This window comes from Acanthochromis polyacanthus, chromosome 2 (genome assembly GCF_021347895.1).
Source record: "Acanthochromis polyacanthus isolate Apoly-LR-REF ecotype Palm Island chromosome 2, KAUST_Apoly_ChrSc, whole genome shotgun sequence".
Taxonomy (NCBI): Eukaryota; Metazoa; Chordata; class Actinopteri; family Pomacentridae; genus Acanthochromis; species Acanthochromis polyacanthus.
In genome coordinates, this window is record NC_067114.1 from 23,776,452 (window position 1) to 23,848,540 (window position 72,089).

Sequence of the window (72,089 nt, forward strand, 5' to 3'; positions counted from 1 at the left end):
GTCGCAATTTCGAGGGTGTTGTATATGTCTAGCGCATCCTCACCAACTGTGTGTAACATAATTGCGACCTTCACTGGTTCACCTTTCTCATCCGCGCTGGTAGCTGTCATATACAGCTTAAACCGCTGTTCCCAACGGCGCCAATTTTCTGCTAGGTTGCCTGTCACCACCAGCGGTGCGGGCGGCTTGAACTGGTCCATGGCTTCGAGCAAAAACAAACTTTCTTCCCACAGCGGAGTTACAACGAAAGAACTAGCCTAATGGTGTCTCGTGTCTCATGTGGATGAAGAAAGCACCTCTTCTGACACCATGTTGTGTGCTTGTAGCACTAAAACAAAAGAGCGAGCCAACTTTACCGGGTGAGCACCGTGTATATGACCTTTATTTCTTATTTCCCTGGTGCGTTCTGTCCCGAACCACAGCTAGACCTCACTCGTCGAGAACAGACAATGTGCACCTTAGGCAGAACCAATCGAACACTGATGATAAGACATCTCTAACAATATATCACAAATAGAGTGCCCATCATGCAACAAGCTGTCCGGTTGTTATAAACGAGGCCCGTGAAAAATAAATGATCGCTGGAGGTGATAAAGATGAAATGTAATAGTTTATGCCACCATGAATCTGATTTTAACATCCATACTATTAGAAAGGCTGATAAGAGCATTTATGACTATTTGTTTGGTGTCATAAAGGGAAGTGGGCTGTTTGATTAATACGAGCAGCTGGCTGGCGCCAGATTCAGTACATTCTGATGTTGCATTTAACTTACAGAGGTGGTAATGGGCCGGTTTATATACTAAAATGTGATCTGTCACACATGTGAGATAAGCAGAATTATAGCTAACACATTCTGCATTTCCCTCAAGTGCTGCATTTGATATGCACACTGTGTAAATGTGGGTGAGTAATGCTTTTGTTTTCACCAAAGAAATATTCACACGGGTGACAAGATGCTATCTGCTAATGTGGTTTATACAAAAGTGCAAAACTGATTGGTTTCCTCATTCAAAAACATTTAAATCTTGGTCAGATATACGCTGCAGGGATGGATTATACCGAGACTTCACCCATTCAATCAGTGTATCAGCTCAGCAGTTTTTCTTTTATATGCATTTTTTTCAGCAGTCTTGCCAGTGAAACAAACCAGTTAAGGTTTAAGCTCCGTTGAATTTACCTCGGAATAAATAAAGTATCTATCTATCTATCTATCTATCTATCTATCTATCTATCTATCTATCTATCTATCTACAAATACTGTTGCACCTCAACTGTTTTTGCTCCGACTCATCCAGATTTCCAGAACAGTTCCAACGACACGATCTAAAAATCTGTTGTGAGCGAACTGACAGCCATCAACGTGAGCCCTAACCTTAACCCTAACCCTAACCCTAACCCTAACCCTAACCCTTTTCTCACGCTTGCTGTTGTTATTTTACTCTCCAGTCCATTAGCGACACTGCTGCCATGAGCCGGGGTCGATAAACCATGTGGCCGGGTTCCTGAAACAGATAGCAGCTTCTTAATGGAGTGAAAAAGTAAAAGCAATTAAAGCTGCAAGCAGCATTGGAAGGGTGCTCGCATCCTTGCTGGTCGGCGAGTCCATGCATGTCCACCAGGCGGCATTTCGCCCGAGAGTGCATGTCGAACTGTGAACGTGATGAAGGTTGGACTCTGATCACACATGTAAAATTTCAGGCAGATTGGAGCATGTACAGGCTAGTCGTAGAGCTTTTCCTATCCATCCACCAAGCGACGCTGTGACCGAGAGTGTATTTTGGTCTATGGATGTGATCAGGATTGATCTCTGATCACACATGTAATGTTTCAAGCAGATCGCACCATGTACAGGCTAGTTTTAGAGCATTTCCTTCCATCCAGCAGGCGGCGCTATAACTATGACTTTAAATCAGCATGTGAATGAGATCAGGGCAGGACATTGATCATACATGTAAAATTTGGTCCAGATTGGACCACGCGCAGCTGAGATATTAATAATTCAATTTTCTTTTTTTTTAATTATCAGAGTATTGCAGTTCATACATAATTCAAAAGCATACATTCTTACAGCTGTCTGTGTTTGATGTTAATAATCTGGGTTGCTGAACAGTTTCAACAGTAACCTCCCATCTTCATTACCGTAGACCACAATGCTCCTCTTTTTTTTTTAAAATAACAGTTAACATACACACGTGGACAAAATTGTTGGTACCCCTCAGTTAAAGAAGGAAAAACCCACAATTCTCACTGAAATCACTTGAAACTCACAAAAGTAACAATAAATAAAAATTTATTGAAAATTAAATAATCAAAATCAGCCATCACTTTTGAATTGTTGATTAACATAATTATTTAAAAAAAACAAACTAATGAAATAGGGCTGGACAAAAATGATGGTACCCATAACTTAATATTTTGTTGCACAACCTTTTGAGGCAATCACTGCAATTAAACGATTTCTGTATTTGTCAATGAGCGTTCTGCAGCTGTCAACAGGTATTTTGGCCCACTTCTCATGAGCAAACAGCTCCAGTTGTCTCAGGTTTGATGGGTGTCTTCTCCAAATGGCATGTTTCAGCTCCTTCCACATATGTTCAATGGGATTCAGATCTGGGCTCATAGAAGGCCACTTTAGAATAGTCCAACGCTTTTCTCTCAGCCATTCTTGGGTGTTTTTGGCTGTGTGTTTTGGATCGTTGTCCTGTTGGAAGACCCATGACCTGCGACTGAGACCAAGCTTTCTGACACTAGGCAGCACATTTCTCTCCAGAATGCCTTGATAGTCTTCAGATTTCATCGTACCTTGCACACTTTCAAGACACCCTGTGCCAGATGCAGCAAAGCAGCCCCAAAACATTACTGAGCCTCCTCCATGTTTCACCGTAGGGACAGTGTTCTTTTCTTCGTATGCTTGGTTTTTGAGTCTATGAACATAGAGTTGATGTGCCTTACCAAAAAGCTCCAGTTTGGTCTCATCTGTCCAAAGGACATTCTCCCAGAAGCTTTGTGGCTTGTCAACATGCATTTTTGCAAATTCCAGTCTGGCTTTTTTATGAGTTTTTTTCAGCAGTGGTGTCCTCCTTGGTCGTCTCCCATGAAGTCCACTTTGGCTCAAACAACGACGAATGGTGCGATCTGACACTGATGTACCTTGGCCTTGGAGTTCACCTTTAATTTCTTTGGAGGTTGCTCTGGGCTCTTTGGATACAATTCCAACGATCCGTCTCTTCAATTTGTCATCAATTTTCCTCTTGCGGCCACGTCCAGGGAGGTTGGCTACTGTCCCGTGGGTCTTGAACTTCTGAATAATATGAGCCACTGTTGTCACAGGAACTTCAAGCTGTTTAGAGATGGTCTTATAGCCTTTACCTTTAAGATGTTTGTCTATAATTTTTTTTCGGATGTCCTGGGACAATTCTCTCCTTCGCTTTCTGTTGTCCATGTTCAGTGTGGTACACACCTTTTCACCAAACAGCAGGGTGACTACTTGTCTCCCTTTAAATAGGCAGACTGACTGATTATGAGTTTGGAAACACCTGTGATGTCAATTAAATGACACACCTGAGTTAATCATGTCACTCTGGTCAAATAGTTTTCAATCTTTTATAGAGGTACCATCATTTTTGTCCAGGCCTGTTTCATTAGTTTGTTTTTTTAAATAATTATGTTAATCAACAATTCAAAAGTAATGGCTGTTTTTGATTATTTAATTTTCAATAAATTTTTATTTATTGTTACTTTTGTGAGTTTCAAGTGATTTCAGTGAGAATTGTGGGTTTTTCCTTCTTTAACTGAGGGGTACCAACAATTTTGTCCATGTGTGTATAACATAGCATAACAGGGATGTACAAAACCAAAATGAAAGGAGTGAATAAAAAAGAACATTGACGAAGAAAGGAAGGTAATTGTGGGGGGAACAAAGTGGCTGTTTGAAAATATTGCTGTCAAGTCAAGACGAGCAAATATCCATTCATTTCCTTTTCCACTAACAGGTAAGACATGTTTTTAGTCAATCAGATGTGTGCTGGATACTGTTCTGTGTCTTTTCATAAAGGAAACCCATTTCGCCCACATCTTTGTAAACTTGTCCGTTTGTGAATTAAGTGAATATGTAATTTTTTCCATTTGATATATTTCGTTTACTGTATCTACCCATTCGCTTATTGTAGGAGGTTCTGGGTGCGTCCATCGCCTTGTGATATTTTTCTTAGCTGCCAATACCATTATTCTAAATAGATGTTTGGTGAGACAGCCCATCAAAAAATCATCTTTTCCTAGAATGAATGTTTTAAAGTGATTGGGTATCTTTGTGTTAAATATTTCCTCCATTATTTTATGTATAAATTTTTAACTTGGAGCACTTCCATAACATATGACAATGATCTACTTCTTGATCCCCGGAACATCGCCAACATTTGACCACTTCTCCTGTATGACAAGTTCTTAATTTTGGTGTGATAAAGAATCTCATTAAACATTTCCATGCAAACTCTCGCCACATGTGTGAGCTTGTGCTTTTCCATAAATGTTCACAGTAACTGTACCATTGTTCTTTTGTTATTTTAACAGCTCCTTCTTTTTCCCATTTGGTCTTAACATAATCAGTGGAGTATGTTTTTTTTTGTCTGAAAAGCTTTGTACAATCTTGAAATGGTACCTTTGCTGGATTCCCCTGTATATGCCTTTAGTACTTCTTTTAATATCAGGTCCTCCAAGTCTACAGAATACTTGCTTTTACATTTTTCAAAGTAATTACGTAACTGTAGGTACCTGTAAAAATCCTGCTGTTCCAAAGGGAAAACTTGTTTAAGAGTCTGAAAATCCTTTAGTTGTACATCCTTTATTAGTGAAAAAAAAGTTGTGATACCCATGTCTGTCCACTTTTTAAATCTATCGTCTAGCTGATTGGGTTTAAAGTCTGGATCATGTGCAATCCATCAGATTATCCAAAATTTATCTAACATTTTATATTCCATTTTGATTTTATTCTAAGTTTTAAGTTGAAACTTAATCCATGGATTTGTCATTTTGCTTATAATTTGGGTTATCTCCTTGTTTCTCCAAGACTGCCTGTATTGGAAGGTCCTCTAATAAAGTATTTTCTAAGTCCTTCCATCTAGCATTATAATGCTGATTACATAAATTTAATAGAGGTTTGATCTGAGTTGCATAATAATAATCTTTTAACTTTGGGATTCCCATTCCACCTTCTTTTTTTGTGAACTGTAATGTTTTATATCGTACTCTCGGTTTTTTCCCTTGCCAGATAAATCTGGAAAGAATTTTATCCCATTCCACAAATTGTTTGAGTTTTTCTCAACTGGAAGAACCTGAAACAGAAACAGAATTCTGGGGAGGACATTAATTTTAATGGATTCTATTCTCTGGGTTAAATTCATAAATGGGTTAGAGTTCCATCTTGATATATCAGTTTTTAATTCATGGAAGAGGAGGTCATAGTTCATGTTTTGAATTTTGGCTAATTCCTTTGGTAACCATATCCCAAGGTAATAATTCAATTTTCATGGCGAAACATCGAAATTTGCTGCGCCGCCACAGACACGCCCTTTGATGACAAGTCACCATTTTCTCTGGGAAGTGTAAAAAAATGTGTATTTCCTGATACCACAAGGTGGCGCTATAACTGTGAATGTATATAACTTCATGGATGTCGTTAGGGTGGGACTCTGATCATAGGGTTAGGGTATTTTACATGTAAAATTTCAGGCAGATTGGAGCATTTTCAGGCGAGTTAGACAACACTTCCTGTTTCATGGCGAAGGATCAATATTTTTGGGAGTCGCCATGGCCACGCCTTTTGACTTGCAAAACATTTTGATAACTTTTCATCAGGAAGGACTGTTGCATATACTGGCCTAATTTGAGGTCTCTCGGACTTACCCCCATTAAGCAGAAAAAATTTACAGCTAATTCAAGATGGCTGACTTCCTGTTGGGTTTAGGGCATGGCCGTGATTGACTTTTACGTGTGCCCTGATGTGCTGCATATGCCCCCCAAATATTGTGACTGTAGATGAAACGTCGTGACAGTTGGCCTAATGATCACTTTTTCAATTTTGCAGGAGGCGCTATGGAGCCATTTTGACACACATGTGCACAACTCCCGTAAAATATCAAATTTTTCGCCAGTCCTGATGTGCATGCAAAGTTTGACGCGTTTTGAGGTATGTTTAGGCCGCCAAAGTGGAGTTTGAAAAGACGGGAAAAGAGTGAAGAAGAAGAAAAAGAAACCCTAGGGTTTGGATAACACTGAAATTAATTCATAAAATTTTCAGATATGTTTCAGATACATGGTACAGCTCTTGTCATTTGATTTCAAGTAATGTCATTGGCTTGTGTCACTGTTTGCTTCTGAAGTTTTCATTTGCTAAAGGCTTCTCACTTCTGTTTTCTCACCCCAGTGGCGGAAGATGATTATCTAATCACCATCAGATGTTTTATTAAGGTGTGGCCTACAAAACACACAAGTGCCTTTGTCCTGCTGTCATTGTTGATCTGTAAGAAAGGATTAAAAACAAAATGACATCCAAAATAAAGATAAGATTTTTTTTCAAACTCTGTTTTCTTCCTGGGAACAGCACCTCACTACAGCCTCCTGTGCATTAACATTTTTATTAATTATCTGTGAATTAGCACCCTCTGCTGGTGGCACTGAGTGGATCATCAGAAGTTCTCGTCAACTGTTGCTAATTGAATGCAAATCTCTGCTGTTGTTACATTAACTAATTTATTTATCACACAAAAAAAAATTCCAGGTTCTTGTGACATTAAATCAGTCTGTGGGGATCTGTGGGCAGCTTACTAGTATAAGTTCTCTGGCTGGTATTACAAGATTTGCGTCTTTAAAAAATACATACAGATCTTATTACCATCACTTTTAAGCCAGTGCAGAGGTTTGCTGGATAAAAACATCAGAGAATCAACTGATCTAATTCATTTCCACTGTCAGCAATGTGCAAACTACACCATGATATTTGGATTACTTTTTTCCCTTTATTGTGGCCAGAAATGACAGAGAGGTGTACAGCATTTACCAGGCATTTCATTTAGCTTTTATTGCCACTACTGTTACTAAAAAGAATATAAATACTAAGAACAGGGAAATGAAAAGGGGTCATTGCTGTCTGCTTTCAACACCACATATGTTTAAGTTTGTTTTTCTTGTCTGTTCCGAAAATGACTTTTTTTCTGATAAGGAGTTGTAGTGAGTAAAGTTTCTGATATTATCATACCATGCTTTGATGCTGAAGTGAATCAGTGATACTGGATGAATCATTTATGAATAATGTAACAATAATTTGAACTTTGAAGATGCATGCTTTGACTCCCATGTACACACATAGAAGAATGATTTTTACAGTGAGCATATTTTCAGCTGTCCATGGACACATAAGATGAAATATTTACAAATAGGAGGCTGTTTAACCTGATTAAAGCCTAAAATGTTTGCGCAGATATTTAAACTATTGCAAACTATTGCTTTCACCATTTTATGGTGTTAAACAGAAGTGCATTTCAACCAGATCAGTTTGGGCTATTATTTCTGATGTCAATGCAATATTCACATTATTTTCTACGGACCTTGAATACGAGGAGCCAAGTGGGGAAAAACATGCTAACAAACATTATTCTTTGATGGATCCACTTTGAATAGGCAGCAAAATTTGTAAAGTGATGATCTGTCAAAAAAAACAACAACACAAAATTGAAAAATTAAACTGCATTTAGACAAACCTTTATTGATAAACCAGTTAAGCCCTTTTTTGCATCTGCTTTTTAGAAAAAAAAATACTTTCAAGAAGCCTTCTTTTTGTTGTGTCTGCCAACTTTAAGGATATGTGCAACACTCATCTTTATGAAACTGTTCACAGTAGGAGTATATTCTCAACTTGATGATAATATATGAGCTTCCCATTGTGTGAATCCAGTTAGATTCCTTTTAATTGACATTTTTCTTGTCTAAAACCATTTTCTGTAATATCTATTACTGCAGATACTTTCCAAGCAGCAGATACCAGCAAAGTGTACCCATTAAATGTTGTTTTTTAATTTGAATTAAAGTTGAGCTGTTTAATTATACAGTGTCAGCAATACCACACTCATGAATCTCATGATTTAGTTTGTGAAGGTGCCTCAGAGAAAAGCTGCACAGCTCAGACTTCAGCAGACAGGTGCAGGGGAGGCTAGCAGTGCAGGTCCTGGGTCTTTACACCAGCGCCCTGCAGGCAAACTGTCAGTGGCACAGCAGAGCTTCCATGGACAGACTCAGGAACAGGAAAAGATGTAGACGATAAAGTTTGTCGTTTGAAGTGGTTCAGCTCAGAGGCACAGCTCAGAGACTCAGACATAAAGGCTCACGCTGCATCTTTCTCACTCTTTGTCCTGCACGCACATCCCTCACTCACATCCACGGCATGTGAAAGGCAGCAAAACAGTGCTTGCAGTGGTTAAGAGAGATTGTATCTCTTGGGTTTACTGTCTGTAGCATTGTTGAGAGTTCATTCAGTCAGTCATTGCCCTGTTTGTCCCAGTCGTGAGGTTAGGAAATATGTACATGTTGATACTATGACCACCAGCGTCTGTGATCAACAAAACAAGGAGTCAGGTTTGGTGTTTGTTTTTGCTGGTTTGAGTGAGTGTCACTCTGAGCAGGATGTCAGAGGTCAGGTTTTGAGCATGAGATCTCCTTGTCCAGAGCCCCAGTCAACAAAATCCACTTCCCCGCTGGAATGAGGAGGACTGTCCAGAGAGATGCCTCGCCGCTCCCCAAACACCTTCTCCTGCAGCTCAATTATGTCGTTGCGGATGTCGGCCATCATTAGCAGAAGGAAGTCGAAGGAACCGGGTGGTCCCTGGAGACAGATGAGAAATTGAGGAACTGATGAAGATGACCTGAATGTTATTTCTCACTGAGGTTGACGCTGAGTAAACACACTTTGAGTAATTACACAAATTACTAAATAACACAAATCTAAATAATAATTATAATAAAGTAAGGTGAAGAAGTGATATTTGCAAAGAAGGCAGGTGTAGCATTTCTTCATCAGCAGAGTCATTGCTCTAAATGTGAATATGTGTTTAATCTATAAAATCAACTTACAGGCGGACCTCTGGGACCTGGAGCTCCTCTGTCACCCTGCAGGCGAGAAACAACAGAAATAATACGTCAATGTGTGGACGAGGACAAACGGACTCAAATCAGAAACACACACTTGTGTGTTATTCAGTGACAAACAGCTTAACTGAAGTGACCTGAACACACATCAGTGAGTGTTTACAAGCCCTATAGAACTACAAGTGTTTGTACAACACACTATGATCGTTTCCGAGATTCTTCAGTGACAACCAATCAATGAAACCAAATCTATGATAACATTATCTTCACAGAATCGGTTGTAGAGTAGATCTTATATGTTGAAAGATAATACAGACATCATGGGGTGACTGCAGCCCCACACAAGCACAAAGTACAGAAACAAGCAAGCACATAGGAGGGGGAAGAAATGTTATAAATCTATACCTTTAATCCATCTCTTCCTGAAGCCCCTGGTGGCCCCTGTAGGAATGATTAGATCATGGGTATAAGAAAATCAGCAGGCTTTTCGACATACCGATACATAATGTGGCCAACATAATGCAGTGGGCTTTTTATTTATTCAGAGCAACAGTGTCTGGCTTAAACTAATATCCCAAAGCTAGTGTTAGATCCATGTGGTCTTTTACCTGCATGGCAGTCTCTACTTATAGAAACAAGCATGCTCACGTCACAGGAGGGAAAACACAGAATGAATCCTAACACTAATGACGGTTGCAGTTCATTAAGGTGTGACAGTTACAGGGTTCTGCCAGTGAACTTTACGTTATGATGATTTTACACTCTCAAAAATAGTTTTTCTAGGCTTTTAGTATGTATACATATAACATACAGTATATAGCATACACAGTATATATAATCACATACACACATAAAGCCTTTACAGTCTAATAGTTGACCATGTTTGCTGGGTGAGGCATCCTGTCATCAGTCCTACATCTCTCTAAGAATGATATATAAGAAGAAAGACTCAGTGGTGGCATCATGTCCAGCTCTCCTAATAAACATATATCTATGACTTACAAGAAAACTCAACAGGCAGTCTGAAGCTCCTTAACTGTTTCATGGAAACTGTGACTGACATTTGTGTACCGTGACAGCACAACTGACAGACTGCGCACGTTTGCATGTATTAAGTGTTTTATGGATCAACAAAAATCTCAAAAAGCAAGTTAGTATCAGGGCACAATTTACAGTAAGTGAAAATTGAGCAATCTGCCAGTATTAAGATGATTTCAGTGTCTTCTTAAGAAAGATCTTGTCAAATTATCTTGTAGTATTATAATTTGGAAATATGTCAGATGTGAGACTGATGGACTGTTACATTCTGTGGTGTGTTTGAGAAGGTAAGGTAGGTTGTGTTCTTTCTTCTCTTTTCCTTGTTCCCAGGTATGGCCGGTGGGAGTGGTTAGGTGCACCTGTGGTTCCTTATCATCAGGTGGGGATGATTGAAAGATGAGCCATTCTGAGCGTCGTGGCCAGTGGGCCAGATATGCTGCCATGTGGTGGTGTTGTTGTTGTTTCACATTCTGCTAAAGGACAAGTGTCTAGTCGTTGAAGAGCTGTGTGATGTGAGCGGCTTGGTACTTATGAAGCGCACTTTGTGTTAAAATCGTCTTTTTGGATGAATAAATTTCCTGTTTTTGTTGTTCCACAATCAGTTTTTCCTGCCTCTGTTTCTGTTTCTTCTTTATAGTTGTTTCTCGGGGACGTAACATGGACTGTTTTCTTCCTGTCACTCTTTCTGTTCATAATCAGCCACTCTGGTGGGACCTAAACTCTGTGATCACCCATAAATCATAGAGACAGTTTTTGTCTTACCACAGGCCCCCTGCGGCCTCTCTTGATGTGTTTGAGATCAGGCTCTGGACCCATGGGTCCCATGTCTCCCCGTGGACCCCGAGGGCCAGGAGGGCCCATCTCCCCTGGGTCCCCTTTCTTTCCTGGTTCTCCTGGGTGACCTGGTGAGGACAGATGGATGATGTGACGAAGAGAAATTCTAAAAGTGGAGACTGCAGAGTGACACATAACATAACAGAAACATTGTAGCACAAATATGATGGAAAACAGGGCAACATGAAGGCGTAAACATGACTAGCACCCTCCTCTATGCTTGCTTGCTTATACTTTAAATTTTTTCACAATCTGCTTTGTATTGTTTTGTGTGAAACAAATAATTTTTTTGATTTAGATTTTTTTTAAAATTACCTGACCTTACAGCTCTCCCTGTATAGACACCACCTGTAGTCAGTGATGTCTCTAACATTATATTTATCTCTACATTACCTGGAACCCCAGGAGCTCCTGGAGGGCCGGGTAGACCTGAAAGACCCTGGCTATCGGGACTTTTTCCTGCTCGACCCAAAGAGGGTTTGTCACTGCTGTTGGCCAGGCCAGGTACCTACAAACACAAAAAGGAAACAGTAAATACAGAGTGTGGTTCCACACAGTTCATCTGCTGTTTGTAGTCTTTCTCACTTTACATCTATTGGCAATTTTACAATAACTCTGGTAACTGAAAGACTATAATAAAGAATATGTGGTCCAGTAATATTTAATTTAATTGCTCCAAAGGAAAGCTGTTACCTGGTTGGGTGACTGAGTATTTCCCAGCCTGAGCTTTAGCTGGAGCAGATTGTTTTTCATATTCATAAAGTCCTGACAGGTGAATGAGCAGGTACCAGCGCTCATCAAGGTGTCCGACTTCCCCGATGAACTCACTGCACAACGAAACAAAACATATATTTACTTTTTTCAGCTGGCAGCAAAGTGTAGTTTCTCAAACTGCACAATTGTTAATGATTTAAAAAAAAAAAAAAAGGGATAGATGCAGTATACGCAGACAAACTAAAAATAGCTATTCAATGCAAATATCTAAGTGTTTATAACTAATTTACTATCTATTTTGCAACATCTGGGCCCAGAAAGACTTTTATGAGACTATGGAGTTGAAAACAACGGGATAAAAGAAAAAATAAACATACATAGATAGTATAAAACTGACTGCAGTATGACACAAAAGGCACAAACTAGATATCAGTGCAGGTTTGTTGCTGAATTAACCAGGATCTGATAAGATCCTCAAAAGCATTTTGGAGCGAATTTCAAATACCCACATGTGGCTTACAGAATTTTCTCTTTCCACAGGAAAAACTGTCTTACTGATGCTGTTTGACAGAACAACATGTACTTTATTCAGTGCTTTGAATTCAGTACTGTACTCTACCTCACACACAATTCTACAATTCTACAATTTCATTTAGCAGATGCTTTTGTCCAAAGCGACGTACAACACAAGCAAGAATTCAGACATAAGGAAAAACCTGTAGTAAGTGTAAAAAGTGCTTCAAGTGCGATTGGTCAAAGGTGTTGCCATCAAGCTGCAGAGGAATTGCCAACCCCCCCCCCTTTTTTTTTTTTACTTTGTCAGCCCTAAATAAGTGCTGGGTTTTGGACCACCTGACTTATTCTACCCCTAAGGTGGAGTCAGATTAAGTGCCAAGGTGTTCTCTAAACAATTGAGTCTTCAATTGTCTTTTAAAAGTAGAAAGGGACTCAGCAGAACACACCTTATACATACTTGAGAGACCTAGTCACCTAGCAAAACAACAAAGTCCAAGTTTGTTGTCATGAATACAGTGTAGAAGCTTTTCTATTACTGCAATTCATTTTAGTTAAGCCATGAACAGGTCCAAATCTAAAAGCTGAGCACGCTTGTTGTCCCACTACAGTGAAACAGAGAAACTTACAGTTGTGTACGGGGATGCAGGAGCGCTGGTCTGGTGCCAGTATGTATCCACTGCGGCAGCGACACAAGAAGCTGCCCACTGTGTTCACACACTCATGGTCGCACACACTGCTGCTTGACAACGCACACTCATCGATGTCTGTATATTTGTGTGTGTGAGGAATAAAGGGATGAGGGGAGGGGGAATGAGAGAGATAATGTCATGTTCCAGTCAAAAACATCAAAATCTAGTATTGGAGATTACTTTAAAATGAATCATGTTCATGCATAGACACAGAATGATCTAAAGAAGAACCGTACAAAGAGCAAAACCTATTATGATGATTCTGTATAGTTCTGAATATCATCTGTCCTTAGATAATTCATCCTCACCATTTAGGCTGGCAATTTTGTTAGTGATTAATCCCTTAGAATTCAAAACTGTAATTAAGAACTCTATATAATATCCTCGCTGAGCCCTCACATTAGTTTGAAAATCTGCTCAACAAGGGAAAATGTTTTGCTGTACAAAACAGGAGGAGGGAGCTGTTTCACCAGTTTAGACATATCCTGAAAGATCACTTCCAGCAAGGTAGAGCAATGGAAGAACCCCAAAGGAAGCTATTTGCTTGAAGAATGTCTCTATGTTTACTTGGGTTACTTACAGGATTAACGGGCTCTTTTTAAATGGGTGAGAAATGTTCCATGGCAGCAGTAGACATGGTATTAAAGTATTTAACCTGGAGATGATGAGAGGGGAGTTTACTGACCCAGGCAGTAAGGAGATTTGTGGTTGCGGTGTCTTTCTCTGTCAAAGCGATACCCGGGGTAACATGTGCAAACAACTCGTCCAAAGTTGTCAGTGCACTGCTGCTCGCAGGGCGACGCCGCACACACATCCACACCTACAGAGAGACAAGGCAGACAGTGAATGGAACGAGCATTTAAACAGTTTCATTGCCACCTTCCTCCATCCATCAAAACTAGAAATTGATCTTAAACAGTTCTATTGTCAGTCTGGATCAGTTGGCTCCTATTCATCAAGTCACCATAGGAAAAACACAGGTGTAAATAATAAAATGAGAGCTTCAAGTGAGGGTCCTGGATCACAATCCTACTGTTGTGGGACACTTGAATGGAATCAGCCATCACTGATGTTATTACCTGCTCCTGTACTTTCCTTACTGCAGTGGTTTACTGTATATTCAGCAATAAACAGAGATTTCTGACCCTTATGAATCATCACCATTTTGTGTCCCTACTTACATGAATGGACTGCAGCTTTTGCATTTATAAAAAAGGATGCATTGCATTGTGGGACTTTTAGAGGGAAACAGTAATAATATTTACAGTATAATATAATCAAATTATCTCCTTGGAGAAAAGACTATTATAGTGACTGATATTTGTTTCTGTGAATGCTAGAATTCATTTTCAGTTCATTTCATGGCTGGTTGGAAAACATTAGGTCTGTCATCGGACGACGATAAATTTGGTTATGTATTGTGAGTCCGCAAGGCCCAATAAATCATAGTGCACAGTTGTTGCGTCTCATAGGGCTTCTGTGCCTCAGGAAAAGCCTCTGTATGAATACTTCAAATTAAATGAAAAACAACCACAGCCACTTGTGTTTTTGGTCAAACTTAGGCTTCATCATTGCTGATGTGTGGATCAGCTGTGTGTAAATTTAATTTTGTTGTGAGAAATTTACTACAGATAAACGTTTGACATATTTACTGCTAGAAAAAACAGGTACTGTAGCTGAAACATGCTGAAACTACAAATTTTTTTAAATTCAGTTTTAAAATGCTCTTCTTGAGCTTCTTTCCTTCGTAGGCTGGATGGAGGAACAGTGTCCTCTGGTGGCTGACACAAACTGCACCTCCTTGTTAGAACTGTTCACCAGTGCTTCTGATTATGGTTATAAAAGTCAAATATTCACAAGTACCACCAATTTAATGTGGAAAATCATTACAAAATGTGGCAGGTGACTGTGCCACAACAGTTTCTTTGTTTCCTGCAATATTGTTTGTTCTAGTGCTCTGCAATGTAAAAGCTATCTGAAATGACTCCTTAAACGTAATTACTCCAAACTGAGTAATGCAGACTATAATAAAAGAGATCTGCGCTGCTCTTGAGGTCCACAAATGTGTTCTCCATATTGTTTTGCACAGCTTGTTCTGATCTATGAACCAGTGTGAAGAAGAAACTATATCAGATTAGGAACATGTGTATCTGATGTGAGACTTTATGAGTAAAACTTAGAAGACAGAGGGATCGGTTTACCTACTTTCAGGTATGCACTGGCCCATCACAAACCTGAATCCTTCACAGCATTTTCTCCTGAAAGAAAGAGAATAATTGTTAGAAACTGAATTATGACCACCATTTTCATATCAACATTAACAGCCTTTCTTGTGTCTCATGTCTTTACGATACAGATGTTGGATAATTTAGCCTAGACTAGATTAAGGACTAGAAACAGTTGAACACGGCAGGAATGACTCTGTCCAAAAGTAGAATAATTCCACCTCCAAGCACCTCTAGAATGATCACAAGCCATTTTTAGTGGCACATGAGAAAGAAAATATTTAACTCCAACACCAACATATGTCTCCACTTTGTTAAATATTATATTAGTGTGATTAGTGTAGCCCCATGATTGCAGGTTGGGAAATGAGGTTAGTTATAAAACAGCTTAAACGAGGTTGATGAGACGTTAAATCTGCATTTACAAAAAACCTCTTGCAGAGTGGCCCTTTAGCTGTATTATGACCGCATAGGTGTCATAAACCAGTAACCACTTCGCTAGAAAGAGGTTCTACACCACATTAATTTGCGCATGGCATGGCAAGCAAATCTGGCAGCTCTCCTCAGCCCATTGGGCTCTGTAGTTTTGGTTTGCTGTAAGAATGTGGTGTGTTGCACTTCACGTGTAAAGTGTCCATTTAAAACCACAAAATCAACCTGATAAAGCTGAGTCAGACAAGAGGCCTGTGCCAAAATATGCTCAGAAAAGTAACACTAAGAAAATTGTACTAGAGAGGGCAGTTGTGAAATTTTAAAATAAAAATCATTCACACATGGAGAACACATTAAGTTGGCTTTCCTCAGCACTTGAGATTGTTTTGTTTTGACGGGCTGCAGAACAAAGACAGATCATATCCAAGGTTAAAGACTTGAAAGATTTGCCTCTCTCCACAAGAACTAGTAAGAAGCATATTGGTGAAATGGTGGAAAATGTGCACATCCAGCAAACTGTTGCATTGACAAATGTACTTGTGTTTCATGTGGCTGTGGATGCAAGTGTGGACTTTTAAACCTTTGGATCATTTGAAGGAATCTGTGCAGCTAGAAGTATCGACAAACAGACCAGACACAGTGAAACAGCAGATAGGGGTCAGATCACATTAATTGCTGAGCTCAGTTTACATTTCAGCTTTTATCAAAGTGCATTATAACAGCATCAGAAGTGAGCGAGGGGATCCTGTTCAAATACTAGACGGATTCTAAGAATAACAAACTATTGCACTGAAGCACACAGCTAAAAATAAATTCCATTTGAGTTAACAAACAGCACTGCCCACCTTTACCTATTGACACTCATAGTACCTAAAAGTATTCACCCCCTTGACAGTTTTCTATTTTTATTGTTTTTCAGCATTCAATCTTGTCACTTACATTTAGCTTTTTAAAGAAGAATTTACAAAAAAAATCTTCCATGTCAAAGTGAAAATAGATTTCTATAAAACAATGTCAATAAATTAGCAATATAAAACATAAAATAAGTGATTATATACAGTAGGTCACCCATTTTAAAGTCATTCACCTAATTCAACATAGGTTTAGCGAACTGGTGAAGTCACACAATCAGTTCATCAGAGTGCAGTAAATCTATCTCAAGTGATTCTAGCACAAAAAGGTTCAGTCACTGCTGAATAATTACCCCTGGCTGCAACTACACACTGGAGACAAATGAACACTAAAAGCAGGTCTGTGAAAAGGTGATTGAAAAGCATAAGTCAGGAGATGGATAAAAGACAATTTCCAAGTCACTGAAAATCCCTTGGAGAACAGTTAAATCCATCATTAAGAAATGGAAGGAAAATGACACATTCATAAATATGTGTAGAGCAGGTTATCCTCAAGAATCTGAATGGCTGTGATAGAAAGAGACTAGTGAGTGAGGCCACCAAGACACTTATGATTCCTCTAAAGGAGTGAAAATCTTCAACAGCTGAGTCTGGAAACACTGCGTATACAACAACTGTTGCCTGTTCTTCACCTGTCAAAGCTTAATGGGAAAATGTCAAAGAGAAAGTCACTATTAAAAGAAGCTTGACTTTTAAATCTCGACTAGAGTTAGGGGACTCTGAAGTCAGCTTGAAGAAGGTTCTTTAGTCTGATGAGAGCAAAACTGACCTTTTAGTCCATCAGACAAGATGCTTAGTTTAAGTGGAAACCAAACATTGCACATCACAAACACATCATCCCCACTGTAGAGCATGGTGGTGGCAGCATCATGATGTGGGGATGCTTGTCAACACAAGTCCCTGTAAGGCTTGTAAAGGTACAACCTGATGCAGTCTACAAGAGAAGTGGGACTTGGGGAGAAGATTGTTTTCCAGCAAGACAATGACCCAAATCACGCAGCCAAAGCTACACAGAACTGGTTCAAAGACAACAAGATGAATATTCTGGAGTGGCCGAGTCAGAACCCAGACCTCAGCTCAACTGAGAATTTATGGGTGGACTTGAAAAGGTCTGTTCCTTCACAGTCCCTGTGTAGCTTGACAATTCTGCAGAACATAACAGGGTTAAATTACAGTGTCCAGATGTGCAAGGCTGATTGAAAACTATCCACACAGACTCAATGCTATAACTGCGGCCAAAGGTGCATGTACTAAACAGTTACTTGAGGGGGTGAATGCTTATGTAATCACTTATTTAATCATATATTTATTTTCTGTTTTTTAATTGAGATTATTGTAGAAACAAGTTCTCACTTTGATATTTTGCTCTTTTTAAATATTCTTTCCAAAAAACTAAAATACATTGCCCATGATTCATGCTGAAAACCAATAAAAGGGCAAAACTTTCAAGGAGGATAAATATTTTTTATAGCCGTTGTGTTATTACAGAAAAAAATGCAGACAGCTGCTACATACTGAAGCACTTCTGACATATCTTGGGCAACAGTCAGAGTTAAATCAAACTTTTAGTTTTAGTGCTCATTCTTTCTTTCCATCTCTGCCTCACAGCCACTTTATCTATTTTTTAGTCACTGCAAACACACGTAAGCTTGCTGTAAGTGTTTCATCAGGTTGTCACTCCAGCTGCCCGAGGGTCTGTTCTCATAGTAAAAGAGCAGAGTAGCTGCAGATATACTTCGTCTGATCTCCCTTCATGTCCCCTTGCCCGTACTTGAATCTTGACCAAATAAATGACTAAAAACTATCACTAAATTCTTGAAGTCTCACGGGTTTTTGACTCCTTTACAATCCTAGCATATTGTGGAAATGCAGCATTGTGCAATGGTTATTGGGCAACAATTTCTTCCAAAATTGATTCATGTTGTTTGGAAATGACACTCGTTCAGCCAACCCACAACAATCCGCCACATGTTACAGACATTACAGTTGGAAAAACACAGAGGAAATGGGTCAGAAAGTGGAGCAGCAACAAATATCACACAGGCACATGCTTGAAGAAAAAAAAAAGAGAAGAATGCACGACTCCTGTCCTACAAACTGCATGCTGTTACCGGACAGGATTTAGCATGCTGTCTCATTCACGGGCCCCCCAAGACAACAAGTTGCTTTTATTCTCCTCCAGCCTCCATGCAGTGTAACTCTAAATCACTCTGAGATCCCCCCCTCCCCTCCCCACCTCCTTTTCAATGAAAAATAACCTATTAAGGAGCGAGGCCGGCCTAAACTGATGAGATCCAGATGAGAGCAGCTTTAATCTGCAGCCTGTAGCTGAGAGTGTTGAGAGGGATGGATAAGGCCAGGCATGGAGCTGAGGTGGAGAAAGGAGAGTGAATACTGAGATTAAGGCTGTCACTCATTCAATCAATCCATCAGTCAATCCATCAATCAGTCAGTCAATTGGGTTAATGCGTTGCAGGTGTAGGTCTGACCAGGAGAACTTTTGTGATTTATATTTTTGTATTAAAGCAACTAAAAAGTTGATTTAGCTTAAACATTTAGTTTATCAGCTTCTTATATGACTCCCTGCTTTTATAACGGGTCATTTCTCAGAAACCAGTACTTTAGAACGATACAAAACTTACTCATTTGTCAAAAAATGACATCTGGATGTATTTATTTTTGTAAGAACTGATAGGTTTTTAAAGTTAGAGAAAAAAACATTGTGCACAACCAATGGCAAAAGGTGGACCATTGCATGTGAATCTATAGTAAAAGACCAGGAAATACCAATAAGAACAAAGATCCATTTAACCCTCAAAGCATTACAGTTTGATTTAAGCTATTTTAATTTTTTTGCATCAGAATTACTAGTTACCCTTAAGTTCTATGACTTTTTCTTTATTTATAGTCATGAATTTAGGTGAACACACTGATGTGCTGTAAAGTACCTGCACTAAATGTGTATACAATTATGTTGACCTGGATGATTTTTGTAGTTTTTCAGCTGCACAGACCACGCATACAAATGTTGCTCTGTTGACTGTTTCTGATTTGTTTGTCAGGGTAAAGGTAAGCTGTCCCCCATGTTAAGAGATGATACCAAAGACACATGGCAAAAAAATTACCTCCAAAAGACTGAAGGCTGAAAAACTCTTCTACTTGTAGGCAAATCTATAAGAATGACCACTGAGAGATGGGTTTTTAATGTATAGCATACAACTTACATGTAAAAGATACAGGCCCGCTTTTGTTAGTCAATCAGCCCACCACTGACTGGTTCAGACATTTGGTTCAGACATTCATGGTACCCAGAGGATGAATCCTACAAACTTGGGTGATTTGATTTCTTCTCATGCCCTGATAAGGTTGATGTGAGAAAATTTCTGTTTTCACAGCTCTGGACAGTTGGTCTAAGGGTCAGTCTGACTTCATGATAAGCTGTGTTTCCAGAGACCACACATTAGCAATTAGGAAGTAAACAGTTGTTCCTCATCTGCAGCAGTGAGGACAGTGGAGATATGTGGAGCCTCTGGACTCATGTGTTATGTCTAAAGAGTAACCTTGGTTATGCATGTGATGAGCTCTGTGAGCAGTGATAAACTCCCTGTTGACGGGAGGAAATTCATAACTGGGATCTCAAAGATACTTCTTACTGGTATCATGACATCTCTGATTCTCCTTGATCGAGCTTGTAATCAGCAAAGATTTCTGCTTAGTTTTTTGTTGTGAGTCACTTTCATCTACCTGCTCACAAAAATTCCCATCACAGCTTGTCTTGTCATTGAAAATGTCAACAATTATTGGATAATTTGACATAGCATGTCAGCAGGATGAATCCTGAAGTCCTGTCTTTAGTGTCACTATGAAGTTCACAGTAGTTTTGAGGGAAATATTTCAACAGCTATTGGAATTACTGCCATGTAATTTTGGTTCAAATATTCATATTCCTCACAGAATTAAATCATTTTGGTGATCCTCTGACTCCACCACCATCATCAGGTAAAAACTTTCATTTGTCTGACTTTGGTTTGTGTACAAAGCATCTGCTGCACACCTTGTTTAGTGCCAGTTAGCAAATGCTACCACGTTAAAATCAAACTATGACAGTAAACATGGAAAACTTTGCACCTAATTACTTGCCTAACGGAAGTTTTTTTCTTCTGTTTCAAAACCGTCTCTTGGACGGAATTGGATCAACAAATCTGGTTTCTTGATATATGATGCAACGTTCTGTTTTCTGGAAGGATTTTTGGGAGTGTGTGCATGTACTCTTTGAGCCTCTGCCACACATCACAGGGCAGATGTGCATACACGTTTATATTTATGTCTGCAGAGGCGTAAGTCCTGTAGCTGCTCTTCTCAACAAGAGACTAAAATAAGCAGCATAGCCTTTGTGTGCTGTCCAAAAACAAACATGATGACTTACTTTAAGGAAATATAACATAGGGTGACTAAACAAAAGAAAAATATGAATTTAATAGAAAAACAAACAAAACATCATCATCAAAACATCAGGGAGATTCATCCGTTATCTACACACCGCTTAATCCTCATTAGGGTTAGAGGGGGGCTTAAGCCTATCCCAGCTGACTTAGGGCAAATGCAGGGGAGACCCTGGACAAACAATCTCACTCACATTCACACCTATGTACAATTTGGGAGGAAGCAGGAGTACCTGGAGAAAACCCACACATGCACAGGGAGAACATGCAAACTCCATGCAGAAAGACCTCAGGAAGGCCGGGACCAGGCGTAAACTAACCGTGACGTCACCCATTGGTTTCAACGCCGAGAAAATGAAGCCCGGATTTTGCTACTTCCTGGTCGCCGTTTTGGATTTTTGGAGCCAGTGACGTAAAAAGCGTCATCAAACAGACTGGACCGGAGAGCAACTAGGGGCAGGATTGGCTGAGGACTCTCTTATCCCGCCCACATTTTACCACAGAGGCTTCTGTTGCTGTCTATCAAGTATAGCCACGCCCCCTGGCTCCACCAACTTTAACGATTTATTTAAAATTCAGTATTGATTTATTTTAAGATCGGCCACCCGATCTCTCATTTTGACAATGAAAACTAACGGGAAAAAAATCTTGAGCTGTAGAAAATCAGTCTATCAAATTTTATTTTTTCCAAAAATGAATTGGGGTCTATGGAGCAAAAGCTGTTTGGAGCCAACCCTAGCGGACGGCGTGATATTGGAAGTTTTTGACATTTCCGGGTGGGCTTCAATTCTGGAGCCAGATGCTAAGTCCACTATATATACAGTCTATGGCCGGGACACGAACCAGGGATCTTTTAGCTGCATGGTGAATGTACTAACCACCAATCCACTGTGCAGCCTAACTGAGAGATGTACTTCATATTTATAGTTTTTTTCAGTTGCTTTGGTACATTTCTCAAATCACCCTCAACATTTGCAAAACAATAAGTGCATTTCTCAAAACAATTAGTACAAATTGCAAAACACCATGGATTACATTCAAAAGCCAGTCTCTTGTGCAGAATGCTTCATTCATCTCTCAGAAGTAAATATCCGTGTGAATGAACATGTCAGTGCCATCAGAATGACAAGGCCTTGTGTCATTGTGTGTGGTTAAGACAGTCAAATTGCTTCATCATGTTGTCATTATAAGTGTACTCTGGAGGGATGTTCTGACGTAAACTATGACTAACGTTTTGATGACAAATCGTAATGACAATTGTAATTTGTAAATTGCGCCTTAGTGTATGTGGGAGATTGATTGCAAGAGACTGGACAAGATTCACATTTACGCTTTTACTGTTTGTATTGTAATTTGTTGACAGAACACATCATTGTGATACAGAAAGGAAAACAGCAACAGACACCCATCATGATACATTTTGATCAACATGATGACACAAGCAGTTAATAATGTAGGAAACAGCAGAGAATTGTACAGAATTATTTGCATGGATGTACCAAAGCATTTGCAACTTGTTCAAAGAAACGAGAAACGGCTTTTTTGATGTGCACAAATGACACAATGATTTGAAGATTGAACAAGTAGTTTTGAGAATTTCAATTGTGATCTGAGAAATATACCAAAACAACTGAGAAAAACTGTAAAATTATTTTACATTTCTTTGTTCTGAATCCTTTGGCAACTCACAATGAAACTCCAATTTCACCCTATAATTAACTTGTGTGTTTCTATATTTAAACAGATTAACTAAATTCATCACTGGTCTGACACCTTCGTAAACCCTCTCTCCTCACCTTTATCTAAATGTCACATGGACAGCAGACGTGAGAAAGTAAGCAGTCTGTCACTTTTAATTGTCATTTCTAACGTATGCAGCACAATGAATGTCTCAGAGGAAAGGTGTCCTGTAAATGTGCAGAGAGACACAGAATCTAAGTAACAACAGAATCAGCACAGCAGCAGTGTAAGCTAACTGAACTCGCTACTCATCCATGTAGGCAACAGGCAGCCTGTCAGTGTGATAACTCTCCCCTGGGTGTCTCTGATGGACAGGACAGGGGAAGCCGAGGCGTCTGGACGAGCAGTTGAGGGTGGAGGGAGAGATGACCCGTGTGTTTTTGTTTTGGAATGTGAAAGTATTTTGGTCAGAAAGGCTACAGGCTCGGTCGGCATGACACAGGCTATAAAACACACACCATTACACTGGAATCTGACTGTAGCTGTGTGTGTGTGAGACTACACAGGCTTGTGTGTTGTGAATGTGTCTTTTTCCTATATGTAACAGTAACAAATTATAGTGTTATTTTGTTGGCTGGAAAAATGCTATATTGGCACCAAATATTGGCTATTATTTAAAAGAAATCTCCATTATATGTCATCAGAAATCCCGGCAGGTTTCACTGTATTGTGGTCACGTCTGTACATGCAGCATTTGTGTGTGAGAGTCTGTGTGAGGGCTGGGATACCATCCAGTAATTGGGCACAGCCTTTTAATGTCAGTCAGGGTTTATTAGAGGAGAGATCCATGACGCTACCAAGCTCCCTCTCCTCCTCTTTCCTTTTCCACATTGCCCCACATTCAGTCTGCGATGTGCCGATTTATATTCAGGCCGTTCTATCAGCCTCTTGTTTCACTGTGAACTCTGTAGCTTCACTAGTTGTTGACATAATCTCTGTGCCCTTCTCTCTTCTCCGCAGACTGACATGTTGCTGGCCGAAGGTTGCCTTCTGTGCATGTAACCTGATCAGGTGTCCACCATTTCCATCTTTATTTCATTCAGTGGAATATTAGAAATGCTCAAAGTCTTTTACAGACATTTTTGCACTGCAGAGTCAAAAAAGACCATCTGTCTGCTGGATCTAACTTTAAATGTTGCTTCCCTGCACTCAAAAAGGACTTTGTCCCGCAAGTACCATGAATAAAATGTTGCTGAGGAACAACATTCACCTCCTGAAGAATGTCGCCTCATGCTACCGTGTTACAGTGTCACATTTTATGTACGGCTCGTGGCCTGAAAAATCAGCATCATTTTTTTAGAGCGATGGAATTATGAATTCATCTTACACAAGTTTAAAGATTATGCACACATTTCCAAACTTCTGTACTGTTTTGTCCTATTCCCTCTGAGGATACAGGAGATTTACAGAACTCTTTCACAGCCTTTGGATCGCTCAATCTCTGCTGCACACTGCAGGTTTACAGACATCAAAAAAAGGCTGTACAACAGCAGATCCAGAATCCCTGTGAAGGATCACAACTTTGACCCAGCAGGACGGTAACTTTCGTTCATGAAAATATTACTAACTTGCCAGTGAGTGTTATGACTTGTTCTCTCTGAAGTACACACATAAAAACTGAGATACAGTTTCATAACTCGCCACACACAATTGCAAACAGCATTGCTAGAATTCTGGTCCCGTATTGACTCATTTCAAGCATTTTCTCAACAGTTTATATTGTGCAATAAAATGAAAGCAGTCATAAAAATGAAATCAACTAAACTAAATAAATGGTCATAGGAGTGCAGTGCTCAATTAGGATTAAAGTGTACAGTTCTTCACTATTATTGCAATGGATTGAAATGTTTATAAATAGTTGACATGATGCAGGGTATTGATGTGTTTGTGTGTGTTTGTGAGTGTTTGTGCATTGTGCTTGCGGTCAGCGGCCGTGTCAGGTTATGGCTCAGCCTGTACATGCACTACTCTATATAGACAGTACCAGCTTTTCTGTATTTGCAATCTCAGATTAAAAGTATTATGTGTTATGGTGTAATTTGGAATTTGCATATGTTTCACAGCTGATTAGCTCTTCATTAAAAAAATATACATGGGTGATTAGAGTCTGGAGTAGATTTGTGCAGCCTCTCTTGGCTCTCACTGACACTGACAGTGTGGATATTATCAACTGTAGCAGCTGGCTGCTGTCTTGGACAGTTTGTCTGACTAGAGTGCAATGAATTACAATCAACAAAAAAACTGGGAATGGCTTGGACATTACTTAACTCATGCCGATCCATTAAAAAGCTTTAATTGGCCACGATACACACAGACCCTGCAGCGAGACAGGATCAGTGACATGCAGTAAATTCTTGTTGATTGTTGAAAGGAAAAAGAGCAATTTGAAAAAGATAAAAACCCTTGACAAGACCCCTGATATGACTCAGTTGCGTGTCGTCATAATGTCTGTTTTTGTCCACATGTAACCTCCAGCATGCTGTAAGTGCTCAGTATTAACTCTGATTGTCCTTCTGACCTGCTAATATTCTAAACCTACTGACTTAAGCCCTGTCCGTCCTCCTCTCTGTCCTTTTGGTATGAATTTCTCCCCCTAGTCACTTCCATTGGTGCTGGCTGACCCAGCAGCTACCTGCCCAGTCAGTGGTGCAGGCAGCTCCATATGCGACCTTCATCTGCTGCTGCCAAAACCAGCATGGCGGCATTGGAAGAAACACCAAGACAGCATCCAGAGGCAGCCCTGGGCCTGGATCACTTTACACTGAAGATTATGTACTTTAGCGAGGGGTCTCTTTCCAGGGGGAGATCATTCACTGTTATGGTTTCAGATCCAGCATTACCATGATTTATTTGTGCATTTAAAGGCAGGAATGCGCTACTAAGGATATTACTTATAGCACATGGAGAAAACCTCACTACCTCCTCAGACCAGACAGTGCAGTGGTCCTGACAGAATGGATGATGCTTTCCACGGACATCACTGCACATTACAAGTCCCATACACTTTACTGAGAGATGCTCCCTCAGTTTGTGGATAGAGTTTCCACACCTGAGGAAGATTAAAACAGGCTTCAACACTGGTCTCTTAATGAGTCCTTGGAAATGAATCCCACCTCCTGTGTACCGCATCGAATTGCAGAAACGTTGGATGTGATCTGAGGCGGATGTGAAGACGATGGGGGAGGAAATGTAAAAATGAGGGAGGATATTGACAAGAGGAGGAGGATGGTTTAAAGAGAGGGATGAAGGTTGCTGTCAGCATAGAGTGTTCCCTCTTGGGACTCGGGTGAGAGGAACACAGGAAGCAGAGCTCAGTGGAGGTCAACGGCCTCTTGACACACCAGGACAAGAAACTGGCCGTGTGCGTGTGTATGTGTGCGTTCGTCTTGTCACTTTGATGGATGCTTCTTATTGATGTGGCTTCTACGTGTTACAATTACAGCATGCTGTATTCATCAACCATGCTGTCACTGATTTATTTGCTCAGCAGCCTTCACAGTCACAGGCAGTTCAAAAACTCGGCTGGTTGGTTTGTATATGATGGTGTGATGATGGATAATACTGAATACATATATATACATATATATATATATATATATATATATATATATATATATATATATATATATGTATATTCTTTTGGAAGTCAGTATTGTTCATTACCTTAGTTCAGACTTTTTGTATTTCAGTGTGTTATTTTCTGCTCATATTGTAACCGGTTGAAGTTATAAGAGATTTTATAAGGTATTCTTTCCATAAGGCCTTTTTGTGTTTTCGTTTGTTTTTGTTAAATCCCCAGTTAAAGCACATTTCTACTACTAAGTCATACTCTTCCATCACATTTGATTCACAAACCAAACAAGAAGTGAAGGAAATTCCAACTTTAAACTACTTGTTTGAAAACTAAAACTGTCCTTGATGTGATAATGTACATTTAAAATGTTCTAAAGTTCAGAAATGCTCTCATAATCTCATAGGTCTTTCACAAATTATAACAAAACTCGTGTTACGTCAGCTTCCTCCTAAAGGTGTGAAGGTGTCGCCCAAAGCCGCACGGCTCTTTTTTAGTGTTAGGGCATAATTGCATATGTGTGTATTCTTTTTAACTTGTGTGAGTATACATATGTGAAGGTGTTAGTGTGTTGAGCGTGAGCACCTCCTCTCTGTTTATTTGCTCTGCCAGCCCACTTCCAGGACCCAAACCTCAGGGGAAACATCAGAGCTCTGGCCTAACAGAGGAGGCTTTGACTGGGAGCACAGGAGGTCTGAAGCACTTCCACCAGAATAAAGACCGACCTGCACTCCTCCTCCTCCTCCCTGTGTTCCGCCTCACCACTCCCCACTCACCTCATCTTTCCATCATTTCTCCTGTCATTCTCCCATCCTGGCCCACTCTCGAGAAAACACCCTTTAACCTTTTGTCCTTTGCCCTTACTTGTTTGGAGAACTTTGTGCTTCCATGCAGATTCACCATAGTAAGTCAATATGTTCCAAAATGTACAGATGTGATGTATTTGAGTAAAAATAGATAGATAGATAGATAGATAGATAGATGGATAGATAGATAGATGGATAGATAGATAGATAGATAGATAGATAGATAGATAGATAGATAGATAGATAGATAGATAGATAGATAGATAGATAGATAGATAGATAGACTCTTTGACATAAGCTGACTCATTGAAGGAATAAGAGCAATCATCTAAATGGCAGCATTATTAAAAGTGTTTGTATGACACCCGACCACTTTCTTCCTGTTGGACATTATGCCATCACACAGAAAACCGCAGACACCACAGAACAGATCACTAACGAGACCTGATGACTGAGAATGACGCAGCATCTCACCACTTCATTTAGTCATTTTCTAAATTACCCGACATTGTTTCGTCACACATAATTTCAAGGAAACTGCTTACCAATGAAACACTGGCAAACGATTCATTTTCACATTTCATGGCAGGCTGTGGTTTTAGCTCAAAACAAGATGTGTTTGTCAGTGCTTTGCCAGGAGGAGGATTGATGGAACAATGTGGTAGTTTTGCTTGATTTTCACTTGTTCCAAGAAGCCTAAAGAAAATATTTTTTGTGTCACAGTTTACCTTCCATGCAGTCATGCAGTTGTGGTTGCTTGTGTCACATCATTTCAGACCATTCACTACCATGTGTCCTGCTTTAGCACCAGTTACATCACCTGATCCTCAATGCTCTTCTATTCATCTGCCTCTACTGCACTCATTGGTGTCTTGAGTTTAAATACCACTGGTCCACCAATCAGGCTTGGTTAGATTGTCTTTGTGCCCACTATCATTGCTTTTTGATCCTTGCCTGCCAACCTAGAACTTTTTTTGTGCCTGATCACTTTGTCTTGTCTGGAAAAATATTTTTTTGAGTCATCTTTCACTTGACTTTTTCCTGGCAGCCTCGGAGGATATTTAGATCTGATTTCTGAGCTGAAGAGATTAGGATTACGATTCTTCTCAAAACAGTGTTCACCAAGTTTTGACTGTCGTACTGCACAGTTTAAACTTGGTCACTTAAACTCGACTGTTGTAGTTGACACAGCAGTGTTGTTGTTGACACCATTAATTCAGCTGTGAATACACTTCAGCGCAGCTGTATCTGGCTGTACTGTGGCAAAATAATAAGGAATCACAAGTCCACTCACAAAAACCTGTTGACAATGACACGCAGCCAAAGATTCACCTCTTATGCAGTCTGTAATTTCCAGTGAAAAGACTTGAGATCACTCTGTCTCTGTTCATTTCTACATATGTCTACATATGAATTGTTTTCTGAAATATGATAACTGTATATGTGAGGACAACAAAATCCACACGCGCAGCACTATTTCACCATTACTACCTAATGAAGTTTAACTTTACCTTCAAACTAGCAGCAGCAAATACTGTAGTTAAACAATTTTTTCCTCCAAAAAAAATGATATTGCATTATATGATAAATAGAACCAGAACGATATATCATGCAGTTGACCAATATTGATCTATTTCAGATGCATCAATATGTACTGCTTGATGCGCACCAATATAAAAGCTTTAATACTGCAGAACATGAAGCAGAAAAAGCTGCTTGAAGTGTTTTAGAAATGCTGTCATCACAGTGTTTATCCAGCTGAGTGCCTCTGACTCCACAGTTGAATATAAATTCTTTGCACTTTGTGCAGCACATGTAGCAGAGTACAGCTGAGCATACAACAGTGCTGAATCAAGCAGTAGAATAATAGCCACTATATGATAGTGGAATTTTTGACTCAATAAAACGAGCATTGACCCCAAAAATCCAGCATCAGTTAGGATTCAATAATAATTGCATCAAACATCAGCAAGTAGTAAATTACTAAGATTCTTGTTTTCATTGAACAGGTCTTCACATCTACAAATAGTTTCTAAAAAATCTAAATTGACGCTTTCCTGCTTGAACATTTCAGAACCTAATAAAATTACACAATAGCAGAGCTTGGATTCAAATTGTTACAGCTATGACCTCAAAATCTCTACAAATCATGATTTTGGGCTCTGTGAAAGCTTTACAATTACAAAACATCCATGGATGAAAAATTTTGAATACAAATTTAATAACATTGTGGTGTTCTGCAGAGAAATGTGTTTTTGGGTCACAGGGGATTTTTTGGTTCCAGCACTAGGAGTGGCTACTTGAACAAATTAGAAACAACACTGAGTCACGCCACCACAACCAGCTCTTTTAATACACCAGTGATGGATTGTAAACTATTCCTAATAAAGCTGGCAGAGCAAAAACACTTACAGTCATTTGTACTGTGCTTTCCGGATTTTGAAATGCAACAGAACTTGGGCATGAACCGATGATGTCGAGGCTAAGAAAGGTCCATGTCTTGACGTGTGTCTCAGAGCTGACAGAGCTCTCCCTGTGGTCTGTGGCCTTTGCAACTCTCTGCAGGCCGAGTGTCTCTGCAGGAATGTGCCATCTGTGACCCTCTGAGCTGCTTTTCAGTGACAGACGCTCATATGATCTGTTCTGTCCAACTCTACAGGGATCTGGAGGTTTGGCATCCAACCTGGCAGCAAAGAACATTTGGATGGAGAACACATGGGGAAGTAGGACTGGAGAGGAGACGGATGGATAGACGAGCTGTGTTTACAGCTTTATTTCTGTGGAAGTGTTTGGGAGTAAATGTCTAAAATGCTGCCAAAAGTAAAATGAAAGTCAGGCCAGTGTTTCAGCATGGTTGAGGTGAATAAAGGGGCTCCTGACTTCTAAGCAGAGCTACACATCTCCACACAACAATGCAAGTGTGTTGATCAGCATTGATTTCACTTGTCAGCTGTTTCTTTTTTTCGGACATATATTTTACAGATGTTTTTTTAATCTCTCTAATACTTTTAGATGAAAAAAATACTTTGATTTGCTCACTAGGTCCACTCATACCAGATGTTAGTGCCTCCTGCCCAATATGTGAAAGCATCTAAGAAACCACAAGAAATATTGTAAGATGGCTATTTACTCGACCAGTGTGATTCCTTCACTACTCATTGTATCATTTTCTGGCATAGATATGAGTGAAAAAAAAAACCCATCCGTGGACTGGCAAAGTGTGTCACATTGGTATGTGTGTGACAGAGGGAGAAGATGTCAAAAGTAACACTTACTTTCACTTGGATAACATTTTTGCACATGGGAGGAATGGGAGGAAAACACACTGAGCTACTCAAACTGAAAGAAAAAAGTGACTGACACTCTGAGGGGAGGAGAAACAGGGACCAGAGTGGGATGCTAAGTGCTAGATAAGGGTGACAGAGAGCAGCTACGGAGTGAGGTCACGCTAACGACAGATCGCTCATAATGATGTGTCTGGTTGAGTTTTAATGCCAAACAGGAAAGCTGTAGTTCAAGGAGGGCCTTTTACTAAAAATCCCACTAGAGACTGTAACTGAGGCTCAAAGTCACAGGCCGATAAGACCAAGAAGTTCTTCCAAGTCTTCTAAATGGCCTTGCGACTGCGTTGATGTTGGAAAATCCTTGAGGTATTGCAAGATTTATGGCTGTTTTCAGTTGTAACTTCCACTTGTTAAACTCCACACCCATTCTATTCTCAGTTTTGCTATATGAGACAAAGCTTCATACATGCAGGCACATGGACACCACCGGGCTTGTCAACTTCAAACAATACTGCAACAACACTGTCTTTCCAGTCTGTTATCAATTGGCTGGTGATTTGTTTTGTTGAGGTATTGACAGTGACAGTGCAGTCATAAAAGGGCTTAAAAGAGTTAATCCAAAGCAGATTGTTTGCAGAAAAACAGCCATTGTGCTTGTCCAGAGGGCTGTTCAGGTGCGCACTAATCAGAAAAAGATGGAAGATGATGGCTGGAGTTTGTGGGGAGGTCCGACTCTGGTCTGCAGCTCTACGAAGACAATTATACCTCCATTAAACACAGGAAGCGTAACTCAAAGGCCTCATAAAAGTCCTCCCTGAGAAAATGAAGACGGAGGACAGCGCTAAGTGCTTCTCGTTGTAATGAAAGAGCAAAACTCCGAGCGGTGCAGAGCTTCGCCGAAGGAATCTCGTGTCAACTCAAGGGTGAGAAAAATGAACAGGTTACTGTTCCCACAGCTTGAGGTTTGTTGATCGCCATCCAAAGTACACAGAAAGAAAACGCCAAAGGCAGAAACAAGAGTGATAGTTTGAATAGGATGCCCCTGTGGACTTTTAGATGCAATGCAAACAATCCGTTAGCGGATCACGTTCAGTCGACTATTTGTTTCCACTTGATGAGAGCAGAGCATGGCGAAGTGACGTATTGAGCTCAGAAGCTAAAAGAAAAAAAGGCAAAAAGGATTTTATCCCCTGTTAATGAGGAGGACTGAGCTAAATACAGAGCTATCAGTGCCTCACCAACACTCACAACTCAGGATGATAAACGGTAGACTCCTGCTAATGTGAATTTCATCACCAGAACACACACACACACACACACACACACACACACACACACACACACACACACACACACACACACACACATATAGATTATATGTTAGCACACATGAAAACATTTTTGTTACAGTTTATCAAATTTTATCCTACTTGTTACAAGCACACTTCTACAAGCTAAGACAGCACTGGCAGTGATTACCCCCGTACACACACATGTACAAGGTTAAAGGATGATCACATTTCTGTGCACCTGTGAACACACACACATGAACACACACACGAAGGCACATACACACATAAAAGTATCAAATGTAGTGATATTCAATCCAGACGTCTACCAAGTATAGCAACACACACGGAAACATGCACATATTACTCAGAACATCCAAAACACAGCGCGCGCACACACACACACACACACATGCGCTCGCGGTTGCATCTGGTCCTTGTTACCTGTTGCAGAACAAAATTAAATCCCCGCCTTCCATTCTTTAGTCAGACCTTTCCTGCTGTTTGACAAGACTGGTCTTAGCACTTTTTTTTCACTATTTGTTATTTGTTTGTATTAATCATATCACTAAAAGACAAACCTAGTGGGCCTGCCACTGAAATGTAATGTGTATTCTAATTGACAAATGATTTAAACATGTACAAACAGGACATTTCTCGTGACGATAAATAGAAACAGCTGCTCCAAAGGGTCTTCAAGGTCTGTGAGAGCTGATAAAATTCCCTCAACACATACAGTAAATGCCAGTACACGTTTTCAATACAAGTGAGAAAAATCACAACATCATACATGTGGGGGGAAGGCTTTTTTTCAGCAATGGTGATGTTATAATGTATTGTTTTATGGCTTGTAAGAAGGGGGACCTCTGATCCCAGCAGGCCCTAAATGTTGAGCCCTGCAGCGTATGAACCACACACACACACCATGTAGCATACAGAGGAAAGAGAACATGTGGACATGAACACACATATGCACATGTCTGCTTCTCATCACCTGCTATAGAAATCAGCTCTCTGTCTTTGCAACCAGACACAGATGAATAGGACTCCAGTGATGCATTCTGTCCATTTCTCTTCTCACTGCATCTGTTTTACACACACTGTCAGTTTGTTGTCCTTTTCACTGCAATAAATTACAGCAACATGCCAGCGGAAAGCTGTTAAATACATCTGAGCAAAAATAAAGTTTGCACCCAAGTTTTTTGATTATGAAAGGAACAGTCATTCTTGAAGGAAAAAATGCTGCATTTGCTTCTTTGATCAACAGCTGGACTTGATGCAGGGGCTTTTTTGCACAGGAACACAGCTCAGAGTACTGCTAATATTGGCTTGCATAGATTTCTCTCCATCTGCATTCAGTCTTGGTTGAGTAGGATTTTACTAAAAGCATTGTTTTGTAGCATCTGTTTATGTTCTAACAGTACATTGCAGTGGTACATAGTGTACTGGCTCGTCTTTCACGGAATACATTTTGGCACGTCACAGTAAGAAGACCAGAGGTATCACTATTACAGTCAGTCATGACTGAACTGCATTTACTTTTTGCTACCCAGCCCTGGTGTTGTGACGTTGTGTGTACGATCAAATAGTTCACAGGCTATACAAAAGCAAAAACCCGTACCTGATTTTATCCTCAGCATGAAGGTTGACTCGGTTTAATTAATACAGGTTTTGATATTTTCTCTTTGCAGAAATTTGAGGTCCATGGCAAAATCACAAATGCACACCTCCAAGAGGTCAATGGAGGGCAGCCATAGAGTGCTCCAAATGTGGCAGGAGCACTGAGAATGGTGTGTTATGGCACAATAAGACAACTTTGGGAAGGAAACTGATCAAATTTCAAGTTTAATTTTTGCTCGTTAGAAGCACGGTCTCTGAATTTTTTGATCACACCTTATTTGTGAGAATTAGCAGTTCATCAATATGAACAGCTGGTGGCGCTCTTTCTCCCATCGGGTGTCGTTAAAACACTTCAGTAGAGAAATGACAAATGCATGGACTGATAGAAAAGCATGTGAAAATGTGGTAAAAATATTGCATTTATGTTTGTGTCATCCATAGGAAATATTACAGCTTCTCATTGGTCCCACAGGTCTGATTATTTCGCTTGCTCCCATTTTTTGTCTCGTCAGTGAGAGGAACCTCCTTGTGTCTGATACATTATGGTCCATAGGAAGTTTTTCCACCTCAGGCCAAATGCCAAATTTTTTATTGCAATATTTTGTCTCTATTCTTGAGCTTCTGTCATCTTGTCACTCATTTGAAAATGTACAAACTTAGAATGTGTGGATTCAAACACACTTGCTGTTTCACTGTTAGTTTACCAGCAAACTTAAACACTATGGAACCACCATTAATGTCGTTAGTAAACACATCTGGGTTTCTAGGGCGATGAGCCAACATGCATGTTGTAAGAGCGATGTAGTTTATATATTCTCTACTGAATTTGTAGAATTCAAATATAATTAGTCCTGCTGTCCATCTGTTCTTACCTTTCCTCTCCATCCCTGACTGCCTAAACATTATTTTATGATCTCTCATGGTGAGTTCAGGCACTGTGGGAGAAATCACCATTTCTTACTTAGACAAGGCAGCTAGTTAGACTAAACAGCATGTTACACATGAGGAAAGCTGCTGTGTGTTTGGAACATTTCATGCTATCTGGAACCGATTGAATAGGAAACATTCATGGTATGTGAAAAATATATGTTTCTGATCCAAGAAGGAAAGTTTTGCTAGTGGGGGATGGAGGAATGACGCACTGGAGAGACACATTAACAAGAGTGTTGGTGATTCAAAGAGTGAGTGACATCGAGAGAAAAGACAAATAGAAAAAGGATTTTTTAAAAAGAGGAAAGACGAGACATCATGATAAAACTTTAGGGAGTAAAGAGAGAAGAAGGTAGAAAAAGAAAAGCTATGGAGGGCAGAATGTATTTACATGTAAGAGGATGACAGGCAGATGCAATAAAAAAGAGGAATACTGAGAAACTGACAGCAACTAGGCTCAGACTTTGATGAATGACAGAAGAAAGACTGAAACGACAATGAAGGTGCTGAAAGCGTACAGAGCAGAGCTGCTGTCCTCCTCCAGGAACATCGGATTCACCTACAGTAAGCGGTCAGCAGATCCTCAGTCAACGGTCCACCACATGTAGTCATGTAAGTGGGAAGCCAGTTACATGAGAGAGAGAAAAAATACTCAGCAGCTTCCTTCCCTTCTCCGATTTCCTTTTCTGCTCTTTTTATAGACCTTTATAGGCAAATCCCCCACTGACGAGAGCTCTCGACCTGCCAGGGTGCAGCTTTATTTCATTTGGATCAAAAAAATACTTTTCGTTCCAAAGTCGCAGCACATCTCCTTCCCTTTACTGTCTTTCCTTTTCATTTGGCAACCTTCCTTATTTCCCCCTGCCCTACATACTTTTTGGTTGTATTTCTGTGTTATAACCTTGAAAAATAAAGTAAACATTACTAATTAATTAAATTTCCTACCATCCTTATCTTTGCTGGCCAATTAGCATTGATCAGCCCAATTAAAAAGGACAAACGATCCTAAAAAATAGCTTTGGATTGAATCCACAAGAAATACTGTATATTGAGCAAGTATCACAACACAAAGATGACAAATCTCCCATGTCTCTGGTTGGCATTTACCGCAACTTCTCATGAGCCCCCAACACCAAGGTTGAGAAACAGCAGAAACTACAACAGATGTATTGATATTTTTGACTACTAAGCACAGCATCAGGCCAAAACTGGGCAGAGAAAAATGTTTTGGGGATCAGGACTGTGTTAGGAAATTTCTCCTATCATCTGTCTCCACGACTCTTTTCCAAGTTTCTGAAATTTTCTGTGTGCAAAAACTACAGTAGACTGTAAAATGATAGACAGCACAAGTGATGACAAAATGTATTGGCATTGGAGCAACATTAAGGCCAAGAGAACAGCTTTATGGTTAATGGAGTCTCTTTTGGTGGGAATGAGGTTCTTCCAAATATGTGAGGTGATGTGGAGCAGGAGTGTGACACATTAAAACGTGACTTGAGAACAAAGCTAACACATAAAGCATCATTGGTTTGACAGCTAATTGGCAAGGGTGCATTGTGCACAGCCTCCTTTATGCTATTGAAGAAACAGATTAGTGGAATGCCTTGGTGGTCTGCTTTTACAAAAGTGCTTAAAACAAGCGAATGAACAGCAAAACTGTCATGGAATATGTATTTACTGCACAGACAAATGATAACAGAATAACAGTCATAATATCACAACTGAATCAAGACAATGTGCATGAGACCCGGGTTCACCAGTGAATGAGTCTCCTGGCTGCCTCATCCAATCAGCCGCTTACTCACTCCAGACCAGATACGTCAATCAACCCAAACCTGCCTCTCTTTGTGGCCTATTGTCGACTTATTTATGGAATTATTTCCAAAGAGATCACTTTGAATTCCATCAAAAAAAAGTTTTGTCTTGTGTTGTTCGTTGTAAAAAGTATATCTAAGCTATAGTCAAAGTAAAGTCTAGTTTTGAATTAATCTCTTTTATTGTTCGACTTTGGTGGAAACTTGAGTGGATTTAATCCATTTAAAACAACATTTTGTCCCTTAAATTGCTGTTGTAATTTAAGAAAGGGTGCAAAAACTAAGTTTACTCCTGCATCGGAATTGTGCATCTGATCAGAAGACATCCACTTTTCTTTATTTTTTTCTGCCTCAACTCAACCATTTTTTACTTTGAGTTAACGATGACTACAAAGTAAAGAACAGAGCAACAAATTTAAATCTTACATTTGGGATAACCAAATATGGAAGTTGGTAACAACTGTGTTGGAGCAAATCACTTAAGTTGGTCCAACTAGTCCCTTGTTCAGGGTATCTCATAAGACACCTTAATTTAGTTCATGGGACTCTGTTGGATTCAGAGATATTTTTGGAGCCAGCAACCACCAATCCACAACTTCTATCTGTTGGTGTTGCTGTGTGGTTCAAAGTGTAAGCTTACTACCAAAGAAACATGCATGAAAGGAGATCCAATCTCTCCTTTTCTGACTGATGGACAATGCTTCACATCAGCTAGTAGATTCACTCTTATTAGGGTAATTCAGTAAGTTTTCATGCCTTTGAGTGTCTCGTTAGCCTTGTTTACTGTCATGCCAGTGTTTGCCGATGCTACCCCAGTTTATTCAATAAACTGGACCATAATGTGTGTCGGAAAGGTTGTTAGATTTCAAACTATGTGCAAAGATAGTGTAGGATCCAGAGTAGAGTCGAGAGCCAAATCTAAAGCTATGAGTCCAAAGGAGATGAGAGTGAGCTTGAAACTCTAAAATAAAACTTGTTTATCTGCAGAGTGTTTAGGTTGTAATAGAGCAAAGTTCACACACACACAGACACACAGACACACACACACACACACACACACACACACACACACACACACACACACACACACACACACACACACACACGTATCATCTGCACAACATACAGTATACAGCCTGGATAACAGACAGCAGCTGTCAGTAAGTTAATCAATCATTGCAGCAAGTCAATACGTAAATATGTCAGTCTGTTAGATGTTGAATCATCCAGTCTGTGAGAACTTTGAAGTCAGCAAGTCATTTACCCTGAAAGCATACTCTGCATCTCCCAGCTCAGCATTGTTTCAGAGGTTTAACTGCTGAAACTCTACACGTCCTCATCCCTCACAGGGACCATGACTCCAGAGATGCTCCCTGTGGCCTCATCTTACTCCATGCCAGGACACAAAGGTCCTTAGAGGTGGGATTAACAGGACAGAAGCAGAGGCTGCTAGGTCAGATCAAGACAGGCTGAAGTGTTTTCTGTCGTACTTTATTCTTCTGCCCTAAAGTGATCAGACATTAAGGCTTTGACAAGGACAAGGACAGGATCAGTTTCCCAACACTAACTTCATTGAATTTCTGTGGCTGACACAAAGCTGCCAAAACTGTGTAATTATGTGCTCTGCTAAACAGCATTCAGCATGTATGAAACTTGTTTATTACATCTGACCCGACCTCAACCTTAGCATTAATGCTCAGGCTACTAGACAGAGGTCTGGCTTCTGTCTTTAAAGAGCAAAATAGAGTCCAACTAGAAAGCAGGGAGCTGTAGAGTGGAGATGGAGATGGAGTCCAGGCCTGGAGCTGAGTCGGGTCTCAGTAATGAACACTTTAAATGTTTCTGGGTGACACACAGGGCAACTGTGGGTGGGGAGGTTGGACTTGGACTTGGTGCTTGGGAAGGAATCTTTGCCTCTGAGAGACCACTTAGAGAGTTTCCATGCATGTAAACACGTTCATCAAATGATGCAGAAAACAGATGAAACATGTTGGGCTTCTGTCTGGCAAGATGTTCAAATTATCTTATAAACATACACTGTATTATGACCTTTAGAGCCACTGATATCCACTCTACAGGCATGTTGTGACAGTCATAGAGTATGACCCCATGAACTGGAATAATCTGGGAGCCATAAACGACTGTACATGATGTTTAGATATTATTGTGAGTGGTAGAAACTTTGGCAGATGAAAACTGAGGGGATCACCTGCAGTGTGAGCAACAAAAAAAAAAATCACAGCGATCAATCCCATAATTGGTGAGATATTTCAGTCTGTGGTGAACAAATAGACCATCAGATGGATCACTGCTTTAATAAAAAATGATTTTCAGGTTACATATGTATTGTTTTAAAGCGAAAGAGAACACTCATCCAAAATGCATTTTGGCAAAGGAAATGGGAACTGAAGGCAGCTAAAGTATATCTGATATGAGACGCATGTGAATGCCAGGTGTCAATGTCCTGCAGCCTTCTGAACAGCAGTCAGGACGCAATCATGTCTGCACAGAGGCAAACCCAGCATGAGCCGCATAATGAGTCAAGACAAGAAGTGGTTGTGCTTAAAATCTGAGGTTGACTTCAACTAAACCGCAAATTATTAAATGATGTTGACCGGTAGAGCTTTGTACTGAACTTAGGTTCAAACACAGAAACAGTAACAGCAAAAGTATGTGTGCTGGAGGTCCTTCACTTCTAACCTCATGACAGCCAAACATCAAGTCAAATACATTTCATCTCTACAGGGGTTAGCATTAGGACGGATCATTTGTTTGGAAGAATTATTGAATTTTCTGGCTTGCTGTTGGATCCTCCATGCCAACAATTAGGAGTCCTGATGTCTGGTGATGATGATAGAGATGTAGCCAGATGAAACACATCTATCCAAGTGATGGATCACCTCTGTCAACGTTTTTAGACAAATTGATACGATGAATAGTGAATTTGAAGGCAAAAATGTGTGGAAGGGGCCAACAGCATAATGATAACAGAGACCCCTACAAAGATGCTTCAGAGGCAAAAATTCAGCCAAAATGACCACAGCCTGTGACTCAGTCTTGAGATATTCCTGGAGGCAAAGTCAAGGAACTCCGATTGTAAGCATTCCTTTCTTTAATCTCTGAAATACAACCACAACCACATGCCCAAGATCTTCTCTCTCCTCACTCTGCTAGTTCCTTCCATCTGAAGGTATAAATCTTTAATTGTTTCATGAAAGCAAACATTACCTAATATGATAATTAATATGACTGGTGGACTCTCTCTTCCAGAGCTTTTTAATGCATGTAACTGCATTCAAAAATTACCTCTCAACATAGGAATTCTTATTCATAGTGCAGCATCAGCCACTTTCCCACACTGGACTCACACTGCACAGGAGGATTCACAGAAACGTAATGCACTGCAATTTCGTCTTATTGATAACAGCCTCACTGTTTGCTCTCTTCACATTGCGTCAGACCTATATAAAACATCCCAGCTGCTTTCACATTCCTATGTAGATATTTAACAGTGTTTTAACAAAATGACTTACACATAAGAGCCACCACATGAAAGCCACTGACAGATGTTTGGGTCCTACTCAGGAGCAGGTCGAGGAACAGGACAAAGAGTCCAAGGCTTCACTAGTTCGATTCCACAGGATGAACTGGAACAAGCACAATCCATAGAGGTCCCTCTTTACAACCCTCATGACCCAAAGGATTCGCTGCCAACATCCCGGTGCCAGCTACCACAGGACACCCCCACCCTCATATGTAAAAGCCCAGTCCTGTGTACAAGCTCTGACAGGTCAGAGCTGTTTGGCTGCCACGAAGGAGACCTGATATTAGGCAGGTGGTTTTAATGTTGTGGTTCTTCTGTGTTGATTTCCAGTTAAAGGAATACAGACTGTAATCACGCATTCTTTTGGAGGGGGTCATGTGTCCCCCGAATATACAGCAGAAAATATGGTAAATTTGTCCTACTCTGAAGAACCATGCCAATGGATCTGTCTGTTGGTATTTCCTATCTATTTTCAATGTCTTTCCATTTTCCAGCAAAAAAAAAAAGTATGAGTGAGTGTGACACTACCTTACAATTAAACACTTGTCAAACCTTGGATTCTGTTTGCTCTGGAGGTCACCACTGCTTTCTTGCACTGAACATGTAAAAGTCCTTAAAGCTAATGTAACGAGACTTAACGTGGACGGTTGAAGGCAGGGGAGAATGTTGGATGTTACAATAAGCTTAAAGGGCCATGGATGTACAGTGGCAGAAAAAAGTTTTCAGACGACCTTGAAATTTTGCACAATTTCAAATATAATCATGAAATATTTGTGGAAATTTTTGGTTGTTGCTGTTAACTGTTTACAAGAAAAAACTAACAAAACTAAATTCTCGACTGTTATAGTGTGTCAGTTCTCAGCATTGTTGGAATTAAAGTCAACAAATAACAGAGAATGTATTCAACACTGAACAAAAACTAAATAAACCATCACATCATCAAATTAATATTTAGTAGTCCTGCCATTAACACGCAGTAGAGCTCTAATCCTGGGTAGCAATTTCCCCACAAGTCTTTCACACTGTTAAGGAGTAATCTTGTCCCATTCTTCTTGAATTACTGCTTTTAATTCTTCTAAATTCTTTGGTTTACGCTTTGAAACAGACTTTTTGATAATCCACCACAGATTTTCAATGGGGCTCATGTCCGTGGATTGAGCTGGTCACGCTGAGATCTGGATACTGTGCTCCTGCAGTCAAACTCTACTGGTTCTGGATGTGTTTATGGGGCATTATCTGGTTGAAACATCCAGTTTGACCTCAACAGAACAGTGCAGTTGCAGAAGGGAGCATGTGGGTTTGGAAAATGACACAATACTTGGCAGAGTTCAATGTGCCATCACAGACAGTGAGATGACCAACACCAGCAGTACTCATGCATTCCCAAACCATGATAATGGACATATTTCCTCTGTTAGGTTCCTTGTTTTAGCCATGAAGAACTTATAAATGTGCTGGTTTTATATAAACATGAAGTACGGCAACAAAAATTGTCTTTAAATAAAAAACACGACCTTCATTAGTGGATCACTGGTACCAAAATGACCCAATATTCAAAATATCTCATGTATTTATGGAACCAGTCAATTCTATATTTTATGGCTTTTTTAGGATTTTTTTAGAATTTTGGCTGTGACTGCAGTAAAAGAAATTGCACTTGAAGACCAAAAAGTGATTCTTAATACAATATTTCACAAATGCATGGGGTGTCAGACAACTTTTTTCCCATTGCCGTATAACAGGCATAAGCTACTGTTTACAGTGAGTGCAGCAACTTCTGATATTTCAGGCTTTTCTTCACATTTCTGCAGAAGAAACACTGCTGAGAACTCATGAGCCTCTATTTGTATGTCTTTTACTCAGCAGAGGTTCAAACACAGACCCATTCAATGTAATAAATAAAATTTATGTATTTGGCTTTGTTTACTTTCATCTATCACAAATCTTTAAATATGGAGTACGTCATGCTGATGCACCTGGACACACCAGCGATGGTTCTTGGGGTCATCAGGTGTTTTGGACCCAGCTGTGGTGAATAAATACTGAGCTTGTGTCCCAGTAACAAAATCATCCCCACAGGTGTCCATTACATAACATATTGATATGTCTGTCAGTTATTAATGTGACTCACGTATATCTGAAATGTGTTAGATTAATGCCCGAATTTTAAGGTAATGTTTTTCAGGTGTCACTACGTGTAATGTGGAGTATTACAGAAACATCAATAGACCTGCTACAGTCATGTTTGTTGCTCACAGCTGTTTCTTATCAGATTTTTTCCTATGACTATATTAAACACCTGCGGCATCACACAACAACAGACACGATAAGTGCCTTCTTGAATCTGAGAGTGACGTGAGCGTTCATGCACACAGCACAGCAGAGGGAACTTCATGAAAACCACCTGACTGGTCTGCTGTTCTACACAGATTCCAGGTTTATTTGACGAAATTGTTTCCAGTAAATCTTCTCTGCTGAATGTTGAGCGCCAACACAGCTGTCAGAACAGTTATATTAAGATAAGCCCGTCAATACGCACAGAGTAACATTTCAGTGTTTTAACTGTGTTATGGAACTGGAATTATGCAGGCAAACTTTTTAGCAGCTCAAACAAACCGGGATCACCCTCCTACAGGGTCAGTTCACACATTTTTTCCTCCAATACCCCTTACAGGATCCCTTCATTCAGTGTGGCCTGACTACAAACTCAATAAAATACATTTGCTATCCAAAATGTAATGACGACAATTACATATACTTCATCTCCATTTTTCCTCTTCACCTTAAAAGGCCCCAACTGGCCCTGTGCAATGTCTGACTGAGGATCATGCCCTTGAGGAGAGAATTTGTGTTTTAAAGAATGGACTCTCTCAGTTAAATGCTTTGTGTGTCAAACTCCTATGCTTTTATTGTGTTGTGTCTCCCCTAAGAACATGTCACACCTAGTCAATCAAATCGAAGTGGTCTTGTGCTGTCGAAAAAATAAGCACTACATGTAGCTAAGAAGTGTTGTTCAGTGCAATGTTATGAATAAAACCTTAAACAAACACTACACTACATACAATTCTGTTCTGTGTGAAGGTAGCAGTGAAAAACTTTAAAATGCTCATTATACCCGGCAATGTTCTCTGTGAGATAACGCAGAGATGATCACTACTTACGAACCTTTACGATATGATGGAGTAGAAAACTATAATGATCCCACAGGGAGGGATGGATCACTGTAGCAACAAAAGTAGCATAAAGTATGGAAGCAATTAAGATCAATCATGGCCTCCATAAGATTTATCACCATCCCCTACTTCGTCTGAGCAACAGTCTGAGCTCACACACTGCAGCATGATGTTATGGGTGTTATCTAGTGCAGTAATGAGCCCTGCAGGGTATTTAAACCAGAATATGTCAATCAAGTGAAAGGACGGTTTATAGTTTAGTGGAGCCCATCAGTTCTCTATCAGACTGCACAGCTGAGAGTGTTTAGAGAGTGAGGGCAGAAAATTTAACTCTCATCAGCATAAACCTGCTACAAACTGCCAGCACAGACAATACAGAGACAGTTCATACAGACTCATAAGTAAACATGCAAGCTCTCATACTCTCACATCACTCAAATTCTGGCTACGAAGCATGTATATTTTGCTTGGCATGGCTGAAACCGACCTCCAGCGAAGACAGAATAGGAACGCAAAACGGGCAGAAGAATAGAAATGTAGAAATTGAGCTGATTCGCCGATCGCCGTGGAAACCGCGGTGGGGGAGTTCTTTGTTTGCTTCTGCGCAACACCACAAGAAACGTCTGAGACAGACACAATACATTTACATTTTAGGCATTTAGCTCCAACATTATCCATAACGAGGCATAATGAGTGCAGCAGAAGAAAATGATGACTGAGAAGATCAACAAGAAAGATAAATGCTCAGTGAGCTGACAGGAGGTTGGATGAGTTTGTATTCACTTAATGAAGTTGATTCTTACTTGTAAATAAAAATCTTTATAAGAAAATGTCCAATATTTGTTTTAAAATAAGATTGTTAAACATCAAAGGATCCATTTGATAAAATCTCACAGTCAGACAGCTTATGTCAAGTGCAACTATAATTTAAATACCATAATTTCCTTCATTGTTTTTAAAGAAACTAAACCCACTTTCTTTTGGAAGGTGTGAATTTTTCCAAAATGTTTAACATGTCCGTTTCAATAAAAACCCTCGTATATGAATATGAGAGTGTAGTGCCAGGTAAAGAAATAAGAGAAGAGAACTAGAAATTACTGGAAAATGTGCAGCCTGTCTGGACACTGCAGTGCTGTTAGCAGAGATTTGACGTTAGACTGACCAGGACGCAGGTCAAAACCAGTTTAAAAACTTCAGTTGTCCAATCATAGCTTAGCAACCGTAACTAAGCACGGCAGATCAGTCAAGCTGCGGATTTCTCACATGTGCTGCGCTTCAGCATGGGGGTAGTAGTAAAACAATTCCTTTCAATCCTCTTTTCCATACCAAAACACATGAAATTTGGATTAATCACGTGTGTTTATCTGCATTTACATAAGATAAATTGTTAGCATGGGGCTTGCTAAATCACTGCACCGCGACTGACAGTAACGAAACATTACTGCCAAGTTCATGTGTAAAAAATAAATCCTGAATTAAAACTAAAACATCCACTCTTGCAGTATTCCACTGTGTGGATGCAGTCCACAGATGCTGTCAGATGGTGTTCGTTTCATGATTTTGGAGGTGTTTATACTCCAGAACACATCAGTTAAGCTTCAGCCTGTGGAGTCTTTTCTGCTTGCAGTGTCAAAAGTAGACAGAAAATACGAACAAGCCAAGCCACTAAAGAGGGTTCTGGTTGTGTGGACATACAATGTTTTCCTTGTCATTAACTGCACTGGCAGTGTGCTGGGATGACTTCAGCAGAAAAAACATTTACTTGTTGAATGTGGGTATTCTTAACCACGCCTGACGTGTACATCAGCGAGGTTCTGCATCGCTTCGGTACTCTGGCTGGGCTGGGGTAAGTATTATGTGTGTATGTCCCCATCAGATATCTCTCGCAAGTGCTGAAGTCAGGATCATCGAAACTTGGCACTGAAGATTGGTCTAAGGTCCCCTGCTCAGTTTGGAGTTAGAGGTCAGCAGATCAAGGTCAAGGTCACAGGAGTCACTTAGCACATTTCTTGCATTTTGCATCATTTGTATAGGAAGGGAATACGTAGGATGGACCAAAAATTATACAGCAATATCATGCATGGGCGTGGTTCTGTCCATACTGAGGTTGTCTAGTTATGACAACATTTTGCAGCGTATTACCATTTTGCATGTCTGACTAGCAGTGCCGCTGTGTGAGTGTGCATGGCTGCCTGTCTCTTTGCTTTAACCCCATTGGTAGATTGGCGGCTTATCCGGATGTAGCCTGCTTCTCACCCAGTGTCAACTGGGTAGAGGCTTTAAACCATTGAGGTTAACGGTGGATACAGCATATGATGGATGGAGAGAAGTAGCATGATAAGGTAACAAGCCTAAGATTGCTTTTACAAAAACTGGAATAGCCAGACATCATTTAAATCCAACTCATGGTCTGAGAGGTGCCATCAGCAATAAATCATTCAAGCAAAGTTGTCTATTTGGCAAACTAATGATCACTGACTGGACATATGAAGCCTGCATTTCTCTCAAGGTCTCAAGGACTTCAAGCATATTTTCAAGCAGTTAGATCTTTCTCTGTAGCCGGTCAAGACCGGCCACAAAGCTTATTTAGGGCCGGCAAAATTAATATTAGTAATGATGTTCAGCATTTTTAAATCAGCAAATCCATTTGGATTTTACTTTATAACATGACCAAAAATGAATTTGTCTAGTATGAAAATGAATGCAAAATGAGTTTGTTTTGTACATTCTTTCCAGTCACTGTTCATAACCCAATCTAATAAAAGTAAATGGATGTCAAAAGGGTGCAGGAGAGTTCACCCTAAAACCAATAAAACAAACAGGTTTCACAAGCGATTGACCAACGAAAATTGCCTCTGTGATTGATCTGTTCCACTGTTCAGATATAACATTAGGTCTGCTATGTATTATTAGTATGAAGGGGACACAGTGCATTATTTGGATCTCCAACCTCCCAGGACATACTGATCCATTACTAAATTAGTCATACCTGCTCCACTGGTCTGTCCAGCAGATGTTGGCAACATCATGAAAAAAGTCTACCAAATCAAATGCACCAAGCTGAGCAAAAACGTTTTATAAGCAGAAGACCTCATCAGCTGTAGCCACACCCAGGTAAAGAGAAAATCCAAAGCTGATTGTAAGCTGCATATAGTAGAACATAGCAGTGCAAAGCTTGACAGGCAAAACATCAGTAGCAGACAGTGACTGTACAGAGAACTTTGTTAATTTAAACCCAAAAGTCCTGGATGGTGGACAATAAAAGAACGCCTTCCAGATAACCGAGTGACCTCAGACCTCCTGTAAAAAGTCTTTATTTGTCCAAATGGATAAAAATATGTGGCGGTGGGTTCATCAGCCATGTCGAGACAACATGCTGAAAGTGATATTTATGAACAGACACAGTGGATCAATCTGTTCTCCCCTGAAGTCACTTGCAAAATCTATTTGATCCAGAACCGTGCTGAACAGAGCACAAAGAGAAACACAGCAAGGAAAATACAGCCTCATCTAATCCGCCTCCTCCGGCACCGCACATCTCTTGTCGAGCCAGAAATCAAAACAAGACACAGAGCCTGTTACAGTCTAACCTTGACAGTGAACAGATCACATGGTCTGGCCTCACACCAGACCTGGTGCCTCATTTATTAAAGGATCTTCTTACGCCAACAACCAAAAGTCAAGCCAAAGTTTGGCTTCAGCAGAAAGTTATCTCAATGTCAGAATGAGTGATTTTTTCTGTGATGTTTTCATGAGCTCAAAGTCTTACTACCTGCCATAGTGCCGACCTTGAATCCATTTGTTTCTTTTAACCTTTGATTCAAGATGCTTAAAGGATATAATATCAAGCATGTATATAAATTAAACCCACGGAGACTGGCTGTAAACGGGAAAGAACAGCAGGAAAGGGGCCACTTTCCTTAAATGATATGTCATACCTTTAAAACACTGCCCCATGCTCCACTCATGTATCGTTTGAGCTGTACTGTATTTGACCTTTTCAAATTAAATAAAGAAAATACAATCTACTCGAATGATTCAAAAGTGCAACCAAATTTGGTGTTAATTACTGTGCTGTCCCTCTGAATGGACACAGTGCAATAAAAAGAACTAATCACATCCTCTGCTGTCAGACGCCTTCTACTTTTTAGGTTATAATGCAGCTCTGACTCCCTGAGGGGAAGCTTCCAGGATGTTTGAGCTCTGGACCCAAGCTGAGAAAGTTCAAATTCGGTTTTACTGTCACAGAGCCAGGCTGGTGGATATCAGCTCAGCCTAGGGCAGGGGAAGGAATAAGTATATGTTACTAAAACTAAAACTATTCCCTTGTTATGCGGTACAGTCATCAAAGACAATGAGGAATATATGGTAAGTTATAAAAAAAAAAACTCATCTTGACTTCCTAAAGGATGTCTGTCAATGACTGACAAATGAAAACATATACAGTATACAGACTGAATCTTCACTGAAAATCATCAGACACTGAGTGATAGTCTACAGGACATTTTTATTTTTCTCTCTGACAGATCATGCGAGAGTGGCCATATAGAGTTTCCAAAAGAGAATATAATGTGTGGACTGGTGGAAATGACACAGCAGGGTGGTTTAGTGGTTGCAGAGGCCGTTCCATAACCCCAGATTTCATTCTCCCAAGAGGAATCAGTACCCATTTTTCCTGTCAAAGCATCGTTGAGCAAATCACTGTTTTGGGAAAAGACAGTCTCCTGGATAGATATCAGCGTAAAATGTAAGAGTCAGTGTTGTTGTTCACTCAGTGCTCCAGGCTTGGTAGATCAAGGAGGCCTCGGCTGTGATCCAAAGGACGGTAGCACAACTTACCTGAAACAAGTGCTGTTCTTCCCCCCAGCTCTGACACAGGAATACTCCACGGTCAAGATTTTATTGTCTGGACACTCCGTCCTGAGAAGAGGAAGACATACGGGAAAAAGAGAGGATGTGACTGACTGGTAATGTGGTCCGTTCACCTTGAAAAGCTCCACTCTCATAAAATAGAGGGAGAGTAAAGTTGAGCTGCAAAGGTTCAGAGCTGGATGTAAACAGAAAGTGTTTTAGTTTGAAATCAGCATCTCATCCCCTAATCTACCAGAGCTCCCCATGTTCATAGTTCAACTGATGTTAAAACGAATCTGTCTTAACTATACAACATAAAGTATTACACATTCACATACAATCCCACCACTGCTTTAGGTTTGAGGTTGATATCCACATTGATATCTGAGAAAAGATGTTTATTGTTCTAGGATCACCACTTGGATGATTTATTTATTTATTTATTTAAATATAGACAACTTTGCTTTATGATTTGCTGCTTTTCTGTTTTAAGTTTTTGTAGATTGAATATCATAAAGTGAATATGGATTTTGAAATGCTGACTGGATGACTTCACCTTCTCAAATGAAAAATTGGGACTGTGCATTTCCCCCCCCCCCCCCCCCCCCCCCCGCTATTTTCTGCTATTTAATGGGCCACAAAATTAATTAATCTATCACCAACATTACTAGCAGATTAATTGATAGTTGAGATAATCATTAGTTTGCAGTCCAAAAAATGATAACCTAAGCAAAAATTTTTTTTGAAAAAATGAAACAATTTTTGTTATTAAATAATCATTACCAAGATATGTTTGGAGTAGGGTGCAAGATCTGTTGGAAAAAAAAAACAACTATTTCTGCTTCTGTTGCAGAGTCGCCTTTAGCGGGTTCAGAGAGGGTCATGGCCACTTCTGAAATCTCATTAGCCATCCCTGTTTCCACCCCAGATCTGATAGGTCCTGTGCATTCACTCAGCATCAGATGTCTGTCTTTATTTGATGAAGTCCACACACTGAAGTTCAGTTTGTTGTGTCCAGCTGTTGGCACAAGTCTTAATCTGAGTTGATTAAATACCTGCAGCATCAACAGCAACAGGATCCATAAGAGCATTACCAAAGCAAAAGAGCTGCTCAACAACAGTAATTTCACTAAGTGCTTATAAATATAAACAATCCCCCAACATGTAGACATGATTAATCAGGATTTAACAATAAAAAACACTGTGAGTTTTTCTTCAATTTTCCTTCCGTCGAGTCACAGTTTCCAAGCTACAGTTGAATCATTTGTTACAGAGCCGAGTCCTGAGCTCCACAGCAGCTGGATAAGGTTTTACCAAAGTCAAAATATTTTTTGTCATGTCAGTTTTTTCTTATTAGAGAGTATTTGTGATTTTACAGCTGGGTATTTGCAGCAGTGACACATCCAATCATTGAACATCAAAACATGGCAATGTGTAGCCGAGGAGCAATGGTTGTAATTGGCTGTCGTTAGGTAAGTTACCATCAAAAAAGAACAGAATTTCCAAAATTGAAATCATAAATACACACTGAATACTTCTGCTACACATCATCCATTAATATTACACAGCAACTCTTCTCCTGGGCTGTTTTCAACTGCAGTCACCCTAATAACTATGATGTACCTGCAGCTGTATTAGTCTATTTATGTCAGATTATTAATGATCTTCATTTTCAGATAAGACATGAACGTTAATATGTGACTTTTCATATTAACCAAGAATAACTGAGTAATACAATTTTTTAAATTTAGCCATGTCTTGTGGTTTTTGTGCACCACCACTAGATTCTCAGTGGCTCCATCTGGCAACCCTGATGAAACATTTCTGGAAGCGGCTCTGCTCTGTTGGACACTGTTACTAAATGACATCGAATGCATTTTATTCTGTGTTTACTGTTGACAAAAATGCAATATGGTCTGATAGCAATATAACTGATAAAGAATATCATTTTGTCACCCTGGTTGATTTATTAATCTAAATGATAAGGAATATAACAAAAAGGACATGAAGAAACTATGTATAACCCTATTAAAACAATGAAACAACAAAACAAACAAACAACAACAAAAAGGCCAAAAAGTTTTACAATTTAAATACAGTAAAAACAAAAAATACAATTTTTCAAATCATGTAATTTTATGGTCACACATAAGAACAACATACTGATTTCTAATGTGGACATTTTATATAGTTTTGATTTTTTTTTGTTCTACAATCAACATGTAAATCATTTTTTCTGTGATTTTATTAGACATTATTTATTATTGGTCAAAGAATAAATAAATTTAAAAATCCATAAAATGACCAGTAATCCAATACATGCAACTTTTCTTTCGAATAATGAATTCCATTTTTATAAAATGTGAACATTATTTTTAACAATAAATTTTTTCATAAACATGGCAATTTATACTTTTTTCTATTACTGTATTACTGTACTACTCTAATCATTGTCTGAGTTTAACAAAAACAGGAAACACCCGTAATATAACAGGGAATTATTCAAATAATTACACTTTAAATAGTGTTCTGTGAAGATATTATTAATAACTAATCTAATATAGAAACTTGACAGCCAAGGAAGCAGACCATTATTACAGTACTTAGTGTATGTTACACAGTCATTATTAACAAAGCCAGTAATGTGTTACAGTCTAGGACCATCAATCACAGAGCTGCATGTTTTCATCCCTCTGTAACAGAATCCACTGAGTTCACACTAAAGCTTGAGAGCATCAAAGACTCAGCACCAGGGTTTGTTGTAAGAGGGGAAAGCAACACTGCTGGTTAATAACCAGGTAACCTGTTTGCAGGAGGTTTCATCTCCGTGGTTTCCTCTCCTCTCCTCTATATTGGGAGCATGTGCTGCTCTCACATCCTCTGCTCACCTCCTGACCTGCTCTCTCCGGGCACCTTAATAGCATCTGTCATGTTATGTCTGAGCACAGGCAACATTTGGCTCTCTGCACCGAGACCGATTCCAACCATTTGGAGTTTCCCCTTTGCTTTGTGCATTTCCTGTAAAATTACATTAGATGAGAAGCGCTGCAGCGGTTCATCCAGGGGACTCCTCTCTGACGGCCACTCACACACTGTCGTAAAGACGACAAATTAATGAAACAGACTAAACTCTGTTATGGCTTTTAGCACTGTGCGCTCATCTGACAGTGAAGTGCGTGTTTTGAATTTATCTTAAATGCCGAAACATTTCAAACACTGTGGTTCAAGATATCTAAAAAAAAAAGAGAGAGAGAGAGAGAGAGAGAGAATTTCGTGTTTTGGAAAACCCTCATTTCAAGATGTAAACCAACATTTCATCCCTGGTTTAATTGACATGGTTTCATCAGCCACTTATTCACAAAACAGAAAAATCTCTCCACATCCACCTCTCCAAACCCTGACACTTACTTCGAGGTGTCCACTGCGAGCGTCGTCCTGATAGAGCTGGCACCAGATTCCCACAGGAAAGCAACACAGATTGCGCCAAACGGTAAAAGAGTCGCACCATAAAGTTGACCCATGTCCCTCTTTGCGCTCCGGGACAGATGATCTGTCCGAGTGAAAACGCCTTAACATCCGCAAACCGCCACTGTTTTCATCTGTCAGTGACCCGCGCGGGTAGTGGGATCAAAATATCAGAAATCCTTGTCAAGTATCCCGCAGAGGTGACGCACATGGAACCCGTGGGACAATAAGAGCTGCGCGCTGCGTCCGGAGCCCCTTCCCAACTTTACGCATTGAAGCAGAGACCCCTTGGAGAGCTACTGAAGGCTTTACAGCCCAGTGTGTTCTCACTAATCCCTGTGGATTTACATTCCTGCCTCTAAAGAAGCGACTTAAAGCAAATGAGAACACAACCTCACTGCCCATTGGTGCGGGTGACAGGCTGCAGAATAATAATAACAATAATAAATTCGTCTAAACAGCTTTTTCGATCTTCATCTTTTACGCACATGCAGCGTTATTTTACAGACAAATATATTTTACAAGATTACAGTGATTTGGAAAGAAATTCAGGCACTGGGTGGCGCTGTGAAGACCTGAAAAATAACGTTAATACAATTTAAATATTAAAAAGAAATACATAGTAAAGATATATGTAAAATGTATAGATTGGACCTGCTATTGTAATTTCTTGTTTAGTACACTGACACTACAACAGACTAAATCACAGAAGTGACAAATTATTTAAAAATCAAGAATAAAAAAATCTAATAATTCCACAACATAATAATGGAAGTCAGTGCACATCTAAAATCCAGTCAAACAGATGCCTTTAAGTTTCAAAACTGGAAATGTGTAGGTCAGTTCTAGATTTGTACAAGCTCCAAACATGTGCAGCAGAATAGCTAACAGGATCTTCACCATGTTCGAAACATTTTCGGAACAATCAGAGCGGTGACAGCCTCTGAGGTTTTGTGTTTCAACACTAAAGCAGAGGATCCAAGATGGATTTAACTTCCAAACCACTTAGTGATCTATAAAGGAGCAGGAATTTGAAATCCATTCCTTGACAGACTGAAATTCAGAGATTTGATAGTGGCGGTTTGGTGGTCTTTGTCAGGACTAGAACAGCATTGAATGGGCTGCAGCTGTCTGAGAGCCACTGTAGAAAGACCAGAGAAAAAGTCATTATTCTACACAAAAAGGCATGGATTAACTCCAGATCTTATCTGAACACGAATTCACTTTTATTCTTATGGCTTCACTTTACAACATATGTCATCTCATACAGCACCTCACACAGTAAAGTGATGGCCTCACAAATTTAAAGCAGAGGAACCCAACAAAATCCAGAGTTTCACTAGGATTCCCTTTCAGTAAGCACTTGGCGACAGTCACTAACTTTCTTCTTTCTTTCCTCTTTGGAACCAAAATGTTTTACTTTAGTTTAATCCATTGTTATTTTAGGATAGTTTGGCACTTTCAGGAATAAATTTTGATTTATTCAGGAAATCTATGGGTAAATAAACTCAGTTGGCTATACAGTATGTAAAAATCAATGTCATCTGCGTAATGGTGACCAAGAAGCTTGTTGGTTTTGTCATATTGTGCTTCAGGAGGATCCAAACAGCCGCAGAGCCACTGTGCTATTTATTTATGAAATCCCAACTGTGTCTCATGTTTGTAACAGTTAGCAAAGAGCGGGGTGTTGTCATAGCAAAGACAAGCACGCTGCGTCAGATGAGACTAAACTTGGTGTAAGGTCCAGTTGTTAGCGAAACACGAGTGGAACCACATAGTCTAAGATAGTGCCAGGAATCAGATCAGAAGCATGTGCTCATCCCAGACTCTCCCGTGAGATGCTCAGCTCGTGTGTTTCCAAACTCACACAAAAAGCTATAGATCTGCTGTGTAGCCGCCACGTGAGCTGTCACGTTTTATGCACATTGGATAAAGAACATGAGCATTTCATATGGGTAAGCATACATTTCCTCTGTAGTTAAGCAGAGCATCTTATCGAGTGCATTCATTGTCACTGTGCAACTTCTTGCAAAAGCGACTATTTTGAAATACACAAGGTTAGTTGCTACAGCGTGTTTACTTGTCACGTTTGCTTCGTAAAGCATCCTAAAGGTAAAAGCGGTACCTGATTAAAATAACAAAGAAGGAAAAATAAGCCGCCATGTAGAGGTCACTTTTCTATACTTAACAATTATATGCTCATTGTTTTTGTTTTTTAGTCATAGTTGCAATCACAGCCTGATTGCTCAAGCTCTAAGTTTGCCACAGGCTTTAGCATCGGACTGTGCGATCTGATTAACCAGCGAATTATGTGCAGGTTTGAACTGCGATATGTGCAATAACAGCTACAAACAAAGACAAGGGGTAACTCATGTGAGCCTTGTTAACCGTATATTTTATTTTCTCTTAGTAGAATATTCCTCATGTCTATCACACCTCTTTCATATTGCTGTTTAAGGTAAGCACTACTTGACATATATTTAATATAGAACAACATTCATAAGAATTAGAGCAAAGCCTCTTGAGTAACTGAATGAAATCAGAGACACATGGTGCAGTGTTGCCCCAAATGTTCTGCTTATAGAACCTAATGCGTAGAAAAAAACATAATAATGCTGTAATACATTTTAGTGACATATTGCACGTATACATCACATTACATACACATTCATCACTGCAAACCTCTCAGTGCATTCAGCAATGTATATCATACTAATAAGGATGTATGAGAAGGTAAGTTTAATCAGTTTTACACACATAGCAGTAATCTGAATAAAAACATTTGAGGGGATTTCGTTGTCGCTGAATGTCACAGAAATATTGCAGCGAGTCTTAATTCATGATGCATTACTTGAGTTTCTGTGGGCCGTTTGTGATGATTCACTGGAAGAAATAGAAGGTATTCCTCTGTTGTGGGAGAAGATCTGACCAAGAGTCACCTCAGAGGAAAACACGACGCAGCGGTCAGCGGGTGGTCAGGCGATGTTAGGTAACTCTGTACTCAGTGGTCTCTTACACCGTCATTCCCCCGGGTACATGGGGTTCTTGGCCACCGTTCAATAGAAACAGCTGGTTTTATTCACCACAAATGAATCATGCTAGAAATACACATGCACTCACGTACACATGCAGTGTATACACGCATGCACACACTAACTCGGTCTCGCACATCAAATTAAACTGCGCAGTCTCCTTTGGCTCGGTTCCCTGCAGAATCAAATAAATTCATAAAATATATAAAGTAACATTATTAAAGAACCGCAGCTAAAGGCAGCTGTTGAAATGGCCGCGTCTGCTTCGTTATTACGACCACACAGGCCACGCTTTCTCTTTTTCCCACGAAGGAGAGTCTCCTTTCTGCGTTTACTTTGGTTGTGGTTTTTATTTAGTGTTTGTCTATCTGCATATAAGCAGGCTGGAAGAAATGTGTTTTTCATTGAGGGCTGAGGCCACATTCTGCATCGTTACCAACTTCTTGTCATTCATGGATAAAACTGCCCAATTGTGAAACACATAAAAGCAAAGACATTATCCTCAACTTCCCAAAGGAGCTCGAGGGGATTTTAAGCTTGTGGTGTAAAATGGGCATGCCTGTGATGCTTATCGCCTTTAGGACCTGAGAATTTACTGCTTACTTATCTGAGTGTGACAGCATGACTGGAATTTTGTCATTGAATAATTAATACTAATCAGCACAAGCAACAACTACATTTTTCCAGCACTTTCGGACATGCACTGTTTATGCTGATCCCCCAAAGGCATTTGCATATGCAACTTAGAGAAACCCTTCTGGTGAAAATCAAGTTTTTAACCTCGTTCACATGTCCATATGGTGTTTTTGTTATGTTAGAAGACATATCATATGTGAAATAAGCTGAGACTTATTTCCGCCTTACAATTGATTACAGTCTCAAAGAAACAAATTCAGACTAGAATGGTTATATGTATAGAGAAACAAAAGAAACCAGTGTTGTCAGCTTGCAGGGTGGGGCTTCCTGCATCATTAATTTTCTTCAGAATTGTTTTCAGTTTGAACATGTACAACATGTACACCAATATTCCAACTGGTGTGTGAAGCAAAGCAGCTTTATAGTTTGAGCAGAGTTGTAGGTGAGCGGGTGTGCTTGAGCTGCAGCAAGGGGGCAGGAGTTGGTGAGAGAAAGAGGCAGAACAGTCATAGATGTGTGGATTATAAAGTACTGTACAGTTACATTTAATGCATTTGAAGGCAGGAAGGGAATATTTTTATGGCAAAAAAATCTAAATGAGTAACTTAAACTGACAAAGATGAGTCTTAAGGGTTACATTAGCGATAAGAAAGGAACTTTAGGTGAAAGTTTGTATAAGACAAACTTCAAACAATTTAGACAAGAACTATAATATGGTGCTCACACCAACGTTAGCCATGCTGTTAAAGATCAGGTTGCTGCTACGCATGTAACCCTGAGCCAAATGCACTAAAATGACACCAAAGTTGTTACAGCAGCACTGGCTGATGCTAACAAAGCTTATGAATAGTTGCCCCTTTCACTTTGAAGCAGCATTTGTGTGATGCACTCTCAGGCTTTCATTGCAATAAGTTCTTAAGACTGCATTAACTCCAGGAGTGCCACCCTTGACAATAATATCTGTGATGAATATGAGGAAGACATTAGCCACTCCAGAGGCCCTGTCTCTCTTTCAGACAAGTCCATGCAAGAGGAGGCTTAATATCTTACCATGGAGGATGTAGGAGATAAAGACTCCTCACATGAGAAATAGCCCTGTCTTGATGTTGCTGCATCAGGATGCATCCAGTTCATGGTTTTAGCTTCTTGTTACTTGTGTCATTTAGAATCTTCCTTATTACAAACAAGTCCAGCACACAGTGGAGAAGACATCAAAGTATGTTTGGATGATCTCTAAACAGGGTCCTGCCCCAAAGGAACAAAGCTTTGGTCTCTCACTTTAAGGTCATGATGAATCTGTCCCACCCACTGCATGACCTTCACTCACATTCAGACATTGTCCCGACAACAAGACAAACATTGTCCAGTAGTACGTTTTACACAAAGCACTCTTTAGCCTAATGCATAATGTTGCTCTCCTTTCATTTCTTCTTTTGCTTTGTAAAAAAGATTATGTGTCAGACACACTCTTTCTTTGAAAAACTCTCAAACCATCAAATATCTTGTCAGACAGCTTCCACCTCTTCCAGTTTTGTTCTGTCAATCATAATAAGATCTGGTGTCCAGTTTCACGGGGGGAACAAAAGGGACTTCACTTACATTGAACGATGCTGACAGAAATGATCCTTCACATACTTTAGTTTGTTTTTGGCCTTTATTGATATTTAATCTAGGGAAACACCTGCACATCAGAGCAAGATTAAACATCAGAGACACATTTGGGAACTTGTGTAAGTAAAAGAAAGTTAGAAAATAGCTGTGACTAATTCCATTTCCTCCTAATGCTTTCAGTCTTGACAGTCCACACTGAACAAGTAACATTTTCCAAAAAAACATTAAAGCACCATTGCTTTATACACAAGAATGATGAGCTCATGTCACGGAGCTGCACACAGATAACTTACATTTACAAGTGTGCTCAGAAGACAAATGCATCACCAAAACCTCTGTGCAGTACACAGAACTCTTTATTTGTCTGTTTGATTTATTCACATTTGCACTCTTCCACAGCCATTAGCAACACTCCCATTAAACTTTGGCTGTCATAAAGTTCTCACAAGGAGACATATGAAGCACGTCTTCCAATTGGAAATGTTGCTGCAGTTCTGTTTTTATTGTATTTCTGTTTCTTGGAAGCAGAAGGAGTTTCAGAAATGTGTTTCATGCCTCTGTTATCGTAGTAAACACCTGGCTGTTAAAGGCAAATAACACAGGAGCGATCTGTCAATGTCAGAACACATCATTTGGAAGGAAAACCTCTTTTGTAATCCCGCTTACATTGCACAACTCACATGTTTTTGTGTTAAGCAGAGACAGAAGTTAATAAATTGACATTTGGCCGACCTTTGGACAAATGCTTTGCTAACTTTTTTGCTGCTTTCTGATAATTTGTTGATTTTATTATTACAGACAGCAATGGTTTTTGCGGAACCGGTTCTTTAACAAGCTCAGACTTCATTTAAATTCTTTTATTGAGTCTCATTTTTACATTTTGTTAAGAGTTGAGGTCAGTGTCATGCAGTATATGCCTGATTCCGGTGGTCTCACTCTAACATTAACCTGGGGCTTGTGCTCCAACGGGACAAGGTAGGAACTTGTAAAAACACAAAGACATCACCTCTTATTGTTTAATGAAATTCAAACTGGAAAAAGTAGAGCTTATAAAAAGCTCCAGAGATGTGGCGCAGCCGATGGAAAATGATTTCCTGGTTTACTTTACAAGGTTTCGTAGTCCCACCTTCCAACTGCTGTTCAACATCTGACTTTTAGCTTGAGAACAAGGCCTCTTTTGAAAAATGTTGTTTTTTTTATTACTTTATTGCAGGTTTTCTGGGTTCAAAAACGTGGAAATACATCTATGAATCATGCACAAATATTTCCTGCAACTGTCAAACTCCTCCAATTTCTCAGCTGTCCATTCGTCTGCAGTATATCAAGCACTAAAAGTCATTCCCCTTGTGGATTGATGACAGGTTTCTGAACCACATTACAGTGAGATGTGTGTGCATGAAAGGGTCAGAAAACAAACCAAGATGAGGTTATGGGGAGAAAAACATTAGAAGCTGTATTTGTGCTCCAAACTAAGGAAACGTCTCCATCAGCTCAGAGTGCTGCTTTTACCATTCATCTGGTCAGAGTCCTAGAATTCAACAAGGAGGTCGATAGTTCTGTACTGAAAAAAAATGCTGAGAACCAAGAGTCTGTCTTAAACTGCTGAAACTATGATCAATACTTTGGTAATCTGAGTTTTGGCTTTGGGTCAAAAGTATTGCATTGTGTTTTGTTCAAGAGAAAACTAAAAGTAAAACCAGCATCACAGTTCTGTTCTCATGATCCTGTTTGACTGATTCACGCTAGTGGAAAATAAATACATGCATTTCTATATCTATACATCTATAGTATAGTGTATTTATTGAAATCCTGTACTGAGGTACAGTTATGAGGCAATTGTACTTTGCTTGAGTATTTCCATTTTGACTACCTTGTGCTTCTGCTCCACTACATTTGTTTGCACAATGCATAACACAACAAGATTTTAAAGTACAACAAACTGTTACAAATTAAACTGTTGGTTATTAAGTTTGACTTTTTCCAAAAAGCAGTCTGTAGTCAGGCTCCTAAAGTGATTTTTAGTGCCACACATGATGCATTTCAGTAAAATATTGGAATAATCCAGCAAGTTAACAAAAAATTAAATACTATAGAAAAGGTGCCAGAACTATTTTTTTCTTCCTACTTCTCCTTTTAATGATGTGATGAGTCCTCCGATTTATCTGCTGTCTCTGGAAATAAAGCTGACACACTGAGATACTTCACTTTGAACACGCTATTGCTGTCATCAGGAATAATATTCAAGTCAAAAGGATTGAACCAGTTGGTTTACATTAATACTTTAACTATATTTTTCTGCAAATACTTTTGTACTTTTACTTAAGCAAAATTTTGACATGTTAGACTTTTACTTGTAATGGAACATTTTTACAATGCTATGTTGGTTCTGTACTTAAGTAAAGTAATGAATGCTTCCTCCAATACTAAATTTAAAATCTTGTGCTGACCAAGCAGCAACTACAATGATGAAGCAGCTTCCACAACGTCAGCTTCAGTCGAGTCAGTGTTAACTCACCACAGACACCCAATCACAGAGCTTCAAAGACACTCAACCAAATTGGAAAGAGTGAGTAAAATAACTATTCCTAAATGCTCTCTCGATTATGTGACACCTGAAAATAAAACATTTAATGTGTTAAATTTCAGTGAGAACAGACAACTTGACGAACATGCGAACAGCATAGCTTCTGAGTGACCGTGTGAAGTCACTGAATCTAAAGTCTCTGCTGCTGGATGTCAGTAAGTCTCTCAAACTGCAGGTCTGCCTGCCTGTTAAACCACGGAGCGTTGCTTTCTTTGTCTTAAATACTGGTTGAAATGTGTGGGAGAGGAGGACATTAAGAAATGAGTAATTAGAAGAGCAATGCAATTACTTTCTTGATGATTTTGATGATTAGTTGTTGGAGTTTGTCATTTCTCACTACCTGTAGATGTAACATTGTGTAGCCTACTCTGGTTTAATAAACTGTAACTGCCAAAAGTTGCTGTTTCTGAATGGAATACATTTGTGTCATGTTACACACACACACACACACACACACACACACACACACACACACACACACACACACACACACACACACACACACACACACACACACACATGTTTGTTTTTCTATACCGGTGGGGACTTACCATTGACTCCCATTCATATCTAACTCCTAACCCTTACCCTAACCCTAACCTTAACCATCACCAAATCAATGCCTAACCCTAAACAAACGTTTTTGCACTTTTGCATTTTTTATTAACAACAATATGGCCAAGAAAACGGTGTTGCCACCCGTGGACACCACCGTAAGACAAGTCCCCACTTTTATAGCAAATAGTCAGGTCAAAGTCCCCACCAGTATAGCAGAAACAAGTACACACACACACACACACACACACACACACACACACACACACACACACACACACACACACACACACACACACACACACACACACACACTTCATGATTTGCAAAAAGGAAATTTGTCTATAAATCATCCAAAACAATATTGCTGTTTTTTTTTTTTTTAAATGTGTAATAGAATCCCAGCCAAACAATAAAAAGATCATTTATAACAGCAATGGGGGAGAAGTTATACAAATCCACTTTGCTGTTGTCCTAACCTTTATGCAGTCATCTCATCTTGCACGAGTAAACTGCTGTAATCAAAAGCTGGGTTCTGGCGAACAGTAAATTAGTAAGTGTTCACAGTTGTAAATTCATACTGCCATTTGTCCCTATGGATTCTGCAACCCCTGGAGTATCGGTATAAACTCGTATGATTTATAGCTTGTAGAAAGCTTTCAAAGGGGGAGGTCTTCTCTGTCTCACAGGTGCACCCAGCAGTCACAGCTGAAAACACAACTTCTCACAATCAAGTCCAGCTTTGACATGACTCAGACCTCAACACATGTCGCCCTTTGCAGCACAGCGGCCATGTGCTGAAACTCTGCCAACTGTGATGGATTTGGCTCTGCTTGCCGGATGATGACTTGATAAAGTCGTCTGCAGAAGAAGAAAGAAAAACAAAAGAAAGGATTATTCTGGGGACAAATTACAGCAGTTTAACAGGTGAGATGCTGATAGACTCTGGGCTGTGATCTGCTGAGTTACATTAAATTGATTGATTTAAAGTTGAATAATATAATGTAAACACCTACTCTAAGGATTCTGTGAGTATAGGGTTGTGACTGGACCAAGGCAGATTGCAACAAATAAAAATATGACTTTTTTTAGGAACACAGTGAAAACCACTAATTTTGTACCAAATAAATATCAAACTGAAATACACTAAGTGATGCCAACCAACTCTTGACACCAAACTGCAGCTTTAAATATCCACCATGGTGCAACAAACAATTGAAAAGAGAAATACCTGCTGAAAAAAGAATCTTATTGATATAATATTATTAAAGTGAGTATCACAGAGGTGTAGTCCAGAAACATCACTTAAATAAGATATCACAAAAAGTAAGAAACCTCAAGATTACCCAAGAAGAATTGTCAGTTTTAGATAAAACTTTGAGTTATTGAGATGAAATACCTGCAGCGAATGTTGCAATAGCATACATACTCCCCCAAAGATAACAGTCACAGTTTAGTTCTTCTGAAATTGGCAGCAAATTTATCATTTTGTTTCTAAGAAAACATCAGTTATGCCAATGGTACTCACATTGTAAGTGGCTTAAATGAAAAGCTGTGTAAATTTATGTTGGGGGTTAACCCTACATTTCATCCATGGGGGTGAAGTAGCACTGTTGCCCAGCCATGCAGAGAGAACTGACACTCTGTGTGTGTCCAGTGATTGGTTTAATGGGGTAGAAACAGTGGCTACGTCTGGAATGCCTCCCAGTGCGGCCATGACCTCTGTGGATGAGAGGGATTAGAAGTTCTGGGAGAGGACAGACCTTTCTTCACACAGAGAGCAGATCTTGCGGTAAGAAGTGCTGCTCAGCAAAACCACGGGGTCATGCCCTGGAAAAGCAACACTTTAGGTGCTGCCCTGCACAGTTTTCTGCACATGCAGGCCTACAGGGTTTACAATGTTTACAAAGACCACCTGAGTGACTCTAGTCTGACTGACCCACAATGGGAATACTGTAGACTAACCGGGGGGAGGGTGGCATTTAGTTCATTGCATCAGGATGTTCTCCACTAAACGCTTTATCTTACACAATTAAAGATCCATGACCCAACCTGTAACACTCTTTGCTGAATTTCAAGTGTAAATTGTCTCAGGAGGAATCCTAACCCGATGCCTGGCAGCAATCTGCCCTTTTAGCTAAATCAGACCACATGCAGACAGAAGTTAGATATATGACAGGAAAAAAGTGTGCAAAACTTGGAACTCTATTCTCCCTAAAGACTTTTAATTTACATGCTGCCAGCATGACGTGGGGAACAGAATGAGAAAAATGTGTAAATCTCCTCAGAGAAACTGCAAATTAGACGCTCAGAAAAGATAATGTGAAACCCTTGTCGTGAATCAAGCTGCTCCATACCTACTACAGCTGCGTGGCCTGGGACAAATATTCCTGCATGCAGTAAGTCACACAGAGGAATGGTGGCAGAACACACACAATGGAAAACACAGGATTATTCATCATTCCATTCACACTCAAGTGAAACTTTTTATGTCTTAACCGACCGTAGTGCTGACGGTGTGCCCAGAGGAACAGAGAGAGAGACTTGGGAAATCAGGCCCATTTTTCTCACAGTAATGGCACTTTGAGTGAAAGCCCAGGTCTGCTCACTGTCCACTCAGCAGCAGGCGACCCTGCTTAATTGCTGTGTTTTAATTAAATGTGCTTCCTAGGAACCCACAGCTAATCAGATCAGAGAATTACTCTGACAGGCAATTACAGCTGTGCACTAAATCTTATACTGTATGTGAGGTCCTGGTTAGCACACAGTGTTAGCATGTGTTCTGTGTGTGTGTGTGTGTGTGTGTGTGTGTGTGTGTGTGTGTGTGTGTGTGTGTGTGTGTGTGTGTGTGTGTGTGTGTGTGTGTGTGTGTGTGTGTGTGTGTGTGTGTGTAAGACAAACAAGGCGAAATACTGTGAACGTTCTGAAATTCCACAGAGAGAAATATAACTGTAACTGTATTGATTATGGGCAGCTGCACACTGTATGTACTGTATTATCGTTTTATCTTTTATCACCAAGTAATGCTAGTATCAGGTCTGTTCAAATGTCTGCATTATTCACAGTGATTGTAAGTACATTCAACAAAATTATAAATGCGACACTTTTGGTTTTTGCTCCCATTTTTTATGAGATGAACTCAAAGATCTAAAACTTTTTCCACATACACAATATCACCATTTCTCTCAAATATTGTTCACAAATCTGTCTAAATCTGTGATAGTGAGCACTTCTCCTTTGCTGAGATAATCCATCCCACCTCACAGGTGTGCCATATCAAGATGCTGATTAGACACCATGATTAGTGCACAGGTGTGCCTTAGACTGCCCACAATAAAAAGCCACTCTGAAAGGTGCAGTTTTATCACACAGCACAATGCCACAGATGTGGCAAGATTTGAGGGAGCGTGGAATTGGCATGCTGACAGCAGGAAAGGACAGCATCAGAGATTTAACAGTTCTGAGCTTGTAGAATGCAAAACCATTTTTATAGATCACATTTAACAGTGGGGGTTAAACAGGGTCAATGAGAGCACACAGATTACAAGAATTAAAAGAATCAAGTACGTCAAAAAGTTATGATCCTGCTCAACAGTGATAACAGTAACTGAGAACATTTCAAGAAGGAGAGATCATTTGGAAAGAAAGACGACTGCAGAGTCATGAGGATGCTAAATCAAAATGGTTTGGCAGCTAGACTCTCGTGAAAAGCGACATCATAGGGTGGAGTCCCACTTGAAGGCAGGAGATAGAGGGCCCCCAGAGTTTACATGCTGGTGATGATGAAGCAAAGTTAGCAGATGGCTGATGGAGGCTGGTTTAGACGCCTTGTAGAACCTAGATGAAGTGGAGATAGGAAGGAGAGGGGTTGCTCTATTAACGTAGTGGATTTGGCTCAGAGAACATGAGTCGATAGATCATTGGATGAGAGTAGGGATGTTGAAATTCAGAACGAGGTGAAAACAGAAGTGAGGAAAAGCGGATATTTATTGAGAAATATGGAGACAGAAAACAGCGGAACAGAACTTTCTTATTGAACTTGTGTATTAGCTTTATATATTCAAGTACTGTAATTAAGTACAACACTTGAATATGCACATCTTGTCAAATACAAGTCATTGGTATTTATTCAACTAGATCATTTTGTCTAGTGGGAGCCTCTTGTTGTATACACCGATCAGGCAAAACATTGTCACCACCTGCCTAATATTGTGTTGGTCCCCCTTATGTGGTCAAAATGCTCTGAATCATTGGACCTGGACCAGAGGACCTCTCAGGTGTCCCATGGGGTCTGGCACCAGGATGTTGACAGTGGATCCTTTTGGGTACTTTTGGGTGTGGTAGGACCTCTGGGAATCAAACTTGTTCCACTGCATCCTGTTGATGCTTGATCAGAATGGGGTCTAGGAAATTTGGAGCTCAAAATCAACATCTTGGGTGATTGTCATGTTCCTCAAGATGCTCTCGATTGTTTGATGGTTTTGCGATGCGGTGGGGTGCATTTTCGTGCAGGGGTAGTCTAAGTCTCATCAACAAGGTTGCCAAAATACAGGGTTTTCCAGCAGAACACCACATCGAACCAAAATGATCAGTGTTTTTCACTTCACCTGTCAATGGTCAAAATGTTGTGGCAGATCAGTATATATCAGTTCTCTGTGAGTTCTTACCAGAGACATTATTCTAACAAATGGTTTGAGTGAAATAAATGAGGCCCGAATATGGAAATTTGCAATTTTCTAATAATATTTCTAAAAATGTACCTATTTTGGATTTTGATTCAGACTTTTACTTGTATTGGAAAACTGTTCGGATTGCTAGCGCTGTTCACAAACACACCTTTGACCATGTTTACGCCAGTCGTTAGTAACAACAAAATATCAAAATGGATTGTCATTATCTTACAAAATGCAACCAGTATTGTCACCCTTATTTAGCTTAATATTAGTGTAATGCATTTTTCAGCTCTTCTGCCTGCCAGTGTTTATCAGTTCCATCACAAGTCATTTTCACAGCAGACACCTCGCAGGAAAACTGCAGATGTTACCGCCAGCATTAACAGTCACTGCATTTTATTGACGTGTCCCAGTAACCCACAGTAATGTGACAGTGAGGCAGCACGTATGGTACCAGGACCCTGAAAATTAAGCAGTTAAATGGAATTCAGCCATCATTAACTGCAGTGTTCACACCTGCGTTGTCTTTCAGGCACGTGTTCTGTGTTTTTGGACTCAGCAGTTTTCTGCCTGTCCAGCAGCAGTTCTCAGTTGGTCGCCTCTACCCCTGTCTGCTGGCTGCACGTTGACCTATAATCTTCCCCAAATAGTCTTACATTATATATACACCACAAATCTATTGTTCTTTTTCTCCTATTGTTCCTCTGTTGTCATGCTATTCTCCCTGCTAGTCTCTTCTTGCTCCTTTTATCTGTAGTGTTTGCTCTTTGCTGACTGACTGCTTCTTATAGACCTGTTTTGATTTTTGACCATGTCATTTCAATTCTATCTGCTCTATGATCAAGTACTACAAATGTCACACATCAACCCCTTCACTTATGACTCTTATGGCTTGAGTTGACTGTTGGGCAAAATTCTTTATCATTTGTTCAAGTTGAAGAAATAAATCTATTGAGAATCACAAGTTGTCTGTATTTTATTTGAAGCTTCAAAGGTACAAAATCACACAGAGTGCAGAGCAGTCTATGGGAGAGTATGAGGAAACTGAGAGTGGCAGCAAACTATATACTTATTCTTTAGCATTAATGTCTATGTGCATCCGTAGTAACGCGTGTGGGGGAAAACCCAGAGAAGTGAAAGCATCTTCAGCAAAGACAAAAATAACAGATGCAGACACAGGTGCGAAATGTCATATCGTATTGTTTCTTAGAAATTTTACATTGGTTTTGACACCTTCAGACAAAATAGTTTGAGACATAGGGTTCAATCAAAGGTAAGATGTCTATCTTGCACCAATGGTGATTTCCTTTCATAAATCCTCTACCTTATGGGATGTCTCGAGAGGTCATCAGACACGGACAGCTTAACAAGGTTATCAAAGGCTACAAGTATCAAAGATTATAAGTATTAAAAGGTTATGATCGTGTGTGCTAAGTAGCACATATTGTATTGTTGCACATAATATGTAATGCTTTCAGATAAGAAGATAGTAAGCATTCATGCTTGTAGATAATAAATTTTCCATTACGTGACTCCAACTAAAACTACTTTGTTAAGTAAAAGGTCATTGATAAAAGAAACCAGCTTTCACTGTGGGGAGGTTACATGACATGAACCACAGACACTGAATGCCTCACCATGTGCCTCACTGCAGGGATTTTCAGCATTTAAACAGCATTATAACAATGTCACACGACTTCAGCCTTGGCCTCTGAGAAAGTATTCATGCAAACTCATGAGTTAGCCTGTTAGTGTGGATGATAGTAAGAGTTAACATTTTTTATCCCTCCACATCAGTTGAAGCTGCCTCTCTAATCACAGCAGGGTGGCGGATTTAAATAGGGATTTACAGTCCACATTAAAGCCAACACAGGTTTCCTGGTTACCACAAGACTTGACATGACAACCACTTTCTTGTTTATAAAGCAACACCAGCTTTGTTTATGAGGAATTAACGGTATGACAGGAACACGTCTTTGACCAATCAGGCTGCTTGTTTCAAACTACCTGTTGTTTTATGGTTTCCTTTTGCTTGCTATGTTAACAGAATGAATGCTGAAAAATGACAGACCTGCAGTGTTCCCATGGTCACTGACCCCAGTAAAAATCCCCCTACTATAATTTCCTTTATGAGGATGACCAGGCTCTCGTCTCTGCAGACTTGCAGGTCAAACCTCGTAGACTCAATGCAGATATGTGAGATGCAATATAAACAAATACTGAGCAAACTCGACTTCAGGCAACAAATAAATTGTACCTTCTTAACAAGGCAGGCTTTATTCTGCAAAATAGGCAGTTTGAAAATGGGTGTGAATTGGTGATTTTAAAACTGTAAAGGTACCAGTAAGCAGGAGCAGATGGGGACAGGGGGCTAATCCCGTTGTGGTAAAGCCCTCAAATTGTTCTGTGTAAATGTTTGGTTTTATTATTTGGCTGCCGTTGCCGTTTCCTGTAAATTCAGAGTATGTGAAAAACGTCATCACTATAAAATGCAGACTGCAAGTATAAGCTGTGTCATTGCAGAACAATGATTTGGGGATAAATTAAAACCATTCGATGTTGCTAATGAAAACACACGAAGAGGAGTCAGTGTTGGTCTTCTGCATAGAGTGTTGAACATGTAAATGTCACTTGTTGAAAGTTGTCAGTGGAGCTCTGTATAACATATAACTGTTTTTCCAATTCGTGTTTGAAGTGAGAAAGGCAAGAAACCCATGTACCATCCTAAACACTCTTGAAGCTGGAGCAAGCAGGATTTTCTTTGGCATAAGGGGGCAAGATTTTGATACTACCCCTTCAGCATATTGCAATTCAAGTGGTCTGAGAGGAAACCAGAGTTCAGCACCTCCTTATAGCTCTATTTTCAGGTTTTAGGAAAGGCAGGCAGAGATAGTGCAATGGGTGAATGGAGGGCTTTAACTCAGAAGAACGTGGTTTAAATCTGAGCAGACGCCACAAACGAATGTGAACTTTTACACTGACTAACATGTTTCGAAGCACGTGTTCATGTGGTGGGAGGAGCTAAGAACAGAGAGAGAAGAGCTGCAGGAGGAGGATGTAAAAAGGTTTTTGTCTTCTATGTATTGCAGCTTTAAACACCACTGAACAGCTTCCAGTCTTGTCCATAAATTCCTGGATTGTTTTAGACTTAATCAGTCTTTTAATTTACCTGTTTGTTGTAAACTGTGGTTTTACTTTACCCATTTGCTCTTCATGTTTCACAGAACAACAGTCAACAGTTCAGAGAGCAAAAGTGCAAACTTTTTCTACACCTCAAGAAAACAACTGAGAGAAAAAATGTTTTCAGATGAAATGTGTTCTCATTCTGGTCAATGATATGTTAATACTGAATCTTGATTTGTCTTTAGTTAGTTGTAACTGAGATTTATGGAAATTTCCATTTTAGTTTGTATGATTTCTACTGCCTAATATATAAAAGAATAAATTGACAGCATGTACTAAAGTCTTAGGATTATATGATGTACAGTACTGTGCCAACATCAGGAGAACAAACAGCACAATGAGACCCTATTATCAAAATGAAGACAAATGCAGGGAAATACTGCATAGCCTATAAAGTTAATTTTATTGTATCGAAAATTGTTTTTTGGCGTAGCAACCAGACACTGTTTGTGCCCTTCTCTCTAATCATCTGGCTGTTACTGGTTTCTCCTTTTATTACCAGCACGCCAACTTTGCCTTACAAAAAGGTTCTTTGTGTCAGACAGCAGAGAAAAGGAGAAACGAAGGGGAATCCCAGTTCTGTTGAACTGCGATAGTATTCTCATGTGTAGGTTGGTGTTGTGTGAAGTTAATTACATAAACATCAGGAAGGATTATTTCTCAGAGTGTGCGTCTCTTATGAGAAACAGCTCTCTATGCATGTGTGTGTGTCTGTGTGCAACTGCGTGATTATACCTGTTTGTGTGTGGTACAGGACTGCGACTGAACGGGCACATCTGTGTGGTCTGTATCCACATGCAGTCTGACGTTCACCTCCCACCGTGATACAAAGCAAAGGCAGAGAAGAGGTTAATGCAGAGGAAGGAGGTCAATAGGATCTGGGACAAACTCATGACAATAGATACAAAGAGTGTGACAGATCTGTCAGGGCCTCAGCTTCAGCTTTTTATCTCTGACTTTCTGTGTCGCATTATTGTGGAAAATAAAAAGCTTTGTCTCATCGTTTGTAGTCTCTGAGTTTGATCTGAGACGCCTGACTAAGAACTTATTGTGGCCAAACTCGCTGACGTATAATGAGCTAAGATTTTCAAATAATTCCAAACAACATCCCATGGGTGTAGTAGGCAGCAAATCATACAGCACCGACAGACTGTAACTGTACCATTTGAAGATCTCTAGTAAAATATCAGAATCAAGATGTAGCATGTTGGAAACTCTCAGCTGACCTTCTGCACATCACATGTTGAGCCTCAGATGTTTCCCGTAACATCACTGTCACATAACCATCTGACTTCCATTATTGTTTTACTCTTATTTATTTATTTGCCCTGGCAGATGAACAGAGTCGAGGTGACGCAGTCAACAGAATCTGCTGCCTGGGAGTGGTGTGGAAGAACACGGAGCAGGCTGCTGCGCCTTCGGACAGCAGCTCAGAAACTCATCTCATCATGGCTCATATTGAAAAAAAAGTGCAGATACAGTAAATGTACATCCATATGTAGCAGCCCACCTGATTGATTTTTTGTTGCTGTTTATCATTAACCTATGTCTTATATTTGACTGTCCAACAGAACACAAACTCGCTCCAGTTTTTATCTTGTAATCAAAAAGTTACCAATTACAATCCTGAAAGCTGTAATCATTTGAATGGGGAAAGGTAGTGGATAATGGAAATATATCATATTCTTAAACAAATACAGATCTAATTTTTATTTTCTTGTGTAACTATCCCATTAAGCTGAACCTCTTTAATATAATAGCATTGTAACTGCTGTGGTAATCATCTATACTGGTCTCATATTATTTAAAAAAATCATGCTCAAAATATATCAAATGACAAGATGTACAATCCTCATAGGAATACTGAAGGAAAATCATTGGATTTGGCTCCATAACGTTTAAAAATAATAATTCTCATCTTTTCTTTTGTGTTTCTCCCATAACACAGTATTCAGAAAAGAGAGCTTCAGCCCATGAAATGTGGTCTTCAAATGGTTTCACATTCTCCAGTGTTAAAACACCACTAATAGCAGCCTTTCACAGTGCTCTCAAACCGTCCCAACATTTTGTGGAGTCCAAAAATGCATTTCGTGCAGATGGGCCTGTCAAAAAACACAACAATGGAGATAGTTTGACTAAAAACGAATCTCATGTGTTTTTGTTTAAACGCTGCCTGGCCCATTGTTTACATGGAGAAGAGAGAGGCACACTGAGTCCAGCTGCTCTGGAATATTTGGGCTTCACTGTCTTTAACACGTCTTCATTGTCGCTCTCACCAGCCCTCCCTGCAGCTGTAGTCATGCACCATGCTGTCCCACTCAACGCACAGCAGGGAGTCTTCAGTGTAGTGGGGATCTGTGTATGAAGACACACCGTATAGGCTAACATACCATGCATTTCTTGTGCTTTATGACCTGCCATCACCTCATCCTTTAAGGGTAGAAGTGAAGGCACAGACAAAACCAGTTAATTGTTGGGCTTTAATTTGAAGGGAAAAGTGATGGGATAAGGGAGGATAGGATATTTCAAGAAAAAAGAAAAAACAAGCAGACATGTCTTCCACATCTTCCCACTCCTTTGGTTTTTCATTTATCACCGGAAAGGTTGTGTACATTAGTAATGTAAAATACAGGGTGGGCCATAAGTTTCCATACATAATAAAAATAAACATTTTATGTTGGATAACCGTTTTTATTTATATGTGCTCTATATCATTACCATTGTTAAAAAATACATATATTCACACGTGCTTTCCACTGTAAATGAATGAGCACCTAAATGAATTTAAATCAAGCATCTGTTATTGTCTGCAACCCTATTGTAGCGTCAAAGCTAGCCCTTAACAATGGCAAAAAGAAAAGTTGATTCTGAAAACTGAGCCTTTCAAAGCAGTGGGAGGCTGAGTACATGTATGTTGACATTGCCGGTAAAGCTGTGTGTCTTATTTGTGGAGCTAATGGGGCTTTAATTCAGGAATTTAATCTAAGATGGCACTTTGAGACAAAACATCAGGTACAAGCTGAAAAACCTGCATGCAGACCAGAAGCTACAGAAAGTAGAAGAGTTAAAGAAGAATGTGACATCTCAGCAGACGTTTTTCACCAGAGCGAAAACACAAAGTGAAGCTGCTGTGAAAGGAAGCTTTATTGTGGCAGAAGAGAGCCAAATCAGGCCATTTACAGAGGGAGAGTTTCTGAAGAACTGTATGCTGAAGGTAGTCCACACAAAAAGCAGATGTTGGCAAATGTAAGCCTGAGTAGAAATACAGTTGCTGATCGGGTTTGTCAGATGGCCATCAATTTAAGAACATGGTTGACTGAAAGAAGCAAAGAGTTTATTGCATACTCTCTTGCTGTTGATGAAAGTACTGACATGACGGACACTGCACAGCTAGCCGTCTTCATCCGTGGAGTGGACCCTGATTTGAGCGTTATAGAGGAAATATTGGACATTAAATCGATGCACGGGACAATGACAGGAAAAGACATTTTTGAAAACGTATGTCCAAGTGTAACCGACATGAAACGGCCCTGGGACAAACTTGTTGGGCTTACAACAGATGAAGCCCCGGCGATGTGCGGTGAAAAAAGTGGGGAGGATGCGATAAAGATGCAGGAGGAGAAGTGTACCGGTGAGCTCACAGCATATCACTGCATCATCCATCAGGAAACGGTGTGTGCTAAAGTGTTAAAAATGGAACATTTAATGAGCACTGTAATGCAAATCGTAAACTTTATCTGAGCTAAAGGTTTGAACCACCGGCAATTTCAGTCTGTTTTTGTGCGTCACGTTGTCTGCTACGAATAATGGCATACAATGTGGGAGCTGCAGTTTGATCAAACAAATGCAGTGGTAATGTAGGTCATAATTTTTTGAATATTTTTTAATATTGCAGATGTATTCCATGGGCCGAGTTGGACCCCCTGGCGGTCCGGTACCGGTCCGCGGACCGTATGTGTGACCCCTCCGTACACAGGTTGAGAATATTACTTGTAATGTATACTGTGTAATGTATGACTGGTTATCTTCGCATCAACTGTCTTTGCTTCGCTGTGTCTGTTTCACCATGACACACAGCAGAGGAGACTCACACCGTGAGACAGAGCAGATAATAGGAGAGGAAAGCAGCAAAACAGCATTAAAACTTCTCACTGTGTTAAAAAATAGATAATTAAAATACATGAAATGCTTAACTTTTAAATTCTTTGGTGTATTGCTCTTTACTGTGCTTTAACTTTGGAGGTCACTCTCAGTCAGGCGTAAACTAACCGTGACGTCACCCGTTGGTTTCAACGCCGAGAAAATGAAGCCCGGATTTTGCTACTTCCTGGTCGCCGTTTTGGATTTTTTGGAGCCAGTGACGTAAAAAGCGTCATCAAACAGACTGGACCGGAGAGCAACTAGGGGCAGGATTGGCTGAGAACTCTCTTATCCCGCCCACATTTTACCGCAGAGGCTTCAATTGCTGTCTATCAAGTGTCGCCACGCCCCCTGGCTCCGCCAACTTTAATGATTCATTTAAAATTCAGTATTGATTTATTTTAAGATCAGCCACCTGATCTCTCATTTTGACCATGAAAACTAATGGGAAAAAAATCCTGAGCTGTAGAAATCAGTCTATCAAATTTTATTTTTTCCAAAAATGAATTGGGGTCTATGGAGCAAAAGCTTTTTGGAGCCAACCCTAGTGGACGGCGTGATATTGCAAGTTTTTGACACTTCCGGGTGGGCTTCAATTCTGGAGCCAGATACTACGTCCGCTATATATACAGTCTATGCTCTCAGTCTG

At 39.8% G+C, this 72,089-nt stretch overlaps 1 protein-coding gene across 1 annotated transcript; it reads right to left on the reverse strand.

Moving 5' to 3' along the window:
- Window positions 1–7,736: 7,736 nt before the first annotated feature.
- Window positions 7,737–51,429, reverse strand: LOC110960332 (collagen and calcium-binding EGF domain-containing protein 1-like). The gene is made up of 11 exons (XM_022207534.2): window positions 50,970–51,429; window positions 47,550–47,630; window positions 15,135–15,187; window positions 13,615–13,749; window positions 12,867–13,004; window positions 11,704–11,837; window positions 11,404–11,518; window positions 10,939–11,078; window positions 9,544–9,579; window positions 9,124–9,159; window positions 7,737–8,875 (listed from the first exon to the last, which is right to left on the reverse strand). The coding sequence occupies exons 1-11, from the start codon at window positions 51,080–51,082 to the stop codon at window positions 8,687–8,689; spliced, it is 1,170 nt and encodes a 389-aa protein (XP_022063226.2). The 5' UTR covers window positions 51,083–51,429; the 3' UTR covers window positions 7,737–8,686.
- Between the last annotated feature and the right edge of the window lie 20,660 nt (window positions 51,430–72,089).

Coding starts and splice junctions, on each gene's coding strand:
- LOC110960332 (XM_022207534.2), bottom strand. CDS start 51,082: ATGGGTCAACTTTATGGTGCGACTCTTTTACCGTTTGGCGCAATCTGT. Junction 13,750..15,134: donor GGGCCAGTGCATACCTGAAA/GTAGGTAAACCG, acceptor GTCTCTCTGTAG/GTGTGGATGTGTGTGCGGCG. Junction 11,838..12,866: donor CTGCATCCCCGTACACAACT/GTAAGTTTCTCT, acceptor TTCGTTGTGCAG/TGAGTTCATCGGGGAAGTCG.